Source organism: Varanus komodoensis, unplaced genomic scaffold, assembly GCF_004798865.1.
Source record: "Varanus komodoensis strain SLA01 unplaced genomic scaffold, ASM479886v1 scaffold44_3, whole genome shotgun sequence".
Taxonomy (NCBI): domain Eukaryota; kingdom Metazoa; phylum Chordata; class Lepidosauria; order Squamata; family Varanidae; genus Varanus; species Varanus komodoensis.
In genome coordinates, this window is record NW_025336010.1 from 6406519 (window position 1) to 6478607 (window position 72089).

At 44.4% G+C, this 72089-nt stretch overlaps 1 long non-coding RNA gene across 1 annotated transcript; it reads right to left on the bottom strand.

Annotated features, from left to right (window-relative positions):
* Window positions 1-26831: 26831 nt before the first annotated feature.
* LOC123030317 lies at window positions 26832-42626 on the bottom strand. The gene is made up of 3 exons (XR_006416081.1): window positions 42513-42626; window positions 30727-30732; window positions 26832-26844 (listed from the first exon to the last, which is right to left on the bottom strand). It is a non-coding gene; the product is annotated as an uncharacterized LOC123030317 (long non-coding RNA).
* Between the last annotated feature and the right edge of the window lie 29463 nt (window positions 42627-72089).

The window sequence follows — 72089 nt, forward strand, 5'->3', positions numbered from 1 at the left end:
CAATTTCAAGACTACATTCAGTTCTGAGAGGTGTGAACCAGGCAAATTCTGGGTGAAACTAGGAACTGATTTTTCATGCAATCCTACTGCAGGAATGCAGGGCTATAGTTCAGTTGCAGAGTATATGCTGTAGACATAAAAGTTACAAGGCTCAATTCCTGGAATTCACAAGTAGAGTTGGAAAGAGCAGTAAGAGTTTTAAGCTGACAGGCTGGTAGTTTGATCCAATCCTGAAACTGACTTCAGCCCTGAGGCTGAAAGAAGGGTGATGTTCATGGCTGTGATGATGAGGGCAGGTTCCCCAGCATTGTGGAAGTTTCTGGGAGGAATGACCAGTGTTTGAGGTTACAGAGTAGGTCTTCGCAGGGAGGAGGAGGCATAGTCCTGGATGTCCCAAACTCTCAAGATGCCAGAATTCCTCTCCTGTCATTGACCTCCCTGGTGGACTGTGGAATTGCTGTGGGCATAATATTTCTTGACTTCAGCAAAGCTTTTGACAACGTGCCCCATGATAACTTAGTGAACTAGCTAAAAGTGGGCTGGATGGAGCAACTATCAGGTGGATCCACAGTTGCTCATCAATGGCACGTTTTCAAACTGGGGAGAGGTAAGAAGTGGGGTGCCACAGGGTTCTGTCCTGGGCCCACTGCTCTTCAACATTTTTATTAATGATTTGGATGAGAAAGTTCAGGGAACGCTTGTCAGATATGCAGATAACACAAAAATGGGTGGAATAGCTACTACCCTGGAAGACAGAAACAAGGTTCAAAGTGATTTTGATAAGTTGGATTGCTGGACTGGGGAAAAAAAACTGAATGGAATTCAACAGGGACAAATGCCAAGTTCTGCACCTAGGAAAAAGAAACCAAATGCTTTGTTATCAGATGCCGAATACTTGATTCAACAATACAGCAAATGAGGAGAATTTTGGAATTGTTGTAGATCACAAGCTGAATATGAGAGAACAATGTGATGTGGCTACAAAAAGGGCAAATGCTTTTTTTAGGCTGCATTAATAAAAGTATCACTTCCAAATCACATTAAAAACCAGTTCCCCTTTACTCAGCACTGGTTAGGCCTCATCTGGAGTAGTGTGTCCAGTTCTGGGCACCACAGTTATGATGAAAGATGCAAATAAGCTGGAAAGGGTTCAGAGGGGGGCAACGAGGATGATTCGGGGACTGGAAACAAAGCCCTATGAGGAGAGATTGAGAAAACTGGGCATGTTTAGCCTCGAGAAGACTAAGGAGAGATATGAGAGCACTCTACAAGTATGTGAAAGACTGTCACAAACAGGATGGCCAGAATCTCTTCTCAATCATCCTGGAGTGCAGGACACAAAATAATAGGCTCAGGATACAGGAAGCCATATTCCAGTTAGACATCACAAAAAAAAATTCCTGACTGTTAGAGCAGTACGACAATGGAACCAATTACCAAGGAAGATTGTAGATTCTCTCATACTAGAGGCATTCAAGATGCAACTGGACAGCCATCTGGGAGGGATGGTTTGACTTGGAGTCTGCAATGAGCAGGGGGGTGGACCCAATGACCTTCTGGCCCCTTCCGTCTCTACTGTTCTATGATTCCATGATCTCTGGCTTTGAGACTGTCAGACCACATGGATGCCAATGTACCCCTTTCTGCCTCATCCCTTCTAACAAAAATCTCAGCCTGTTCGGGCATTCAGATGTATAGATCAGTCAAGGATGGATGGACATGCGGTGGCACTCATGCCTACAATAGTTCAGTGGTATTGTAGGAAAGAACATAATTTTCTCATTAAATAAGCACCAGAGTACAGTACAAAATAGGCAGGAGAAAAGAGCCAGCAGTCATCAGGATGTCAAGGAGATTGCCCATTGATCTTGATTACACAGGATCAGGCAAGAAGTCCCTGTCCATAGTGAGTAATTAACTAATCTATAATCATGCCCCGAAAAACAAATGCAAACAAAACATTCAAGGCCAGACAAGAGTTGCACTAAAGGCAAAACGCACTTTCTCTCCTTGCTCTCTGCCACTGTGTTTTGAAGTGTTCAATAGCCATCCATCAAGGTATTTGGATATGATTTTCTCAGGCAATAGGTAGCGATTTCCAGGTAAATATAGATGTCTACATGCCCACACCTCTCTATTCTCTCCTATATTTTCAATATGGAGTCCAGCCACAGTCCACCCAGCCCAGTACAATCCATCCCAGGAATAGGGAACCTCAGGCACAGAATCCAAATATGATCCTCATGGTTGCATTCCCTTCCCCTGGCCCCAGGCCTTTCCTGCAATCACCAATTGCCTGGTAGCTCTCCAGCTTCAGTACATCCCCCACCACCATGCAGAAAGATTGAAATGCCTCTCCTTAGGCCTAGTTACAGACAGCAAGAGCTTCAAGTGATAGGATGCTTACCTTCTGGGCCCACCCCTTTTCCCATTGGCCCCACCCCCTTTCATATCAGCCCCGCTCATCATTGGAATGCAGCTCCAAAGAGTTTCTCCAAAACTGAACTTGGGTTGAGCAAGGTTCCTGGCCCTGGTTTTGATGGTTCTTCTGCATTTCAAACAAGTGGATTTTCCACCCATGCCTGGAAAACCCAAGGACTGAACACGGGGCCTTCTGTGTGCAGCGTAGGTGCTGCTACAGATCTCCAAACCTTGAAAGATTCTCTGAAATCAGAGGGGCAGAAAAGTGGATGTACAATGTGTCGGATGACAGTAGGTGGCCTCTGAACACCAGCCACAGCAGTTTTCTGCAGTGTCCCTGCAGTATTCTTTGTGCAGGTCTCCCTGCCTGTTCCTTCCAGAATCTCTACCTTCCTAAACAGAAACTTCTCTCTGTAGGCCACATTGTTATGTTCAAATTATTTGCATATTTACTCAGACACTGTTGCACTGGTTTCAGGCAGATTTACAGTCAAGTCAGTAATTTAGGTTAGGGTCGGGGTCCGGGTCAGGGTCAGGGACGGGGCAAGACAGAAGAGCTGCATGGTGCCTGCTGACTGGTAGTAGTGGCAGCTCTCTGTCTGGAAGAATCAAGCACATAAAGATGAAATGAAGGTGCCAGGACAGTGACAATCTCTGGACGGTGAAAATGGAGCAATCCATGCATTCTGAAATAATCCTTGAACCTTGTTCTTCATAATGCGAAGGAGAAACAAACACGACCAGCACAAGGAACAAAACCCATGTAATCCTGAGCACAAAGGGTGCCTACTGGGCACTCCAGGATTAATTCTTCCTTTTTTGCCATTCGCACAGTCTTTTTTCATGGAAACCCTTGGCCAGCTGAATCCATACAGCCAGAGCAAGTCCTCTCACGAGGCTCCCAGCACTTCACAGGTATCCCAGTGGCAAGTCAAATGGAAGAAGTAAACACTTGCTTACAAGAGGGTGCTCATTGTGTTCTGGTTATTGTGCCTTTCCTTTCATCACTCAAGTTTTCTTCTTTAATAAGACCCATGTAGGGTCTTACGTTTTGTTCAATCTTTCCACCTTGGCAAGTTATTATTGGAAAGAAAAGGTTTTAATCAAGGAGCTGGAGAGTGAGTCTTGGACTGCAGCTCATTTGTAGAGGAAAAATATATAATTCCTCAATGTCTGCAGTAACATTCTGTCCATTATACATCAAAAGCACCTTCACTCTTGAAAGCTTAATCAAAGACCAGTCCCACAATGCAGGTGCACCATGGCCACCTGGTTCATCTCACGAGCCATTTCTCTGGAGAAAATTCAGGTTCTGAGTAGTGACTCTTTAATCTTACACGGGGGGTGGGGGGAGAATAAACCTTCAGATCCCTTTAAAGATATGTCATCCTTAAGTGGCAAAGTGTCCATTATTATTTTGAGAGAGCTGCTTTGATTTGTGCCATCACAGATCCATCAGACCTACCAATAAATGTGTCATTTTGGTTCCTCAGTTCTAAATTGTACCTTAGTTTCAAAATTGAGCTACATTTGCATTTGCCAACGGTTGCTTTAACCTGCAGAGCTATAACTGCAAATAATTCCCTCTTTCACTTCATACCTGATCAACAGGTGAGCCATTCACAGGCTGTTCGAACTTCATCTGAGATGACTTTTAATCTACGCTGCAAAATGACAGCTTGGGGAAAGAAGTTGGGCTTGTCCAATAGGCCACTGCATGGGACCACAGTAAAACCGGGAATTAAGATCTCGAAAATGCAGCCTATATTAGACTATATGCTGAGTCTAATACATTGTTCCTGCATCCCCATGCTGCACCAAATACGCTGAAGTTAGATTGATGAAGAGGGATAATGGAGATGGAAATTGCATCAGTAGCCCTTGCAGAGTTGTCACAATAGGGAGACTGGTGGACTGTTTTCAACAGCGGGCCTTCCCACTGGCTGGGAAACACCTGAAAGGGGGATCCATTTCTGCCCACCAGCAAGGGATAACATGATTTAAGAGCCTGCATGTGAAGAGAAAGGCAGTTTGAGCCAGCATCAAAGAGCAGAGTTTGAGATCTGTAAGCATCTTAGGGCACTGATGTGGCAGCAGTGTCTGTCTGTCAGAGCGCTTAAGGCGAAGGTATTGAAATTCAGTCCTGCAGGCTGTGGGCCCTGCCTGGGGGTCCCAGTCTGGCTCTCCAAGGGCTCCCAGATGGCCCAAGCCTGGTCCTGGTCCCTTTCCCATTCCCGCCGATCATTTTCTGCCCAGCTTTTGAGCAGTTGTTCCCCAGCGTTCCAAAAGGCTGAAATGTCTCTCACTTACTGGAAATAGGAGCTTTAAGCAAATGTTTTGACTCCACTCCTTTTGCCTTTGGCTCTGGGATGCAGCCCCCACGGATTGGCCTGGCTGAGATTCTGACCCATCGACCCATTGCTGGTGCCAGCTCACTCTGTGGCACGGAGTCCACACTTTTAAAGAAGGGCATGGTTTACACTTAAAAAAAAGCCGGGGAATTTGAATAAATCCCAGCTGCAGTTTGCTTAACTCCCACAATACATGGGGGGGGGGGGTGAGTGGGCAGGGATTGTCCAGGAGAGAAGAAACATCTGGTGCAGTGACTTCTCTTGTGTGGCTGCAATGGGAAGGCCCTCATCCAATGGACAGGTCTGCCGGTAAGAGCAGCCATGGTGGTAAACCATCACAATAGGTTGCCCGTAGGCACCAAGGATTGGGTTGGTGGTGGGTGCTCTGCTCCTCCCCCTGCTTTCCCCACAGTCCCCTGGCAATAACCCAGGAGGCCTCACAGGGAGCAGAGCAATGCCTCTCTCTGGCCACTGCTCACCATGGCTGTCAGAAAGTCCCCACTGTGCAAAGTGGGACAGAGTGGAGATGCTATTCCTACCTTGAGCAGCAGGTCCAGTATGCAGCCCGCGGCTGTCCCAAGCACAAGGCAGCAGTGCAGAGCAGGGCATCCATGGCACTGAAGGGAGCAGCTTCCCTCATTAGCCACTGCTCCCGAGCCACAAGGGGCTTCTGCAAGCAGCTGGCGTATTGCAGGGCTTGGTCCACAGTGGGTGTATGTCATCTAGCTTTGGTTTCATTTCACCCAGTCTGATTTCGAGAGCCAAATAAACCCAAGAGCAAACCATTCATGCATCTTGTGATGCACAACCATGATAAGAATAGATTGCTCCAACCCCCAGCCAAGATTACACCCAAACAGTGCCAACAGCCATGTCATGCAAACCCAGTCAGTATAGGAGAATGGCAAGGTCCTATACTAGTGTGTGCAAGCACATGGGCATGCTCACCTTTGCATCCTCACGATAGTCCTGTGAGATAGATTAGGAGGAGCGGAAGTATGTGAACTGTGGCCAAGCATAGTTCTAAAGTGGGTTCCTCCAGTATAGTCCAGCAAGGTTACCATTGCATCACCAGCACCCTGGGCCCATTTGCTGTCATTGTGGGTTAATCTTTCCTTCCTTCCTTCCTTCCTTCCTTCCTTCCTTCCTTCCTTCCTTCCTTCCCTCCCTCCCTCCCTCCCTCCCCTCCTTTCTTCCCTCCTTTCTTCCCTCTCTCCCTTTTGTGACACCACTTGGTAATGAAGGATACTGTCTTACATCATTGCAAATAAAGACCCAGTGGTAGTTATCTCGAGCCAACCTAAGTGTAAGACCAGTCTGTGCAGGAAACCACTTTAATGTTTCCTCAAATCAGCTACCATCTGGACTAGCCGGGGCCCATTTAGTGTACAAAGCATGCATCCATGGCCATAAATAGCAACGTCTTTGAAAGGGCTGCAGCTAAGCGATACAGCTCTTCTCATTACCTGCCCTGTTTTAAAAGTATCCCCTTTCCTCTTTTGTATGCAAAATGGTCCCTTCTTACAATCTCAGCCAGTTAATAATAGCAACTTGCATTTCTATTGCATCCCATCACAGTTTTTTTCATTTATCCTCCCCCCAAAAAGTGAGCGTTGTCATGAGTAAGTCACAACGTTGACACGAATAGTTTGTGCATTTGACCTTCCTCACTTCCAAAGATCATTTCCAATCTACAAAAGGTATTTGGGGAAGAAAATGGATTGAACTGTCTGGGTGCCAACTTGGAAAGAAGAGTGGTGAAAATAGCTGCGAGTATTCCCAACAAGGCAAGATTTAATAGGAAAACATCAAGCATACTTTTGATAGCCTTCTTAATATGGATCCATTTCAGTAAGTAGCTAATTAATTGAATGAGGAGGAGGATAAAAATGGATTTCAAATTAGAACACTGCCTCCAACAAAAGGAAAAAAGAGGATGGATGGATGGATGGAGATGTTCAAGGAAAGGCTAGACAAGCACATGGTAGGCATGTCATGAGTAGAGCTGGCTGGAGCCAGGGGGTCAGACTAGATGGCCCAAGAGACCCCTTCTGACTCGCTCTGTTCTATATTTCTATGGAGACAGACTTACCAGGCTTACATTCCATGGGAGTAGATTGTAATCTCTTTTCTCCTACCTATTAATTAAAAAACAGCATCCCTGAGAGAACTCACAGGCAGATCCAAAAGCCCTTGAATCACAAAATCAAGTCATATCCTTTCTGGGCCTGAAGATGTCCTGATCAGGGCCTGTGTTTAAAACCAACCATGCTGGCAGACACTTAAGACATGGCCTTTTTGATGATGGCTCTCCCTCCCAAATATTGTTGTATTTTAATTTAATATTTATATTTTTAATTTATATTATAATTATTTTAACTTGATGATGTGAGCCGCCCTGAGGCTTCGGCAAATGGGGCGGCATAAAAATGTTTTAATAATAAATAAATAAATAAATAAATAAATTTGGCTCCCATCAGTTCTAGCTTTTCAATGGGAAAAAACCAATTTATTTTGAGGCATTCTTTGCTGAGATGCAAACAGTTTATATGGTTACAGTTATTAAAATGATCTCTTTTAAATCATCAAAACTGGGTTTATATGACTGTGCAGATAGATTGTGAATTTTTTCAACTGTTCTTTTTAAAAACTGCTTGGACTGGATAATATAGCTTTAGATTTTACCTTCTCTATGAAAGCCTTGTTTGGAGGGAGTTTACTTTAAAAGACAGCATAGAAATCTAATTAATTAATCACTTAAGGTTGAATTCTACGTCAAGCTTGGACATTATATTCCACAGCTGAGCTTGTCATAGGTGACTAATGAGCCAGGCAGTGCTTTCTCTGCCCAGGCCAGTCCTGAATATCTGACAACTAAGACTACAGCCTAATTTGTCAAGCTTGGGAGGGAGCCTGAGCCACAGAATGGTCAAAGTGACCGAGCGGGGCCAAGGCGCTCCACCTTCAAGTCCTCACTTTCCCATGAAGCTCACTAAGCCACCCACCACAATTCTCAGCCCAAACCACCTCGTGCAATGGCCGGAAGGACAAAGAGGGCATCTTCATGGAGGAAACATTTTATTTAATCATAATAAATAAAATGCACAAGTTTAATCCATTTATTTGTGCTGAAATTTGTGGGAATGAACCCAGACTTATTCATGCCTGAATTAAGTCCCACTGATGGAAAGGGATCCAGCATGATCCAGTCTAAATCCAACCCATATTTCTAAGTGAAACACATCTTTTCTTTGTTTTTAGGAGAGGCTAATGTGTATAGCAGTCTGAAAAGACACAGTCCCCCTATATTTGGGAGAAGTACAAATGCTTCTTAAGATGGAGCTTGCCATTTCCATCTTCTACCCCTGGATTAAAAGTTCACTATTTAAACATCTGCTGCCCGATTAAAGAGGGACACCAGTTTTGTTGATTAAATGTTTGAAAATAAATTAATCTATACAACTGCTTCATGAAAAGCTGCAACCATACTCTCTGCTTTTACCAGTATTGGTATGTTTTCCTTGCCAAGAAGTCGGCAGGCTAATAGTCCAAAGCACACTCACCCTACTTCCGGTGTCATTCATTCCATGGAGTTTACTTCTGAGCAGGTGTGTAGAGACGATTCCACTGCCAGAGATGCAGAAGAAGGTCAGAGATGAGCAGGCCTTTCCTGCCTGCTCGATCATTGTGGCAGAGGGGTCCCCTTTTGGCCAGCCCTTCTCATTCTGGTACCCTCCAAAAGTATTGGACTACACCTCCCATCAAGCAACTCTTGCTGGCTGGGGACCATGCAGTTTGCAGCCTGAAGGGCACCAAGGTGGGGAAAACAGCAGTAGATGCCCATCTGCTCTGTCCCCAGTGAAGCTGGGAACAGAACAGAAGTGAGTCCAGGAACTCACGCCTTCAGGCATATGGGATATTGCATCTTCTTTATACTAATGGTAAAGCAGAATGCTTTCCAATCCTATTAGGATCATGTGAGATCTGGATTACAGGGACACACTGACACTGATTCTCAGTGAGCACTGTCCGCCTGGGCTGCCTACAGTCCTGGTTGCTCAAAGGAAAGTTGTGGTGGCCCAGCCCGCCAAGCAAAATATCTGCTGGATTCCCATACACGCTGGCAGAAAAACAATCATTAAGTTGCTTCCCATCAGACTTGACTCAGGGAGGAAGAGAGGCTGGCATGCCTGCACAGCTGTGCTTTCCTGTCTCAGCCTCACCAATTAGTGGGGAGGCAAATTTCGATTTTTGATTAATGCTTTAGTGGATTATTATACTCAATTAAGTATATGGTTTAAACCAACTGGAGCCTGCATGCCCAACAGACAGACAGTCATCAGAGTGCTGCCAAGTGAGTCTGTCGTGCTTAATAAGAACGCTTCCGAGTGCAGCGATGAGAGATCACTAGCCCTCTGCCTGTGGGTCCCCGCAGGTTTCCTCTGGTCCCATCTCCTAGCCAAGACTTGCAGGAGGTGCACTGAAGCTGGGAGAACCCAAGAAAACATTTAGAGTGCTTAGGCCATGATACAAACTGAATGCTGGACTAGATGGGCCCTTGGTCTGATCCAGCATGGACATTCCGATGTTCTTATGGCATAGCAGTAGCCCTCTGAGCGTCTTTCCATCTCATCCCAGATGGAACCTGAATGCAGTCACACGCATTTAAACTGAATCCTGACAAGATGGGAATAAAGTCACATGGCAGACCATGCGATCTACATGGAGTGGGTTGCCCTATATTGCCAGGAGTCCACTCCTCTACTTCATGGGCTTATGCTTTTGTGGGGGTCAGGAAGAGCTGTTGGATCCATCACTGTAGTTGGACTTTCAGGTGATGGCAGGGACATTGCTAGGCATTTGAAAGATCTGGGGCCCAGGCCCATGGGACACAAACTGGCACTGTGTCTTCAGATGCTAATTTATGTCTTCACATCCAAGTAAAAAATCATGAGTAGGATTTATTTAAATTTATTATTTAAATTTCAGAGGAGGTGAAGCCAGCCACTGGCTTGTACCTTACGCTACATCACTATAAACAGTGTAAAAAGCTTGTTTCAAGGCCTCATTGCTATGGAGGAAAAGATCTTGGGCTACCAGCATGTGGGAAGGAGAGAGTTGAGCGTTCGCTCTCCACCTGCAGTCCTGGGAGGGAATTAAGCTGAGGAAGAAGATACCTTCCATTGGTACTGATGGACACCCAGGGCTCTGTGGAGTAGATCTAGGGCGAAGACCCCATGGGCCACAGCCACAGCCCTGTGTACTCATGGTGGCAAGGAGTGGTTTTTGCCAGCAAGAATGCTACTGACTTTTACCATCTCTCATGGCTTCTTTACCAAGTAAGCAAATTTGACCTCCAAGGCACTCCACCTGGAGCTGCATTTGGAGGCTGGAAGTAATGCAGGTTGCTGTGATCTGCCTCCTGACTGTGATTCAGCACAACACCAGTGCTCTCGTCTCTTCAGTGGCTTCTTGTTTGTGCCTGGAAGTGCACAAGGTACCATGTTACCTGAGGACCAAACTGGACGTGATGAGAACATCAGCAATAGATGTCTTTCTCTGGACCCATGAGCAGACCCCATGGGATGATCTGTGAAGTTGGCAACATAGGGAGGGGAGGGCAAGCATGGTTCCCCTCTCCCACTAAAGTTGTTATCAGCCAAGGAGGCAGAAAAAGACAAGTATTCTTTGTCAGTGTGTTGTAGTGGTTAAGAGCATGAGACTGGGACTCAAGCGATCTGGGTTCTAGTTGCCGCTCGGCCATGGAGCCAACTGGGTGACTTTGGGCCACTCACAGACTCTCAGCCCAACCTACCTCGCAGGGTTGTTGTTGTGGGGATAAGATGGAGGAGGAGAATGATGTAAGCTGCCTTGAGCCCTTACACCCATAGGAAAAAGGCAGGATATAATTTGAAAAATAAATAAATATTGCATAGATCTTGTCACTCCCCACTGTGGTTAATCACGCCGTTGGACAGGATTTTCTATTGGAGAAATAGTGGGGGAAGAAAGGCTTAACCCTCGTACCCTGGCAAATCCTCAAACACACATAGAGTTGCCTTTGGACCTAACCAAACAAGGTAAGAACAGCCCTGCTGGATCAGATCAAAAGTCCCTCTGGTCCACCGTTCTGTCCACACAATGGCCAACCAGCTTCCCACAGGCACACACAAGTGGGACATGAGTGCAGCAGCTCTAGCTTCATGACAAGCAGGAGAACTTTGTAGGTGCATCGTCTTCTCTCTTCCATATATTGACTATTGAGGACAGCAGATAAACGTCACATCACACACGCAAGCCATAGGAATAGCCAACCAGGATATAGGCACATAATGTGGTAACACATGACATCATGGCACACCAGGCATTTCTGGAATACAGTTCCCAAGATGCACTTTGATACTGCAATGCACAATATGGGTTTGTATTTTTTAAAAAGATTTTTGTCTGAGCTAAGATGGGTGAACGTGTTACTTTTGCCATGAGTGTGCTGATGCCATGCAATTCTATTTCTCCTCTTCCTCCTGATCAGCTGATGGATGCTGTAAACTTGTATCTGGAGACTACAATGGACTGGATGAGGGTGAATAAAGTGATACTCAATCCAGACAAGACTGAAACACTGCTAGTGGCTAGAACTTTTCTTGTTTGGGGTTTCTCCTTGATCCATCTTTTCACTTGAGACTCAGAGATGCTCAGTGGCACAAAATACCTTCTACCAGCTTCCACTTGTGGTCCAGCTATTGCTGTTGTCAGTCGCGAAGTCATGTCCGACCCATCGCGACCCCATGGACAACATTCCTCCAGGCCTTCCTGTCCTCCACCATTCCCCAGAGTCCACCCAAGCTCACACCAACTGCTTCAGTAACTCCATCTAGCCACCACATCCTCTGCCGTCCCCTTCCTCTTTTGCCATCTAATGTTTAAGAAGGCATTCTTATCTCTTCTAGCTGTTCTCTGAAATTCTGCATTCAATTGTTTGTATCTTTCTCTTTCTCCCTTGCTTTTCACTTCCCTTCTTTCCTCAGCTATTTGTAAAGCTTCCTCAGACAGCCGTTTTGCTTTCTTGCATTTCTTTTTCTTTGGAATGGTTTTAGTTGCTACCTTTTGTACAATGTTGTGAACGTCCATCCATAGTTCTTCAGGCACTCTGTCTATCAGATCTAATTCCTTAAATCTATTTGTCACCTCTACTGTATATTCATCAGGGATATGATTTAGGTCATACCTATGTGGACTAGTGCTTTTCCCTACTTTCTTCAACTTAAGCCTAAATTTTGCAACAAGAAGCTCATGATCTGAGCCACCGTCAGCTCCTGGTCTAGTTTTTACTGACTGTATTGAGCTTCTCCATCTTTGGCTGCAGAGCACATAGTCAATCTGATTTCTATGTTGACCATCTGGTGATGTCAATGTGTAGAGTCATCTCTTGGGTTGTTGGAAAAGAGTGTTTGCTATGACCATTGTATTCTCTTGACAAAAGTCTACCAGCCTGTGCCCTGCTTCATTTTGTACTCCAAGGCCAAACTTGCCTGTTATTCCAGTTATCTTTTGGCTTCCTACTTTAGCATTTCAATCCCCCATGATGATAAGGACATCATTTTTTGGTGTTAATTCTAGAAGGTGTTGTAGGCCTTCATAGAACCGGTCAACTTCAGCCTCTTCTGCACCGATGGTTGGGGCATAGACTTGGACTATTGTGATGTTGAATGGTTTTCCTTGGATTTGAACTGAGATCATTCTGTCATTTTGGAGATTTTATCCCAGTACTGCTTTTCCTACTCTTTTATTGACTATGAAGGCCACTCCATTTCTTCTGAGGGATTCTTGTCTGCAGTAGTATACCTGATGGTCATCTGAATTAAATTCACCCATTCCTGTCCATTTCAGTTCACTGATTCCTAAGATGTCGATGTTCAGTCTTGTCATCTCTTGTGTGACCACATCCAGCTTGCCTTGATTCATGGATCTTACATTCCAGGTTCCTATGGAGTATAGATCTTTGCAGCATCGGACTCTCCTTTCACCACCAGATACATCTGCAACTGAGTGTCCTTTCGGCTTTGACCCAGTCACTTCATTCTTTCAGGTGCTACTAGTACTAGCCCTCTGCTCTTCCCCAGTAGCATATTTGACACCTTCCGACCTGAAGGGCTAATCTTCCAGTGCCATATCTTTTTGCCTTTTGGTACTGTCCATGGGGTTTTCATGGCAAAGATACTGGAGTGGGTTGCCATTTCCTTCTCCAGTGGATCACATTTTGTCATAGCTCTCTGCTATGACCTGTCCATCTTGGGTGACCCTGCATGGCATAGCTCATAGCTTTATTGAGCTACCCTGATCCTAACTTCAGTGATCTACACTCTGGTGATCTCTAACTTAGATTACTGCAATGCACTCTATGTGGGGAGGTCCTTGAATAATATTAAGAAGCAATAAAGTGCAAATAAAGTGGCCCAAATAATAATTGGGAGCAGATGATCCAATCATATAGGACCAATTCTGGTCTGTTTGCACTGGCTGCTTATATGCTTCTGAGACCAATTCAAGGTGCTGATTTTAACCTATAAAGCCTTCCATGCCTAGGAACCACAATACCTAATAGAATAATTTCAATCTGCCCAGATCCACATCAGAGGCCTCCCTCTGACTCCCACCTCCAAGAGAGGTATAGGAAAAGGTCACAAGGAGGAAGGCCTTCTCTGTGGTGGCCCCACATTTAGGGAATGATCTCCCCACTGAGGCTCACCTGCCATCCGTATTTGTCATCTTTTCAGCATCAGGTTAAAACTGCCCTCTACACCCACATACTCAATGGTTTATTGGCATACAGTGGAATATGTTAGCTATATTAACAAGTCTTGTTCTTCCTGAAATTGTTTTAGATGTTTATACTGCTTTAATTTTGTGCTTTGGAAGTTTACACAGTATAGCACTTGTATTTGAACTATATCTGTTTTTATTATTGTACTTTTGACTGGTTGTCATGAACTGCTCACAAAATTAATACTACCAGTTGTAGCAGTAGTAGTAATAATTTACCCAAGGTAATTTCGGCCGTAACTAGTCACTTTGAATGGCTTGTTATCAGACTAGTAGCAAGTGAAGCTCTTGCAACAGGGGAGCAGCTCTCAGCTGGCTTCTCACATACTTGAGCCCAACTTTTGGTGAGCAGACCAAACACTTGTGGGGCTCTTGCCAGGAACTGAGCTCTGCGCACTGCACAAGCGGTGCCGTTATTCTGTGCAAGGTGCGGCAACCTTTGTTTGTGTTGCTGCACCTGCTGCAGAAGATGCTTGCCAGGTGTGCTTTCTTTCAGTTCGGCTTGTCTTCCAAGACTGGAAGTCTGGGAAAGCTGGAGGGTATCAGGAGCAAGGGAGATGGTGGGCATGGGCAAGCATTCCCATGGGACTCCAGCAGCATCAGAGATGCTTACTCAGATTCAGAGGAGGAGGAGGAGGAATGTCTCAGTGAAAGTGAGGAGCTTGGCTGACCCAATGTCCTGGGAAGCAACAGGAGGAGAAGGAGATTGTCTTAAGGTCATCCCCTTCACCATGGCGGACCATTCCTGAGAGTGGCTTGAGTGGGCAGCAAGTTGGAGGGGCTGTGGGGCACAAGGAACTCCCAGGAGGGGATTAACCCTCCCCTCAGAGCTGGACCCCATGGCAAGGCACCAGCAGAGGTGAGAGGCCGAATTAGATGAGCAGCAAGTGCAGAGGAGGTATGCTTGCTTTCAGAGAGACCCTCCTGAAAGGGTGGGGAACAGGCATGCTCATGAGTGTTTTGGAAAGTAAGCACTAGATTGGTGCAATAAACTGCTTTGTATATGCTCAGAGAGTCATCTTGCATTTGGAAGCAATAAAGAACATTTTGTCAGAGAAAGAGCCTGAGGCTGGTGTTCATTCGGAGGTGGAAACATAGCCGGCAACAGAGGGATGGGCTCCACTAGATTTGTCCCAGCCCTACTCACCACCACTGCTTCATCCACCAGACCCGCCCCGCACAGCGTAATTGCTTGTGGAATGAAACCAGGAAGAAAATGATGGTTCAGGAGGAAAGCCATTACCTACTATATCCCCTGACATCATAGACTGGGAAGACCTGTGAACACCAGTCCAATCTTACATTTGACTCTCTGCCTGGATGCAAAGTGCATAATTTGGGGGGAAAGCTGTCTTTTATGTTTATTTTATTTTATTATTTTATTTTATTTCATTTTTTGATTTATATCCAGAGGGCTCAAGGCAGCTTACATCATTCTCCTCCTCCATCTTATCCCCACAACAACAACCCTGTGAGGTAGGTTGGGCTGAGAGTCTGTGACTGGCCCAAAGTCACCCAGTTGGCTCCATGGCCGAGCAGAGACTCGAACTTGGATCGCCTGAGTCCCAGTCCCATGTTCTTAACCACTACACCACACTGGCAATGTTATTGCCATTGTTAATAAAAGAGGAAAATAAGAAATCCTGGCCAATCTCCTACGGAACATCCCGGGAGCTATCACTGGATCACTGGATTGTGCTCTACCTTCTGCCTATCATCAATATCCTTCTACTTCTTTCTACTGTGAGCACTCAGGAAATAGTAGGAGGTAGAGCTTTTCATATATTTTAGATAAGCCCTGAAATACGTGCAAAATTATAGACAAGACATTACTGTAGAATCAATCCTTTGTCAGTGTGGTCCTCCACCTTTCGAATACCTTCCTCCATATACCGAGGAGCAAAGTATTTTCTTATTCACATCTGTCTCCTTAATGACAAATCCAATTTTGAAACCTTCCAGTTTTCAGACAAACGTGTTCAAAGAGGTGATTGGTGAACCGTTGGAGGAAGTGTGGCAAAGAGCTCCAAATCATGATCAGAAGTAGAAAAGGGCAAAACTAAAAACAAAACAAATATGCCATTGTTTTTAGCATAGTAACCTGGAGACTCAGCCCCTGCCCTGAAATCTCCATAACAGAGTAATAGTGTCACAGTGGAAGGATTTTAAATTTACAGATTTGAATGAATGGTATAATCTGCTATGGAAGACAGCAATAATGGAAAAATTGTCATACACATTACAGGTTATGAGAGACCAACAAATGTTTGATTCTTTTGAGACAGTTTGGTTACCATTTATTGAATATACTAATGTAATTGAGTATGGAAGGGTTGTATCAATATTATACTTGTTTCTGTATAACCAACTTGCATCCAGAAGAACTGTAGACTTTATTTTATGTAACTTAATCTAGCAGTGGGAGGGATAAGGAATATAGATAGTGTTAAATATATTTTTCCAAATGTTTTCAGTATTTTCAGTAAAGGAAGCATGAAAAAACAGTGATGTTCTACAGCAGTTTCTCCTTTAGACAGAAAGAAGGAGATGAAGATTATGCCCAATCATCTCCGTCTGCTCCCTTTTCCCGTCTTGCTGTCCTGGATAGAAGAAGGTGCATTCTTTGACTAACAAGCTGGCCAACTCAGCTTACCTCCTTTAGACTTTTTGAACTGGTCCAATACTAAATCTCCCTCTTGCTTACCTTCCTTGGAATCCTTCTCATTCACACATTTTCAGTAAGCTTGGAAGCTACTCTAATAGTAATTAAACACCTGCTCTAGAACACCAGCCATTGTCAGATCTGTCCTACCCAAAACTGTTGGGGACTTTTCATTCTGCCATCCTCTCATTGACAGATACAGACTTCGTGCAAATGTATTCATACACAGTTGCAGAAATTCATAGTTGTGCAAATCCACTCCTGAAAATGCACAAATCCCCCAAAATACACCAATCCCTCTGAAATGTTTGTCTTCATGCTGTAGCCTAGGAGGAAGTTTGGGGTCAGTGGTGTCTTATTTTTCATATTTTCTATGGCTAAATTTACAATATTCTGAAGAATTCAAAAATGTCCGGCAAGCCATGAAATCCACGCAACTTGGGAGAATCCAGTCCACTGCAGGAAAACCCCAGATAGCCTAATTCATTTTAGTCCATTGCCAATTTGCCCTGCATCCCAACCCTCCTGCTCTTTATTTTAAATTATCAAGTGATCATGGCCTGGCATGGGTTGGAAGGAAGAATCCTTCCTTTGATACCACAGACCCTTCCAGCAAACTTACACAGCTGTCAGAATTGAACACACCGTGCCTAACTCATCAGAGCAAAACTGTGCCTGCCAGCTCCTGCAAAGCCATACACATGGGGTCTGTCCACTTCATTCCCCTGAAGGGAAGCTTCCCCAGAACAGGTCAGAGGGGCAAGCTTATAAGCTCTGTCTCTGGGCTTGCTAGTGTCTCCTGGATTCAGACCACGTTGACTGCAAAGTTAGGGAAGCCGCCTCCCAGGAACCAAAAGCTTCAAACACATGGACACATCTGAATGAATGAAGGGATATTAACAAACACATCTTCAAGAAGCAAAATAATGCTGAGGTGTACACACATAGGGCCCTATTAGTATGCATGTCAAGTTTCACGTGTCTTGGTGTCACAACAACAAAGCCATGCCAGTGATGGACAGACAGGCACTCACCCTGCTACTACAACTACTGTTGCTGTAGATTACATCACATCAACTAATCCACCCTGCACTGAGAAATATTTGTGGTCTCTCCGGCCGAGAACTGACAGGCGACAGGCAACCAACCTCAAATTGATGTTGTGCTGCTGGAGAAGGGCAGCAGAACTAATACAAGAATCTCTCACCCCGACAATGAAATTTAGATGGGTGGGAAGGTTTTCCTATTCTTCCCTCTTTTGCTGGTTTTGCTGCTGGGCTAATACAGAGATAAGCACCCACTGGAAAGAACAGACTATTTTGTCATGGCCACTTTATACGAGGGGTCTTCAAAAAGTTTCCGCACTTTTATATTTTATAAATATATTCTATATATTTTTTTGCTGATGGCATTAAAAAGTTGGGGAAAATGCATTGCAAAGGGAGGTGACTATGTAGGAAAGGGATGTAATTTGTTTTTGAAATTCTTAACAAATAGAATTTTTAAAAAGTGTGAAAACTTTTTGAAGAACCCTTGTATATTAATCAGCTCCCTTAGTGTACATTGCATAATATTTACATCAAGTCTTATGAAATTATGAGATACATCTATTTGGCAAAGTCAGCCCACATGAGCAAAGCTTGTGAGGATTCACCTCTATGCGCTCCATAACAGTTGTTAGAGACTCGCACTGAAATCCCATCTGTGGCTTCCTCTCACGCCCAGTTGTGGCTGCCACCAGGCACATTCCTTTTCAGAGCTCTTCCAGACAACAATCCAATTCTTCCTGTCAGCCACTGGGTAAAAGTGAGCATCCCAACCGGAGATGAACACAGTTGCAGTCCTGAATCCAGGGACTAAGGAGAAAGGCCCACTGCAGAGCACAGGAGTTACCTGAGTGAACATGCACCAGACTGAGCTGAACACATGAAGGGACCTAAATCAGTGCAATTTTAATTAAGGATTCCAATCATAATGTAAACCACCAAGAAAACAGGCCAGCTTGATCATGGACTTGAGTTTTATTGTGTATTTCCTGAGCAGGAGTGCATATTAATAAGGATGACAGAGAAATTCCTTCAGTTCTCATTTTAACAAGAACTCACCTGATTTTTCTCTTTGGAACCAACATTCACACACCCCAGATTTTGCAGTGCAGCTCCCTGCTGCCCCATAACAGCCCTGCCATAGCTGCATCTGCATAGCAATACATCAAGCTAGCATGTCAAGTCACCTTTGCTAAGTCGGAAAGGTGTGAGCCTGCAGCCAGATGAGTGAGCACACATGGAAGCAGAGCAGGGGGCTGGAGTGAATGAATGCCCTCCAAAAAGCATGTCTATGCCAGCCCAGCCCAGCTCTTGTAAATTCCAGGTTGTGGCTTCCTTAATGGAGTCCATGCTTCTCATGGTCTTCCTCTTCTGCCTATAACTTTCCCTCATATGATTGCCCTCTCCAGGAAGTTTTGCCTTCTCATGATGTGTTTCTTTTAAATATAATAAAATACATCCAAACTAATTGTTAAAATATGTTCTTCTAATTGTATTGCAGGGGTGGGGGTAGTACCATCCTTTAGTGCAAGAATGGAGAAACTCAATTCCATGGGCTTAATCCAACCTGTGAAATTCCCCATCCAGCCCACGGAGCCTTCCTGGGTATCTCCAGGAGCAGGAGCTGGAGCTGGAGCTTGGCCTCCACTCTGTGCCTCCTGAAGGAATCCCCTCCATTATCTCTTCTCAGGACCAGCCAAGTTTGTTCATGCCCTGGACATCACCCCCATGCAACTGAAGCTCTACCACAAAGCCAGGAACTCACTCATTCTGCACTCCGCCCAGGTAAGGAGGATAAGCCACTGGCCAAGGCAGTTTCTTTACACACAAGCTTTTCCTGGGAAATGCTGCACCCAGCAAAGCTGATCCCCAGGCAAAGCTCCAGCCAGCATTTTGATCAGGAATCAGATGCCACAGGCAGCATGGCCATGACTTCTGACATCATTCACCCACACCCCACCCCAACATAGTTCCCCACCTCTGTTGCAGTGAATGCTGCTGAAAATGCTGCTTTGAATTCTACTCTTTGCTAATGCGGTAATGAGTTTCTAACCCTTCATTTAGGCCAATTGCTAGCACAATGAAAACATCCTGATTTCATAGTGCTTAGTGAGCAGTTCCCTGGATAGCCCCTATTTTACTGGGATTATGTGGCAACACAAATGCTCCCTTTTGGCAAAGACATTTTGGATGCATTTAGGTATCCTGTTCACCCTGAAACAAAGCAAAGAAAGATAAGATGCCTTCTTCACCAAAACCATCCTTGCTGTGCACAAAACAAACAGGCGAGCAAGATGTTCCAACTCCGTGCCCCCTCCGGCAAAACTATAATGCAGATTAAATATCCTTCAATGTACTGCTTTAACCACCATTTCAAATCACAGCATGGTTAAACAGCAGATTAATTTGGTTCTTTCAAAGTGCTCCTAATTGCACAGTGAGTACAGAATTGGGGTGGCGGGGGTGGGGGGAGGAAAAGTTCCCATGGATTAAGAATTGTGGAGGTGTGAACTTAACTATAATTCTAGTATGATAGCCCAGGATGAGAAAGAGGGCTGCGAGGGGGCAATGGCAACAGAGAAATACAAGGGAGACCTGCCATTGGTTGCCATATTCCTGGATTAAAAGATCAGCAGTGGAGCCATGAAGAGTGCACTCCTCACTTTGCTGAGTCCTCGTTGGGCTGATTTTGTCCAACAGAGATTGACCTTGAGATGCAGAAAGGCACCCCCTCCTTTCATGTGCCAGAAGCATTTCCAGTCCTCCAAAAGCTCTTGCAAAAGAATTCTGAGGGTTGGTAGCATGGCTTAGACCTCTGGAGGACACCTAAGAGTCCTGAAAGTCACAGAAATGTATCCCCAATATTTATGTGCAGCTGAAATTAGAAAAGGCCATAGCTAGGGTTGTGTAAAGAAGCAAAACACAAACTCCTTACATTCTGCAAATTCTTCTAAAAGCTCATTCTGGCTGAAGTCCACATCAGATTGGGAACTCTGTCTTTCCTATTTACATGAAAATCCATGCATATTTCTTGATTGTGGACAATTTTAAAATGTACTCCTTTTGAAATGTAAGCATTTAAAATAAATGATTTTTGAAATGTACTCATTTTTAAGTATATGCATCTTTGAAATATACCCACCATGCCAAAATGTATGCACAATGTCAAAAGGAGTGCTTCTGATCCACAAATCACATTGTGAGCTCACAACTGTACATTCTTTTACTGCAGATTGTGACAGAGTCCACGTTTGATCCAGTAGAGGCAGACTGGGTAAAATCCTGATCAAAACAAACTAAAATGAATTTTTCACATATCCTGAGGCATAACTCACTGGTAGTGCAGCTGTATGGCCTGCAAAAGAAGCCCCATATTCAGCAGCTCCAGGCATAGCTGGGAAAGGGCCTTGTATGAAATGCTGGAGAGTTACAACCAGTCAGTGTGTTGACCAACCTTCCCCAACCACCACAGGTATTGGACTACAATGCTCATTATTCCCAACTGGACAGCAACTCTGGTGGACTCTGGGTTGGAGAAAGCTGATATAAACAATACTGAGACAGACTAACAAATGGTCTGACCTGGAATACATCTGCTCTGTATCTATATCATGACTTGCTTGTTTGCCTTTTTCTTATAATTTTAGTGAATAAATACAGTGGGTTTGTGCTTCTGGGAGTTGGTTTCTGCTTTTCTGTGCTCTGACATAAAAAGCTATGAAAATGCTCCAGTCTGTCTGATACCTTGTCCTGTGGGAAAGGGGAGTTTCTTGCTGGTATTATCAGTAAGAAGAATGTTTTTGAAGGATGTTTTCAGCTTGAAGGATGTCCCCCTGCACCCTCAAGAACCTCTCCACAATGTTGCTGTTGCTGCAAAAGCTGTCTGTATTAATCACGTGGGAAATGACAACATCGAAGCCATACTGGACAGGGAACAAAATGTGTTTAATTTTCCTGGTAAGTAAGAGGAACATGCTTTAGCATTCTCACAAAGCCAGGCAAATACTGAATCAGAATAGACAAAGGCATCATTTTTTCATTTCATAAATTCATTAGTAAAAATGAATGGATGCCAACTGAAAGTACGGTGCTAGGAAAGCCCGGCACTTTGAAAGTTCTAATTAATGTTTTTTAGGTGATTGTCCTAGCAAGTTAGTGAGAGAATACACAGATGTGATTGAACTACTGTGTGTTTCAGGGTGAAATGGAGCTAATCAGTAGGGATTAGCTGATTAGTGAAACTGAAGGTACCCCAAAATCTTAGAGGAAAAGAGCTAAACTCTGTAGAAAAGTATGAGAGGTTGTCAGTACATCATTGCATTGCTCAAATTAGTGTGCCAACAATGCTCAGTTGACAGTTTGGAGGTTGTTTTGCTTAAATTTAAAGAAAACAAGGGAAGCACACCATTGACTTTCTTTTTTTACAAGTACGCCACAATTTTCTGGGTAACATTTAATTCACACTAAAGGCACCATCAAAGGGGGATGCCTGTAACCCTTCAGGAGGATTAGGGGCATCCAATGAAGGGTGAGGGAAGCGTGGAGGCAAAGGTCACTTCCCTGCACATGTGCAGGTGATTCCAGCCCTCAATATGCAGCACTTCGGAGCAGGAAAGGAAGAAGTTGAGGTGCCTCCAACCAGGTTTTGTACCCTGCAGGCACCCATCTGCCCCTCTCCCCTGTACTACCCAAGGTCATTCTTGTGACCCCAGGGAAGCAGCTGGTGCAGCTCTTTCCCTTTCCACTGCAGGCAAAAGAGTGGAATCCAAGTGGGGATTCCCAACTTCAAGACTGAAGGAGATTTTCCAACTTGATAGGTGGGACTATGAAAACTCCTACACACCTGAATGTGTCAAGCTGCAACAAGGCTTTAATTTTCTTCCATCAAATATTTTGGGACAAACACTTGTGGTATGTTGGAGCAAAAAATGAACATGAAGGACGTTAGCCTTGTCTACTAAATATAGTATGCTAAGTTAGATCCCTTGAAAGGTATGCAATTTGTGGTCCTCCTGGAGTTTTGATCTACAGAATAAAAACACGACTCAAGGTGCTGGGAATTATAATTTTATCTTCAAAAAAGCCTGATACATTTCAGCCTCAAACACAATAGAAACAATGCACAAAATCAATGCACAAACAACAGCATATATATTCAATACAAATATACCTTTGTACTTTAGAATTGCCCAAGTTCTGAAACTCTATCTCTTCAGCTCAACAACTAGCAGGTAAAATTATTATTAAATTATCAGATTAAATATCTCTTACATGGGTGAGGGCGGTCGCTTACTCAGGTGCTAGCAATTTCAAAGAGATACGTCCAGAATGTTCTGAGTTATCTAATGCACATTTTTCCTATGTAGTTATCTAATTGCACAGAAAACAAAGGAAGTGTCAGCAAAGAAAAAAGTTAAATTACAGTGGAGGAAAGGAAACCAATTCCTCATTAAATCCTTATGTGACAAAGGCTTTTATCCTTAGAATCCACACCATTTCCTTTCTATATAGGAAGATTTCATCTTCTGTGAGTTTTTCTGCTCCCCAGAATCTCACATCCAAAGCAACATGATTTTCCAGATGTTTTCACTGATGGTTCCCATCAGCTTCAGCCAGCATAGCCAATGAGTTGTAGGCCAAAACCTCCACTCCTTGCCCATCCCTGCTTTAGGATCTCAGAATGTTTCCAATGCCAACTGAAATGTTCCCTATGAATGACCTTAATTTGTACTGGAAAACGTTTCTGAAACAGACAATTTTTCCTATGCAAATAGCCCTATGCAAATTAGCCTAACCTAATTTACATTATTCCTGGATATTATTCCAGGAAAAATGCAATTCAAAATTTTATGGAAAACCCACCTCACTGGTGCAGTCCAACTCATCTGGAGGCATCAAGTTGGGAAAAGCTGATCCAGTGCAAAGATAGGTGAGCTGATATGGCACCCCCCACATATTTCAGAGCACAGCTGCCATCATTCTGACCACAGTTATGCTGGCTGGGGCTGATGGGAGCCGTAATTCCAAACATTCAGAGGTTTGCCTACCCTAACCAAGTGATTCCATAAAGGAGGCACAATTCAAAGCAGGGGCTTCCTGATTCACTGCTCAGCCCTTAAGCTATGGCAGCTCTGGAACACAGATGAATGGATGCAGAGCAATTTGCTGTGAGTCTGCAGTTTGGGAAGACACTGCCATCTATATTTTATGTGCATTAATCGCTCAGGCACTATACTATGGAGAATGGCAGGTAATGAATATCAAGTACCAAATATCGAATATTGCCTGTCAAATAGCAGTGATCAAATATAAGCCATGAAATAGTGAAAGATAATACTGAGTGTCAATATTAAACATCAAATATGAATGAATACATTTGCAGTCTTTGACAAATACCTGGCTCCAGGACTTTACCATGGTCCATCCATGGTCCATTGTTTCAGTTCCTATACAAACACAAACAATACAGTACAGTTTGGGGAAATCCTATCAACAATGTGGTGGTGGCGGGGGGGGGGGGGGGATCCACTCTTTTGAACTGAGCCTACACTCGTGGGCTAGCCCAGAAAGACAACCAATACCCAGCTGCCTCCCCCCACCCCCTGGGTAATCATTAGCAATCAGACCACAAAACCCCCCTCTTGCCTGCAGAGTTGCTGTCTTCACTAATCCCAGTGGGAGGATATTTTTCTATTTGATTGATTCACACAGCCAGGGCCACAAGACATTCAGGAGTTGGTGAGGAAATGGAGGGGAGAAGCTGCTGAATAATTGCTAGATCAAGGGCAGAATTTCAGAAATGCACCATTGGATTCATTTAATGAAAAGAATATTTGATAGAGATGAATAAATTAACCCAGCCAAGGACAGCCACAGTTTTCAAGCAGTAATATGATGTTGTTATGTAGGTCATGTGGCTCAAGAGGCAACAGCTTCACACATAACTAACATTTCTTGCCCACCCCACCCTTCAGCTCTCTTGGATGATCAGTCAAAGAGTCTTTGACTCACCATTTTGACGTTTCAAGGGCCAAACTTAAAGCTCTTGAGGGTTGCATTCGAGAGGTGGGCAGGGCATATGGCATAGGGCAACAGGGATGGGACAAAGAGTACAACTGCTGCCACCCACAATATATGGATGAAGCTAAACAGGTCCTGGGCTGGCCTGAGCTTGGAGGGGAGGCCCCCTGGGAATCACGTGTAGTCGCTTTGAGTTCCACAAGGGCAGAAAGGTGGGATACAAATGAATGAATGAATGAGATGCCACATTGACCATCAAGGTTCCTGTATCTTTATTTCAGCAAATGCCATGGATAGCAGGGTGGTGGGGCAGATGGTCTCCACAGATCTGGGGCTCCACATGAATGATTCAGGGCTCTGGTCTTAGCAGGACATTCCCTAACATGGTCTCTTGCCAGAATTGCTGTTTGCTGCTCCAGCCCGGCAGTGCTTCGCCAGGAGCTGTCCGTGGTGCTGACTCCCGACACCTTATCCCAGACTGTTGCTGTGCTTCACTGCCAGAGCACTTTGGCTATTGGGCAGTATATAAATGGATGGATGGATGGATGGAACCACAGCTAGGCAACTCCAGGACAGTGGGGTATTACACAGGCCTTACTTTCCTAAAAACCATTTTGCATTCATTTGTGTTGCTCTTACTGCTGTGTATTATTGTAATTTTGTCGCTCTGTGCTGTTTTAATTTTGTTACCAACTTGGGCATACACATTTATTCAGTGATTACATTTCGTTGCTGTCCAATAGCCAGAGCTGTTTGGGCAGTTTATAAAGATTTAAAACCTCAATAATACAGCATTATGCATAATATAAAAACCAGTTTAGCTACAAACACATACACAGCAGATACGTATGCACATCTACACATTATTATAATTATATTATATTTATACCTTGCCTTTCTTCCTCTTGCAAGCAACCCAAAGTGGTTTAAGAATCTGAACAACATCCCATGACCTGATTGAAAACCTCTCATAGGCTCTCGCATAAACACCAAGAGAAATACATTTTGTGCATAAATAAGGAAACCTATGTCCAGCGGTAGCAACTCTGTTGTCATCACTTGCGGGGGGGGGGTGTGCATCTAATGAGTTTGGTACATTTAACATAGCAACGTACTCCTTTCCCCTATTGGGATCCATCCCATGGCATGTGGTGGTGGCAGCAGAATCCACCCTAAAGGGGCTAGCAGTTTTGAGGTGTCTTTTATTTGGAGCATGGCCTGGTTGCACACACTCCCCTGGTTGCAATTTTTATTTGGAAATCAGACACATTAAATGCAACCATTCAGAATTTGGAATGCTGGTACTAAGATGAAACTGGCTCATAACTGTGTGAGTGAAAAACAGTGATTTGGGAATACCATTGCTTGCAGATGGGTACTATTAGTTACATTTCAGAATCATAAATTTCTAAAACAATACTCATACTTAATCTCTTTTTTCATTAATGAGAAGTTGGTATTTCTAGATTTTTGGAAAGACTATTGTATAATCTTTATTGCAAATATTCCCATACATAAGGCCAACTAATCATGATGATTCACCATGATGGGGTGATGGAGCTCCCCAAGCACCCATGAGGAACAACAGATGATTGAGCTCACTGTTGGTGCTTTGCTTCCCCTGCTCCTTCCCCTTCGTTCCTCCAGCAGAATCCCAGGGACCCCACAAAGAGCAATGAACTTCCTCTCCCGATGGCTACAATCACACTGCCCCATTGTGCAGACAGGACTTAAATCGAAGTGATGGAGAAGTCTTCCCTAAACTCTGCCCTGTGCTAGGGCAGCAGTACAGAGAGGAAATGTCATCCCAGCCAGCTGTTCAAGAGCAAATCTCTTGAGCAACAGGTGAAGAAGCATGATCCACTCCATTCCACCACCCTGAGCACTGGAAAGTGGTGTGAAGAAAAAATGTCATCACCACCTTCTTTCAGGCAAAAAGACCCTAGTTCCATGCAACAGAGTGGCACAAGGCAGAGCTGGTCTATTCTTCTAGCTGGAAAGGTCTCCTCTCAAGCTGGTGGCACAGATGACAGCTTCATCCTGTGCTACCAACCTGGGCTTAAGATGGCAGCATGGAGTTGCCAGCTCAAAAGGAGACCTCTCTAGCTAGTGACACTGGGAAGTCCAATCCACTCCATACAGAGAGCACCATGCCACCGGTTGCAGAGGTCTCCTCTTGAGCCAGTGGCACAGATTGCTCCTTGACACTGGCTGGGTTCACACATAAGGCAAGCCATGCTGGAGATTGCCCATTGTCACATGTGAATGTAACAAGCATGGTGAAGTGCTGCCGGTTTCATTACCGTGAATCCCTATGGAGAGCCAGCAATCTGTTCTCAAGTTTCTGTGCTCATTATGTGTGACTTGGTTTCCACATTTCTGACAGTGAATTTGGCGTCAAGAACAGTCACGATAGCACAGTCACTCAAGCTGCCATTTTCCACTGGCCTGTTCTGCCTAGCAACTGTTGAGTTTCCAGAAGCAGGAAACTGATTGGCTACCTCCATGCTCCCTTTCCTCCCTGCCAGGATGCATCAACCAAATGCCTAGCACCCAGTTGCCATGATGCCTCACCTCACAACCTCACCACAATGCCTCCTTCTCACCTCACTGTGGTGCCCCATCTTGCCTCACTATTTTGCCATGTTGCCCCATCTTGTCTCACTGCCTTGCCAGGATTCCCCGTCTCATTGCATCACCTCATTGTGATGACCTGTCTCACCTCACTGCCATGCCGTCTTGCCTCCTGAGATGGGGCATTGCAGAGACGTGGTGATAATGCAAGGCAAGACAGAGCATGGTGGTGAGATGAGATGGGGCATTGTAGAGAAGCAAAACAGGGTATCACAGCGATGCAAGATGGGGCATCATGGCAGTGTCTCAGTGAAACATCATCATGGCAAAGCAGCTGGGCACCAAGCCCTATTAACACAGTAAGAATGAATTGTTGCAACCATGAAAGGGTTTGCATTGCCCTACAACCAACCAAAGAACAATAGTTAATTCTTGTTTGCCATGTTAGGCAAACCCAGCCACTGTCTCATCTAATTTGGTGTATACATGCCAAATTTTGCTTTCCAAAGCACTGATCCCCTGAGCATGACAAAAGGGTGGTGATAGGTTGGGCCAGGAGAGTGAGTCTGGTGCTGAGGCACAAAACAAGGCAGAATCAGATGAGTCATTGTTGGAGCCAGGGTAGACTCTAGCAGCACATGAGGAGCTTAAACAAGTGCCAGGAGATGGAGGCAACAGCAAATAAAGAAATAAATGACACTGATGGTAGGTTCTGAAAAACCAGTAAAACTTTTTCAGAACAAAAACTTACAGTTCAGTCCAGTAAAGTCAGATCTGATTGGTAATCTGGGATTGGTGCACAAAGCACTATCTGTTCTCACCGAATCCCCATGCTAAACTGGAGCAGTGGCCACAACTGAGGAGCAGGTACTCCAGATCCAAAAGGATCTGGACAGACTATGGAAGTGGGCAAGAGACAACAGGATGGCGTTCAATGTGGATAAGTGCAAGGTCTTGCACTTGGGGCACAGGAATAGGTGTCATAAGTACAGATTAGGGGACAAGTGGCTAGAGAGCAGCACTTATGAAAGGGACCTCAGGGTACTGGTTGACTGCAGGCTAAACATGAGTCAGCAGTGTGATGAGTCAAGAGGGCAAACGCCACCCTTGGTTGCATAGCCAGAAGTCTGGCTTCTAGGTCAAGAGAGGTATTACTACCACTCTACACGACTCTGGTGTGCCCGCAACTGGAGTATTGTGCTCAGTTTTGGGCTCCTCATTACAGAAGAATATAGCCAGGTTAGAGTCAGTGCAGCGTAGGGCCACAATGGGGTATGAGGCAAGACTGAGGGAACTGGGTCTCTTCAGCCTGGAGAAGAGGAGACTCAGAGGGGATATGTTGGCGACATACAGGTATGTGAGGGAATGTCACACGGAGATGGGTAGAGACCTGTTCTCCCCTGCAGAGGAAGGCAGGACGTGCTCCAACGGAGCAAAGCTCAGGGAGCCAAGGTTCCATTTGGATGCCAGGAAGCACTTCGTGACAGTCAGGACCCCGAGGGTGTGGAATGGGCTTCCACGGGAGGTCATTGAGGCCCCATCGGTGAGGGTGTTCAAGGATAGGCTGGACGTGCACATGGTGGGCATGTCGTGAGCGGAGCCGGCTGGTGCCGGAGGTCAGACTAGATGGCCCGGGTGGCCCCTTCTGACTCGCTCTGTTTCTATGTTTCTATGGTACTAACCCCATCTCATGTGCTCAGTGAACTACATGGGAAACTAGAGACAGTGGCCTGGAAAATAATCTAAGGGATGGTTCTGTCCCAGTGCTAACAGTACTGTGTATAGGACAGGTGGGGAAGCCGTGGATGTTGTTGGACACCAACTCTCATAATCCCTGACCATGGGCAACGCAGCCTGGAGCTGATAGGAGATGGCGTTGGTCAACATCTGCAGGGCCACACATTCCCCGCCATATTTACACCGTGCAGCTGCCAATGCCAGGTTTGGTGACTCCCAGGGTTAACAATGGCAGGCTCATCTGAGGAGCGGTGCAAAGAAATACACAGAGAACAAAGATTTGTACTGAGAAGGACACAGAACTCAGCCAGCAGTGGGGATGCTGAGATGGGAGGGAGGCGGATAGTTGTGGGCATGCCCTTGCACCCTGCCCCCAGCAGCATTCAGAGGATTTCATTCAGAGAAGGATTTTTCAAGAAGCCAAAGCATGCCCAGTGAGTGCTGTTCTATCTCAGGGCCCTGCAACATCCCCGGTGTTCATCCTGCACCCATTACATGGCAAGGCCTTTCCCGTCCCTTTGAATGCTCTTCCGCTGCTATGCAAAGAGGATGACAGGCAGCCTCGGGCTTCTGCGGCTTGGAGGACATGCTCTTCAGCCCTAATGAGATTGTGTGGTGCCAGCGCCCTCCGCCTGGAGGTTTGCTCTGCAGCTAGAAGCCTCCAGCCCATAACTGTCAGCTCAGTAATCCAAGAAGTCACCAGCCACTTCCATTCCTTCTGCCCACGGCTTCTGGTGTTCATTTTAACTGGAAAATCTGCTTGTAGCTCCATGTTCCCATGTGAGCGCCTGTGTGTGGATCAGACAGATGCAGCAACCCTGGCTGTGCTTTTTCCACTTCTCAGAACATATATGCAAAGTTGGGCAACCGTTTTCCCATAAGCAGCTGCATTCCCTCATGAGTAACCTGTTGTGGGCACAGTTCAACAGCTTGAGGGGCCACAGCCAGCAGTAGGTCATTCTTCTCTTTCTGCTCCCTCCTTTTCTCTTTGTTTCTCTTCCATCCCTCTTTATCTCTCTCCCTCTTCTTCATCATAAAACACTACACAGATGCACACAAATCATGCAGTCAATGGCAGTCAAATAGCTATAAAAACAGCAATATTACCACCAGTATGTGTTTAACACCCTTCAGTCTCATGTAATATCCTTCAATAAATAAAAATATTCAGCACTAGATCAAACAGCAGCAGTGTCATTTTCTTTCAAGAAAAAGTAATGAAACAAATTGACCTTTCTCCACTGCTGACCCCATGTGTGAAATTCTGTTCCTGAAAATGGGTATTACACTATATCTCTTTTTCCTGTCAAATCTCTCCTGAAAACCCGTTTCCTGTACTGCCCTTGGCTTACCCCTAGAGTAGGGGAAGCTGTGATTCTCCAGATGTTGTTGGAATATACCTCCCATTATTCTTGACCACTGGCTATGCTGTCTGGGTCTGATGGAAGTTGGAGTCCAGCAACAGCAGGAGAACCTCAGATTCTCCATTCCTCCTCAACCCCTTAATCCCACCCCTCTTCCTCCTTGCCTTTTCCTCTTTCCGCCAGATGATTTCCCCCATAGACCTGATCTGCGTGGTCACTGCAGCATCCACTGGCACCAGGTTGCTGATCATGCTCTCACCAGGACTTCTCATGTCCTCCAAACCCAACAGAGAAGGATTAGCAGGGAGGGTTTGGAGACCGCCTCACAACCCTGCACTAGGCCATGAACTCTAGATGGTTTATCAGGATGGGACAAGGACCCACACATGGTGAGGATAATTGGGGAAATGGGCTGGCATGCAGAGGGATGGTAAACAACCCACTGTGGCTTATTAACCACCACTGTGTCATGCAAACCAGGCCACTGCCTGTTCGAGAGTGTAAGCTCCAGGAGAAGGAAAACCTTCCTTTGTCATGTCTCAGAGTGGCAGGAGTGATTCCAGAGCATCCTCAAGACTACATTCATGGTGCCCGTAGAGGTGCACTTCCACTCCCACTTCTTGTTTTAATAGCACTTCTTCTGACTGGCAGCTGGGATCACTTCAAAGCAAAATGAGAGCCCCTGGCTGCTTCTGTTTTCTTTTCCCATGAATGCCTGCACACCACACATGGAGCTCTTAAGAAACAAAGATGGAAGGTGGGTGCAGGCCAATGTTATCCTCTGTGGTATAACCCATTTTGTGGTGGTGCCAAAGATTGTTTCTCAAATTGGCAACTGTGCCCATGGGTCCAAAGGGGTCACTTGTCCCGTGTTCAACTTGCAGGATCTACTGTATTTTTCATGAGAACCCCAAAGTCCTCTTGCACAGGAGCTTGATGCAAAATAGTGGCTTAAGAAGAAGGGCACAGAAGTGTGGAATAAGCTGCCTCTCATTCCATGTTCAGATTAGGATGATTTTTTTCAGTACCAGAACTGGAGCTTGCACATGGATCTGTTTATATACAAATCTACCCCTATTTCCCTCCAAGTGTTCTTAGTTAAGATGAAAACAAGGCCTTATGTTGTCACTATTGTTAAATCATCGGTGTCGGGAATGATTTGCTAATCCATCACAAATCACCCAGAGATCCACAACTAGAACCAGATCTACCTTCTGCCCACCCCTGTTGTAAAATGGGATGTTCTGATGGTGCTGCATTACTATCAACATCATCGTTATTAGGCTATCTCACAATTCTTACACAAGAGTGTACTTTCCCCATGATGTAAAAATTACCTATCTGCTTACATCTCCTACACACAAACACATGCATGTTTCAGGTCATTAGAGTAATTTGGGATTGATGAGACGAGAAATGATGAGATTATATAGCCTATCTAATTGCAGTAATGTGCTCTTTAAATATTGAAGAGTTTCATTCAGTACTCTTGGGGCACTGTAAATGGTAGGCACTTTTAACCAGTGCACACATGCTGGTCTAGGCTGATCCAGAGGGCTAGACTGGTTGCAACAGAAATCATGAACACAAAGAATTTTATGTCTTGAAAGCTCCTTATAATTCATCTAGCCTAACCCCAGCTCAGTGCAGGAATCTTGCAAATGTAGCTGTCCAGCCACTGTTTAAATACCTCCAGAGAAGGAGAGCCCACCACTTCCCAAGGCAGTCTGTTCCATTGTCTCTGGCCATTAGGAAGTCTTTCCCTGCTTGAATCAGCTCCATCTGAATTTCTTCCCATTGGTTCTAGCCCTGCCCTCTGAAGCAAAAGAAAACTCTGTTCCATCTTTTTCATGACTCCCCTTCAGAAATTTGAAGACCTGCTATCATGGCTCTCCTTAAGGTTCTCTAGACTCAGTACAGCCAGCTCTTCCTCATACAAAGAGGAGCCCTCTAGAAATGAGGGCCTGCTAGAAGAGGAGGAGGAGCTTGGGAAGGGGTGGCAATGGGTTGGGGAAACTGAGTGCACTTATGGAATGCGCTCCCCAGAGAGGTCTGCCTGGTGCCGTCATTATTTGTTTTTTGGCGCCAGGGCAATACCTTTTTATTTAAACATTATTTTAATTAATTGCCAACTTATTTATTGGTTTTAAATTATTGCCTGGATGTTTCCAGTTTTTTATGTATTGTATTGTTATTTATTTGTTGGAAGCCGCCCCAAGGCTTATGAGAATGGGGCGGCATACAAGAATCCCAAATAAATAAATAAATAAAATAAACTGCATGCTGGATTGCGCCTGTAAAGTGGAGGTGGCCCTACCCTGCACAAGACAGAAAATCAGCCGTAGTCCACTTAATACAAGAAGTTGCAGGGTTTAGGCTTACACAGTCAGCTCTGTTGATCAACAGTATTCTGTGGCCAGCTGTAAAATATTGGTTCAAAAAGGCAGGCACATATTTGGACAACTAAGTGCCACTGAATACACTCTCACTCCAGGATTTGCCTCAGAACCAAAACATGAGCTCATACACAAATTCTTTCAGATACAAATCTGCTCCTGTTTCCACCCGAGCTTTCTTAATTTCAGCAGTAATTTTGTTCTAATATTACACGAAGTCAGAAACCTCTGCTGGTCCACAGCAAATTACCCAGAGACCTGCTAAAAGATCCTGACCTACCTTCTGCCCATCCTTGATTTAGTGTGTTTCAAAAAAAAATGCTGCCTATTATGGTTAATTTTTTCATCATCATCATCAAAAACATTCATGCAAAATGGTTAAAGCACTGGTCTGCCTGGCGCTGATTAGATAAAAGGTTGAGCTGAGTTTGGTTGCTGCATTTTTAGCATGCCAGAAAACTCAAGAGCAGGAGTAATAAGTTGAAGCTTTGGAACATATGGCATTTGTTAGGAATGGATGAGTGAACAGGACATCTATGGGGTGGGGGAATGAAGCAATTACAAGAAAAACAGTGATATTGCAAGAATCTAAAAGAATGTCATGAAAAAAGGAACAAATGTTTACATAGGCCCTTGGCGGGAGGGACATGTAGCAATGGATTCAAGCTACGGTAAAGCATATTAAGGAAACCGCTTCTGACAAATCGGCATATGAGTATAGGCAGCTGCCTCATCTAACTCCATCATTTTCACTCCAGCAGCAGTTCTCCAAGGCCTCAGGCCAAGCCCTTTCCCGGACTTTCTACCTGAGAGACCTTTTTATTGGAGAAACCAGGAATTAAACTGGAATATCTGCATACAAAGCAGGTGCTCTGCCAGTGAGCCACAGCTGAGGAAATACAGATGTTGTAAAATCCACCCCATCTACATTTCACAGATTGTCAGGCACCTTTCATTCTCCTGTCTACTCATTGACAGAATCAGATTTTGTGCAAATGCATTCAGATGAACTGTGCACATTCACACTCCCACCACCTCACACTCCCCAAAATGTGCAAATCCCATATGGGGGAAATGCACACTCTTGGCCAGTATCTTTTTAAATATTTCTATGACTAAATTTGTGCACAATGATAAAAAACAGAAATAAAAAAAGGTCCGCAACTCTGCAGAATAAAAGAATCCAGCCTGCTGTATAATCTGCGGGCTGAATTCTTAAAAATGCCAACTTTTTTGAGTCCATTGCAGATTTCAGTCACATCCCTCATTACTAGCCGCTTCCCCCAAGGAAACATGTGGAATCACCAGGGCTGGAGGTGAGTTTAGGATGATGACAGATGGGCTTTTGTCATGAGTCGTTTAAGTCTGGGCAGGGCTCCCGAGCTTTCGGCAGATGTGCAGTTTGCTAGACAATTCTCCTGACACAAAGATACAGTGACGGGGAAAGCAGCACCCACTGAGCTTTTAGCTCTCTAACTATTTCTCTAATGCCCCACAGCCAAAGTTCTCTGTGCCCTCTTGGAGAACAGGAGTCCTGACATAAACAAACAGGTAGCAGTCCTTGCTAAAACCATCCTGTTACTGAAGCATGGAGCTCAGATACATGAGCCAGACAAAGGCATTTCCATCCATGACCTATTCTTACCTGCCAACACTCAGATGTTCAATACCATAGACACCACATAAGCACCTTAAAATCGTGAGATGTTTTTCTTCCTGCCATTTGACTACTTTAAAAAAAAAAATGAGTTTCAAGGTGAGAGCCACTGTGATATAGTGGTCAGAGAGCTGCACCGAGACTCAGAAGATAAAGGTTACAGTCTCCCCTTGGCCATGAAACTCACTGGATGTCTTCGGGCCAGTCACGAACTCCCAGCCTCACCCACCTCACAGCGCTGTTGTGAGAATAAAATGGCAGTGGAAGAGGATTATGTGAGTCACCTTGGATTTCTTGCAAGAGAAAAATAAGGGAGGGGGGTTTCCATACAATAAAAATAAAAATAAAGCACGGACATCTTTAAATGGTCATTTCCATTCCAGACCAGCAAATTCTATGATTTTCCTTCAGCAAAGATCTCTTCTCCTTAAGTAAGGCAATTCTAAGTTAAATCTCATCTGTGAACCATGAATTTAAAGGTCCACTCCTTTAGACACAAGAACACCTACAACTCCCAGAATGCTCCAGACAGCTGTCAGCATTTGTTTTGACGGTCATTCTACATTCCACATGCTCTTAAATGCAACTTGAAGATTTGGGTCCACAACTCCTTTCAGGGAAAAATGGGTATGTTTTTCCTCCCAGAAATCTTTGTTAAAACTAAGCATGTCAACACTCGATCAAGAGATAGCTTTGTTTAACTCTACAAATGTTAACATTGTTAAGTCAGGAGCTATGGCAACAGTTTAAAAAATTGTAAGCTTCCCTGAAAGCAGATCTAGAACAAGTCTTCTCCACTTAAAACGGTAGCAGATTTTGTTGTGGTGTACACTTTTGTGGCCACAATAAATCTGTGCGGGTCTTTAAAGTGCTGCAAGACTCAGGGGACAAGACTGTCCCTCCAGAATGTGTTCTTCACTTGCTAAACAGAAGGAAGGGAAAGTGGCACATTTGGAAGACCATCTGATGTTATTTGACTGAGACATAGGCCATTGTCAAAGAAGTGCCAAAAAGTAGTATTAGAGGCAGAAAGTCATCTTGGTGTGCATTCTCAAGGCCTGCTGGCTGGACTTTGGGGAGGGGGGGCTTGGAATGTGGGCCAGTTCCAGATGTTGACATGAGAGAAGTGGAGGCACTTATCTCCAGGTCAGATTCCCAGGTGCTCCAGCAGCCTCTGGGAATGACCAGTATGTACAGCTATTGGGAGGCGACTTGGAACAGGGGACTTTCTCAGAGACAGATGAGGCAGACGTGGCTCTTCACCCCATGATGTGACAGAGGAGAGCAGCCCAATCAAAGGATCAGCATGCAGAGAAGAGGCATGCTTGTTTTAAGAAGGCCGTTCCCAAAATGCCGGGGCCCAGGAGGTTCCTAAGGAAAGTTCCTGATGGTGAATACTAGATTGGGTTCAACAAACAGATTCATTCTGGATGTTTGTTCTTCTGGAACATGCTTTGGTCAATAAAACATGTGTTGCAAGAAAGGTCTGTGGCTTTTAATGTGTGAAGGGAGGACACTGCCTCATAATGAAACAGAGATTTGGTCCATCTGCATTATCATCACGGTGCCAGCAGTGGGGAACCTTTTTCAGTTCAAGGGCTTAATTCCAACCTGGGAATGGTTTTGGAGCTGCATTCCATCAACCAGGGGGCGAAAGGGGCATTTTAATCTGACGCGTTTTACGCTCAGTCAGAAATAAGCTGCCAAACCACAGCAGGACTGAGACATTCAGCAACTTCTTCCCCAGACCCCAGACCTTCTCCCCAGCAAGGGAAAGCTTTTATCTCTGATCATCTGCTGATGGAAAATAATAAGAAAGGGAGTCTTTATCAGTGCTCATAAGGAAAAAAAAGAGCTTGGCCTTATCAAGAGAGGAAGCAGGCCTGGAGAAGGAGCTGGCAGGCCAGATGGGGAACTTGGAGGCTCCCGAAAACTGGTCTATGTTCACTCACAGCAGCTTACTAGGCATCGAGGCAGGAACTCTTTCCCAACTGTATTTGCATATGCCAGGGGCTAAACCAGGGACTTAAAATCTGTGTTCCCCTGCTGAGTTCCAGCCCTTCCCCCGAAGAATCAAAGATAGCAGGCCAAGCCCAGAATTTGCTACTGAGAGACACACAGAAACGCCAGATTCAGGAAGACCGTTGTTTCGCAGGAAATGAGCCAACACAAACAGGAAGCTTTTTATAGCCCTTCCTGCCTGAGAGTGCCAAACAACTAGCCCATGCCTCTGAGCCAATCCACAGCCTGGGAACAGTTCATTGCTGGGGATGCTGCTGCTCTGATAACTCACTGCACAGAGCAAGGCCATGCAGTAAAGAAGGCCCCTAGCCTCAGAAGCTCCTTGTCAAGATGTTGCCCAAGAAGTTATGGAATCTTCTTTTCAGGTCCTTTATAGAAAAAGCCTGGAATTCTCAGGGAGGGATAGTTTTCATCCAAGAGCTTCAGCCACTGGACTAGATTATGACCAAACAGTCTGCCAGAGAAGACTTTATGCTGTACTAACCTTATAGGGAAAGCATGCTCGGTAGTTTGTAGGAATGCACATCTTTGCAAATGTCACTCCTGAAATATTCATACACCACCTTGCTCTGGCTTGAGTGTACTGCAACTCCCTCATGTAACCAGACTGTTATCCAGTGCATCCAGGCCAGCCGCTGAAGGCAGAAGCAATGATGGAATGTATCTCACCCAGCATCCAGCAGGTGTAAGGCTGCTGCAAGCTGTCAGGCACCTATTTTGCTTTCCAAATATTATTTAACTGGGAGACGGAGCTTTCTGATTCAGTGTTAAAAACAAACCTTTTAATAGCACAGCAGGCACTTAAAGGATTAGTCTTTAAAGCAGCAAATACAATTAAACAAGGAGGAGGAATGCAAAAATAAGTAAACAAACAGGAATTTGTTTTTCACTTGGAGCAATCATGAGGAAAATCCTTCAGGAACCCTTTTTTCAGAGCTGCTTTTGTTATTTTTCCTGTTAGTTGCAAGGAGAAGGTGCAGAGCTCCTCTACCATGGCAAGCAAAAAGGATAACAAGTAGAAACAATAAATATCACAGAGCAAAGTACAGGCAGTCCTGGGGTTACAAATGAGTTGCATTCCTAAGAAAATAGAAATTCATCTTTAAGTCAAATTTGTATGTAAGTCAGATCACGTATAGCCAGCCCTCCACATTCGCAGGACCCCATGAAAGTAGAAAAACCACAACTCTCTCTAAGCCCCCTCTCCTCCCCACCCAAACTCACCAGTGCCTCCTCCTTGCATCAAGGCAAAGAAATGCTGAAAAGATTTCCCTCTCCAGATGGGCAGGGGAGGAAGGTCTGCTTTGGAGGCCTCCCTCTCTCCCCTTTTGCTTCCTCTCTCCCTATGGTGATGTTTCAGAGGTGCTCCCTTGCTTCCCTCTTGCTTCTCCTCTCTCTGTGGTGATAATGATTTCCAGCAGAAATTTTTAAAAAATTAATAGGTTTTATGGCAGTTCATTTGTAGGTATGGATGTTTGCAACTCAGATGTTCATAATCTGGGGACTGCAAATGTCAAAATTATGAAAAACTCATGAATGAACTGCCATAAAGCCTATTATTTAAAAATTCACATTACAGACAAATGGTTCATAGTACTGTTGACCAAATGATCCATGTTCTGGTGTGCATATGCCCAAAATACACAGCAGGGGAATGTTTTCTTTTAAAGGATTTATTCCTGAAAATAGCTGGCTACCAACAAATCATTCCAGATGGTGCACCTGAGCAGTCCTCAGTTGGGCCTTTTATACATTGCTCATTAGAGGGCTACACATAACACAGATTTTTCCCACTTGCATACCAAAGAAGATCCTCTGAAGAGGGGGACGATGAGGTGCTATTACATAGAAGAGGAGGAAGATTGGCTGGGGTGGGGTGAATTGCCCTTTGCCTGAGCTGCTATTATCTGTCAAGTGCCAACTAGCTTTCTCTGAAATGGTACCTGGCCAGTGTCAGCTACATTTCAAGGAGGCGCACATGCTGATTTCTGGAAAAGAGGGTTTTTCTCAGGCCTGTCAATGATTGCATGATTTAACCAATGAAAGTTCTTCCTACAGTAATACCTCAGTTCGTGAACAGAAAGTTCGGCAAAATTTTGCTTCTGTTTGCGAACATCGCATCTGGTGATGAACATGATCGTGGCCATTTCCCTGCTTGAACACACTCTGATATTGGTTGTGGTGCGGGGAAGATGGCCGCAATTGTGTTCATGCGGGGAAGATGGCCACGATCGTGTTCGCATGAACACGAACATGGCCATCTTTCCCACTCTGACACATGGTCGCAGATTCCTTTAGTCGAGATCACGGTCGCAGACTCTCCCTCCAAACAATAACCTCCTCCCCACCCACCTTCCTGTCCTCCATGCCAGAAGTTGCCTCAAGCAAGGTTAGTGTTCTCTCTCTTCATACTGTACTGTACTGTGTTTCATATTTTTGTGGTTAGAAAAAATTACATATGGTGCAGAACAGAGTAACCTTATATACATTGAACCTTATGGGCAAATTGGACTCGGTTCATAACCAATTCGGTTCGTGACCAGATTTGTGGAACGAATGAAGTTTGTGAACCGAGGTACCACTGTACTGATTTGTACATCAGTACCAACACAGGAACTATTTTTAATACTTATGAAAATGTTCCATAGCATCGGTTGTTTGTCAGCTTGAATGTATCCAAGCCAGTGTGTTTTGAGTCACATGCAGTTAGCACTGCCTTCCATAACTTCCAGTGCAGTACTGTATTGTGCTTAAGATGTTTTATTGTATATGGAAGTGTTTCTTAAGTGTTTTATATGCATAGAAGGTAAAATATATTTGTATATTAAGACAAACATTTGGCTTACTCATGCTAAATACAACATGATCCGACTTGCATCCAAATTTGACTTAAAGACATTCTCTGGAACAAAACTCATTTATAACTCAGGGACTGCCCTGTACCTCCAGTAGCAGCAGGCTGGTAATGCTCAGGTTAGCTATCATGCTGCCTCAAGACAAGGTACTGCATTTATTGGTACTAACAGGTGGGTTCAAAGTCACCATCAGGTCTAGATCAAGACCATGGCACAGAAAGAAAGGAGGGTTAAGGTCCCCCTTGCACCATTTCCCTCCTGGGAAGCTATTTGGCCTGAATACGTGCAAAAATAATGATGTTTATGTGCATTTCTCTTGCCAGAGAAAATAGCAGCTTTGGGGAAGGGCATTTTCAATAGTGAAAATGGCATGGGGGAAGGATGAACACCCCTTCCTCAATTCTGTAATCATAATCTGAATTGTACTCCTCCCCTCCTGGTTGTTTGTTGGGAAAATAAAAGGATATGGTGGTGCAGTCACACATCACCATCAGTGTATCAAGGGCTGAAAACGTGCAGGGGAAGCAAATTTAATAGTGTGGTAAATGTGTGACTGCTAAAACAGCCAGCCCGTGTCTAGTTCTCCTTCCTTCTGTAACCTTGCAGAATTCTTCTCATGTTATGATATCGCAGTGTTCCCAGCCAGGTCCTACAAATGTACTGCGAACCTGTTCCAGGAGATAATAGCAGACTGGATTTGGGCAATTGAGTCTTAATCTTAATGCAGACAAGACAGAAGTGTTCTTGGTTAGCAGAGGTAAGTGAAGAATATAAATTTAACCAGAACTGGTTGGGGCAGCACCCCTTCAAAATGCAAGTTCATACCTTAGAAGGTCTGAGATTCTCAGGCACTGGTTGTGTCCAGAAGTGTCTTTGCCCAGATTTGACTGGTATACCAACTATTCCTGTTCCTGGGAATCACAAGCTTGACCAGACATGTGGATTATTGCACTGTACTCTGCACAGGGTTGTCTTTGAGTAGTGCTCCAAAACTACAGTTGACCCAGAGAGCTGCAGCCTGGAGCCACATCTATGGAAGACATGCAGCTGCTTTCCAGTTATGTTCTGGTCCAAGGCAGGAGCCCTTGGGGTTCAGAGCAGGAAGAGAGGCCAGATGTGGCAGCACCTAAGAGCAGACTGCAACTTTCATGCTTCAGTCCAGAAACCCCTTCTCAGATGATGCCCCTTCCTGCAAAGTGGAAAACCTTAAAAGAATATGCTTCCAGCCTCTGGTCTGCTGATCCTCCATCTCTCCAAGAGTCCACGCTGGGCATGCTGCCTGCATTGATACACTGGCATCATGGAGCATGGCGTTCTTGGAGATGGGCTCTGGAACTCCCACTCAGAGGAGGCCCATTTTACCCCTCTGTTTTATGGCCTGCTGTGGAATGTCCCAAACTCTCCCTTTTCAGAAGACTTTTGGGCCATAAATTGTTGCTCCTTTTAAAAAATGGTTTAATTTCCTGCAGTTAAATTATTTCTATGGCCGTCTGCATTTCCTTTTCTCACTATTCTCTGCTGTTTTAGAGCTTTATGACTACTTCATTGCATTTCTTGCTGTTGTTGAACTGTTTTTAAAATGGCTACATTAATGGGTTAAATCCAACATTAATATTTCTTAGAGCAGAGGCACTGAAATTAATGAACTTAAGTTCACCATAGTAACTAAAGTTCTGTTCATTTCAGTGGGACTTCTTGAAATTGGATTCATGCTGCTGATTTAACCTGTTGATTTAAATTATGTTTCTAGCCTCCCTGGTCTTGTTGAGGAAAGGTACGAGATAAGTGTTTTAAATAAAATGCATAAACACGAGCATAATTTGACTCCACTTTTATGAAGTGGGTGAGAGAAAACTAGATGCGCACTGGCTGTTTGCAAGTAAGTGTTCATTACAAGGTTTCTGTTCCTCTGCTTTATGCACTTGTGTGGAATGTTGCTTTCTGGAGAATCATGAAGATGTTGGAATGAATAGGGCTGGTTTTCAAGGCTAAGCTTTGGGAGGGAGGATGGCATGGGCACCACAATTTCAAGCAGCCCCATCTACTCCAAACAATAGACCCTAACACTGCTGGTAGCCAGCTGTATGGGAGTAACTAGTTGATCCATGGGGACCAGGAAGGAATTGTCTAGCTCTTGTTCACTGATTGATTGAGCAAACTGAGTTATTTTCACCAATTTACCATATGTGGCTATCAACCATATATTTTGTGACTCTTGACCTAATTTCATGTGAGTTGTTGGGGTGAAACAGAGAGATGGGGTGGTATGGAAGGAGATTGAGATTGAGAGAGAACACTATGAAGTCCTGGAAGTTCCACCCACTTTTGGCTCTGGCTCCACCCTCATCCACTAAAGCCACCTTTTCTGTGGGTCCGTGGTTTTACAACCTGGTATAACTGTTCCAATGTCACCTGTACGATCCAGGTAGCAGGAGATGGCATGCAGTCTCCTGTGCAGGTGGGCAGGATACCCACACTAAAACATGGAAGGAAGGCTGGGAATGAAATAGTTAAGCAAGTTGCAGATCAGTTTTGTAATTGTGACCTTGCGTCCTCACATGTCCTCTTGCATTTTCCATGTGAGAGCAACTAATTCATTCCTTCCATCCAGCTCAGCAAGAGTTTGCTTCATCCATTTATGTTTGGCAGGTCTCAGCTAGGCAGATCAGAGACTACTGCAATGAGCCATAATGGTAAATCTGCTTCCAACCCCATGGAGAATACCATCATCAGGAGTTGAAAATACAGTGGTTGCCCTGTCCTTCCTTCTGCCTGTGTTCATCCTGAGGAGCTTGTGGTCAGACTAACGATGTGGACCACCCATATTATTCCCGTCCATAATGTTTTGAAAGGCACTGTGTGGGCTCAGTCAATATTCATGCATCTAATTACTTTCCTTCTAGCATCTGCATGACTAGAAACAGATGCATAAATCTGAATTTTCATCCTAAGCTACTAAAACAGCTTGTGCTTACATGTCTCAACTGAGCTCTGGAAACCTGCCAGTTTTATTGAATTCTTTGGTTTGTCAAGACAGGAGTACTAATGAGAAGAAGCAAAAGTTTCTTCCATGCATACACCTGTTTCTATATGTTTCTTCTTGCTATGATTACTTGCAATGTATGGCTGTGAAATTTAGACCATAAGGAAGGCTGAGCGCCAAAGAATTGAGGCCTTTGAATTGTGGTGCTGGCGGAGATTCCTGCGAGTCCCTTGGACAGCAAGGTGATCAAACCGTTCAGTCCTACAGGAGATCAACCCTGACTGCTCTTTAGAAGGCCAGATACTGAAGATGAAACTCAAATACTTTGGCCACCTAACGAGAAGGAAGGACTCCCTGGAGAAGAGCCTAATGCTGGGAACAATAGATGGCAAAAGAAGGGGATGGCAGAGGATGAGGTGGCTAGAAGGAGTCACTGAAGCGGTTGGTGTGAGCTTGGGTGGACTCCGGGGGATGATGGAGGACAGGAAAGCCTGGAGGAATGTGGTCCATGGGGTCGTGATGGGTCGGGCACGACTTCACGACTAACAACAACTATGATTACATTGCATTTTATGCTGTCTTTCCTCCTTTTGCAAGGAACCCAAAGTGCCTCCTCTCCATTTTATCCTCACAACAACCCTGTGAGGGAGGATAGGGTGAGTGTCCATGACTGACCCAAGCTCACTCAGTGAGCTTCATGGCCAAGTGAGGACTAGAATCCATGTTTCCCAGTTCCAGTCCAGTGCTCTAACCACCATGCCAGGGGCTGCTAGTGTCTTAACCAGACTGAAAGACAGAAAACTCATTCATTCATTCCTTTCTATATTTATAAATCCTACTTTAGAGTCATGTGCCTCTTACAACAGATATTATATAAAAAGTTCTTTAGAACCTCTACAATAACATCACTCTTTTAAAGGCAGCAGAATACAACTTCCAAACCCAGCAAAAGCTTGATGAAACAAGACAGGCTTTGAATTACTTTTTAAAAGAAATATGCACTCAAGGGTTTTTTAAATGTATTTTATGGAAATGTTTAGCCACCTTTCAAGACTGTGGTCTCCTCAAGGCAGCTTGCAGTACAAAAACAGTGAACTTTTTCTGAAGAGCCACAAGTTGTCCACCCTTATGAAAACATAATGAGGAGATGCAGGACCACTGGTTTTCACAGTAGTAGCAGCAAAACCTCCTGTACCCAATTCCCAGTGTAGACATCCCCAGGATGTCTAGATAGTGGTCCATTAATAGACTGAAATGTTCCTTGCCTACACATTTAAATACCCCCACATGAAAACTTTTGTTTTTGCCAGAGGCCCCCTTTTTTGTAGAGATTTCTCTGTTTACTTTCTCTTTGATACTTTGCCTTCATGTCTGTGAAGACACTTGCTAATGAGAGGTTGTGCTTAAATAAGCGATGAAAGAAGCTGAAGCAAAGCCAAGATATTTCTTTTTGCAAGCAAGTGCTAACAAACATCCTTGCTGCCAGTTTGTTTCCAAAGTTCACATATTTTAGGATTAGTAGACCTTAAGAGCAACAAGGTTTATTCGTCTCATTAGTGAAGCCCCTACAAACAGAGCATGATATTATTTACTTGGGTCTCATTTATGTTTTGAAGTGGGATTAATCTTTCTTCTCTTTTTGCCTCTTAAAAAAATCAACTTGCTTATTTTAAGACTTCGGAGGAGCCTGTCGCCCTCCAAAGCTAGCGTGTCAACCAGCTTAAGGAGGCACAGAAACTAGGCAGGCTTTGATACCATTCCTAACGCTCCAGACAGCTTTTGCAATGGCATGCAAGCTGCACACACAATTCACACCATCTGTGAAGTCGAAACAATAGGATTTGCCACCTCTGATTGGGACTGGCAGTTTTTTCCTGGCAATAGTTGAAACTAAAAGCTTAAAAGGAAGACACAAATAATCCATGAGTACATCTCCACCGATATGAGAGGAATGTGCAAATGGAGCATTCTCCCCACAGGCCCTGTGTCAGCCTTCAGCCTCAGCAAACATTGCTGCCCCTGAGCACGCCTCAGCAGCCACCATCCTCCTCCATGACCTCCTGGTCAGTCCCACAAGTAAAAGGCATTGCCATACCAAGCCTGCAGGCCTCATGGCAACAAATCTTTACTTACATCCCAAGGAGCGGAAATCTGAACCAATCAGATGCTGCCTCTGGAGGGGACCTGTCCAATGAGGGCACAGGGCACTCTTTACATCATCCCTCTGTTGCCGTGGTTTGCAGTCTCCCTGGAGACAGCATCTCTTTGGCTCAGATGGCTGCTACCCAGAATGTAAGGGCTAGCTGGTGCCAAGGAGCCTTGCAGTGGGGCTGACTGGGCCGCAAGAGAAGTCACTAGAAGAGCAGCAGCAGCCCCCGCTATGAGGTAGGAGGAAACACCAGAAAATGAATGTATTAGATTTATATCCCGCCATTTTCCTTTCAAGGAACTCAAGGTGGCACACATTCTCCTCCTGCTGCTCTCAATCTTACAACAACCCTGTGAGGTAGGTTGGGCTGAGAGTCTGTAACTGGCCCAAAGTCACCCAATGGGTTCCATGGGTGAGTGGGGACCAGAACCCATACCGCCTGAGTCCTCGTCCTGCGTTCTTAACCACTACACCACACAGGCTTGCTAAAGGGAGATGGGTGAATGAGCAAGTGGGTAGGTGGTAGGCAGGTCGATTGCTTTGGTGGATGGGCAGGAGGCATGGAAAGGCAGGCAGCTTCGTCCTCAGGCAAGTAGGTGAGGCATGCAGGCTAGTTGGCCAAAGGCCCATTAGATTCTGATGCTGGTCCTTCAGCCCCACAGAATGGTTCCTGCATGGTCTCTCCTGCCTTCCACATTCAAGAAGCCTGCTAATCCTCTAACTTGCTAAAAAAAAACCTGATAAAAGCATAGCTCAGCCGTGATTTCAATCCCGGCAGTACAGAGAATGACTTGCTGCAGTAAATGCTGCCATCTTATCTATTCAGCTGTCCTTTCTGTGTTGCTGTGTATTTAAGAGGAAAGAGTGGTCATGAAATAGTAAATCTAGGTCCTGCTAAAAATTAATCTGGAGCAGAATATATTCCAAGGAACTAATTTGAAATCTTGTGTGCACTTAGAGTATGCATACCTCCCCACAAGAAAAAGCATAGATCCAGGCAGTCCTCCAAAGCCGATCAAGCTAACTGTCTAAAAAATAAATCACTGATTTAGAAAATCACATTTGAAACCAGTCTAATGGACCTAATCACCTTCAGGTCTGGTTGTTCTTATCATAAGGGTTTCCAAGTATAGATCCTGAAAATGCTTGTATAATGTTTAGGGAAATATCTACAGCAGGTACAGGCAGCATCTGGTTTCCTCCAGATATTTTGGACTACAACTCCCAATAGCTCTCACCAGTATGGCCAATGTTCAGGTATTAATAGATTTGTATTTTGAAGCATGTGGAGGGGATCAATCTACAGTTAATGATCTCTACCAAAAAGGTATTTTTATATAAAGGTAGTGGGTCTTTATTGCCCATTCATGGATAGCCATCACAAAATACTTTAATAACAGGGACAGTTTACAACTATATACTGTTGATATGAAAATTCTCAGACCGTGAGGATTAGAAGTAAGCTACTATGAGGATTAGAAATAACCTGAGAGGGAGCAGCGAATTCTGAAGGGGCTGGCAGAGGATGTCAGCATCCCTGTTAATCAAACAGTGTTGATGCTACACCTCTTGCAAGCCCTGGCCTGACTGTTCTACTATTGACAGGTGCAGTATCTTCCATCACTATGGTCCTGTGATGGGAGATGGATGAGGATACGTTTCCATATCACCAAACAGCCAAAGCTCTCTTTTGCACACAGCAACTGCAGCTTGACTTGGTAATCCTGTATAAAGGACGCTTTAGAAAGTTTAATTTAAGTACTGAGGCAGCTCTGTGTATATCTAGTCAGACTATATTTCTAGTTCCCCACATACAATGAACATATATCTACAGCCCACAATTAACTATTCTGATACCCTACACTCATTTCTTCACCCACACTTCTGCTGAGTCTTAAAGCCCTGATTATCCCAATTGCATAAACAACACATACCATTCAGTATGTACAGATAAAAATGCAGATAGGCCAGAAATTCATTCAGTTCATGTTTTAATGCAAACTTAATTTTCACTTTTAGATGACCATGTGAATTGAAACTCAGTTATCTGCTGGAATTTGCATTTTTCCAAATTTTGTAATGGAGATATCTAATAAAAAATGCATACAAAACTGTAGAGAATGTAATGCTAAAATTTGCATTGTATTAGAAAACTGCTTTCAAAAGCATTAATTAGGCAAACATGGATAAAATGAATGCATTTACAGAAATGTGCACAAAATACTCATGAATTTTCATGCAATGTTTCTCTTTTTTATTCTCAGGGCTCAGCATGAACAGAACTTAAAGGGAGAGAAAACCTGAATGTTCAAGGTGGACCAGAGTTTAGACTGAAAAAATTAGGAACTGATAGGAACTGAGATTAGTTTGCATGTGTGTGCTTGCAAAATTTCTGTTTTCACTTGTGGATCTGGCCATATGATATAAAAACAAATGGGATGATTGTTCCTTGGGTTAAAGATATAGTAGAAAGAAATATAGTGGCCCTAGGATGCATCATCATTTCTAAGAGTTCAAATGAGCTTTACCATGAAATGCATTATGTACTGTATATTCTTAGTGCATGTATGCACACCAGAGAAAAGATGTATCTACCATATGGCAGACACCCTCAGAGATTTGAATGTACAGCAGAGGTAAGGAACCTGGGGCAGCCCTCAGCTGTGTCATTCTGCCAACACAAATGACATAGCACCACTGAAAAGTAGCTTCTCAACTATGCATGAAAAAGAATCCAACTAAAGTTAAGTTTGCACAAGTGCTGCTGTGGAAACAGTTGTACTTTATTTATTTGTCTGTTTGTTTATTAGATTTCTGTCCCACCCTGTTAGCCAAAATGGCTATGTTCATATAACCCATCGTACAATCTTTTGTGCAACCAGTTGTGCATTCTGCTTGCATACTCCTCTGTGCAATCAGTTACACAACCAGTTGCACAAGTATAACAGGCAACCACTTGCACAACAGAAAGATTTATCAGAGCTGTCCTGGTGCTATTAGAGTTTTCAGGATGACCCTTTTGGATGGCTTCTAGATGCCCTTCAGGTGCCCTCCAGAGGCCTCTGATGCCCTCCAGATATGGACCCCATCATCCCAGATTAATGGCCATGCTGTACATTCCTGAAATGTAGAGACTTTGGAGGAGCAGAAACCTCAAGCAAATAATGGTTAATGCAAGACGGTATCTCTGGCAAAAGAACAACAAGTGTCCATCAATCTTTACCTTTTTTTTTTAAGTTCCTGCTTTTCATAACAAAGCCTCCTCCAGATGGTTTACAAGGTAAACATTTCCAATAACCAAATATAAAATATACAAGACAAAATGAAAATTATATATATCATTGAAGTTGCAATCCAATGCACATTTAGACAGAAAAGAGTCCTGTAATTCCCAGCATGTATAGAACTGTAGGACTTTTTCTGTCTAAACATGCATAATGTTCCAAACAGATCAAAACAGCAACAGAAAACACTTAAAATGACAGAAATAGTAAACTCCAGTTTATAAAATACATTGGAGCATCCATGCATTTCAAAGTAGATTTCATGTGGACAGTTGAAACTTATGCTGAGATAGGTCTTAGCCTTCCTTTATTCTGCTTATTGTTTCCTCTCCTCATTCTCCACCCACTTTCTTTCCAAGCATGGATGAATTCAATCTCCATGTCATGGAAAATAGCTGCAGCTGACCTTCTCTTTGCTGTTTATTCACAAGTACATGCCAATCTGGATCAGAACCACCACAGAGAGAGATTTAAACCTCTGTACCCTAAAAGCAGGGTTGAGGAAAACCTGCACTGATACCAGCAGACATTTCTCCTATCCATGGGATAAGTAACTTTTGGTCCCCCATATGTTTTGGCCTACAAACCCCATCAGCTGGCTAGGATTTTGGGGGGCTGTAAGCCAAAGCATCTTGTAGGACCACACATAGCCCACCCCTGCCCTATGTGCATATGATGGTCCTAATCCAAATCAGGCCCCATGTGCTTACTTGTGAGTAGAAAAGAAAAGGTCTGTTGCATGCAACATATTTAAGTACCTTGCAGTTTGACCCTTAAAAAACAGAGGGAAATAGGGATTCTTTCAGTAGTGAAAAATGCCCCATCACTTGGAATGTTGGCATGGAAGTCCTGAGTCTTCCAGTCAACCTTTCCGAGATATCACTTGGCACAATTCCAAATGCCAGTGGAGACTTTGTGGCTTACAAGAACACAGTTTCTGGTCAGTGCTGGGAACAGCAGGCGAGACTCTTTTATCACGCCATGGAGAAAGGCAAAATGCCTGCTGATATGGCCATGCCCACTGATAATACCCAACCTTTGGGAGAGCAATTCAGCCCCTCAGTTCAGCACTCCTTCCCATAGATTTCCACTTCTCAGAGAGGGGGTGGCCTCTGGAACAGGCAGGGTGGCTGACATGAAGATATAAAGGCTGTGTTTACAGCAGAAGCTGGTCACACATGTTTGTTGGCTTCCTCATCCATTGCAGCTTTTCTTTTCAGCTACATAAGAGGCACCTGTTTGATGGATGGAGTTCAGCACCATGGATAGCTCCTACAAACCTTCTACACCACTGAAAAGAAACCTTGTAATGGATGAAGAGCCCCATTCACACAGGAGTCACCGGCCTTCTCTGACTGTAGGAGAAACACATTGGTGCACATTGGTTGACAGCTACTTGAGTGTGCTTCTGCAAACCTCTCCACTACCACTGCTTCTGTTCTTACTTCTGTACCTGTCCTCTCATCAAACATCTAATCAAGTACACCAGGGGTAGGGAAGATTTCTTCCAGAAGAATTACACCTCCCCATAATACCTGAGCACTAGCTATGATGGTTGGGGATGACTGCGGTTGTAGTCCAGCACATCCAGAGGGCACCTGATTGTCTACCCCAAAGCAGACCATTGCATCTTTCCTCTGCCTCCAAGTTACTTGTTGGAACAACTTTGCTCCTTCTGTCTTGCCTTTTCTGTCCACCACCCCAAGACACATACTCCAGTTTCCAAGCTGCCAAAATTGAGCCCTTTGGGCCAAACAGGTGGCTTGCTTGCAAGCTCCAACAAGAGAGGCAAAGCACACAAAGAAGCATTGAGAGCAAGGTTCACAGCTCATCACTCAGATGGGCCTATCACTTCCAGCAGATACAACACATCTGATCACAAATTCTCTGATGTGATAGACTGGCAATCTCCTCGAAGTAGGAAGCATCCGAGAATTTGCAGAATTTAAGCACAGTGACGTACACAATTTCTCCAAGTCAATAGCCATTTCTGGGGGATCATTTATTCTCTGCATAAAAGGTTCTATATGCTAATAGATCCTTTGTGCAGGCAAAAAAAGGGTGCTTGCCAGAATGTGTAATGTAAGATATGATGGGTGCCTTCCCGTGTAGTAGCTGCCAGGAAACATACTTGTTCCATCCTACATGCTTCAGCATAGATACAAAATCTTAATACATGTTACCTTGGTTTATGAAAAATCTGATGTTTTAGGATCCTTTGGTTAATGACCACTCCCAGGGACAATAATAGCAAGTTAAGATTTACGCACATATTTTGCAGTTGCCTCAAATGGCGAAAATCAAGGAGTTCAGCCAAAGTCTCCCCAGCTCTGCTTTAAAACCTCCATGACATAGGGAGAAGATGTAGGGAACAACCAGACCTCTCTTGGAACAACAGGCAGGAGAAAAAGGAAAGCAACAAGACACTTGGATGTAAGAAATGCAGCAGCTGCGTCATCCTCATCTCTGGTGCCTCAGAGCATGTAAGTAGGAACCGGTGATACTCCGGCTGTTGGACTCCTACGTAGTCACATCTGCTCTAGCCAGCATGACCAAAAGACAAGGATGTTGGTAGCTGTAGTCCAACTGTCTACAGATGACCCAGGTTAGGGTAGCCTGTTTTTAAAAGACAGGCATTTTCTCTGAGTGAAGAACTGGCAGTGCTACATCCATAAAAGACCAAGTTTTTGGCTCTTGTTAGCAACTCTAGTCCTGAGGCATTTAGGTTAGGCTGATTTCCCTTTTCTTCATTAACTTTCTTATTGAGTTGTCTCCCAAATCCAAAGCAGTCAGTTCTGCTAAAGGCATATTAAAAATTCTCCGTGCAAACGCGATAAGCAAGATCCTCATTGTAATTCCACAGAGTGATTATCTTTACTTGATGATGTCTCAAATTTGTCCGATTTCGATTGAAACCTTCCCCTTTTCAATTTGGGGCTAATTCATTTCCTAACTCCTTATTATGGTGCAAAATCTCAGAAATCCTCTCAGCCTCGACTTGCTCTCATTGATATAGTTAAGAATCATTTACTGGCAATTCAAATTAACCTTAAGGGCTTTTGCAAACAAGCTGGATTAGCTACCAGTGAAACATTTGCTTTTTTGTAAACAGCAATTTTAGGATATTAAGCCAACCAACAGCAGAACTGAACAATTTGCCTGGAACAAAGAGTCATTAAAAGTCCCTAGAAACACACATGGGGGCCTCCAGACAGCCATTTTCCTAGGAAATTGCACATTACTAGAGAGCCTGACTTGTGAGTTGAGTGTTGCACACAGGCAGAATCCTTGGAGGACCAGGAATCATCCTTTACATGAGGTGCACTGGCCTACATGCTTCCACCGTGAGCAACTAGATAGACCAAGCTTACAATATTTTGGCCCCAATCACTGTGGCTGCCCAGGCATTGCCAAAAAGGAGGAAAAGCATCCACAAAAAGAGGATGCATATTTGCATAACATTTGCATGTGCTGTTTTATAGATAGAAGCACCAATTTAGAAGTCATTAGCCTAATTTAAATAAAAATCAGCACATCTAAACACAGCAAGGGAGTCTGTGACCAAGCATCATGCATGCCTTGCTCAGTCCACTCTCCAGGCACTGTTGATGGGCAGCTTCAAGGCATCTGTTCTCCTTTCTCAGGGCTCTCACTCTTCAAAGCACTTGGGTTGAGGCACACTTCAAATAGAGGATGCCTTCAAATAGAGAACTGTCCTCAACATAGAAGGATCTGTGGTGACCAGAACTTTAACAGACGTTTTTAACTAATCGCAGCTGGTCGCCCCTATAGAACATACACACCTCCACTTGCATCATCCAGCTAGTCTAAGAGTGGGCAGAGTGCAGGCCAAAACTGCTGGAGGGCCGTAACTCTCATGATCGCTCACTGTTGGCCGTGCTGCACAGAGCTGATGGCAGCCACAGGGCAAAACTTCTAGAGGGCCACAAGTCTTCCCTCTCGTGCACACACTCCAGACTAGTACACTAAGGGCATGGGTAAGCATTATGATGTAGACAAAGATATGCATCTCAATGTGGGATTACATTTATACAACTACATGTGCATAATGCTATGTATGTGTGATGGGGACCTTTTCCTTGGCCTCATCCATGCATGTATCCAGCATCCCCAGTGCTGGCTCCAGGCTCTGAGGACCCTTGACCAAGATTCTTTCAACAGAGCCCCTGCCTCAGCATCTTCTTCCTTAGCAGTGTTGTCACCAGCTGATCCTGCTTTTCATCCTGCTTCTCGTAAGGGCTAGCACTAGTTTGCTCAAGAGCCAACATGGAAGCAAGCAGTAGCATCTGCTTTCCTCCTCCTCACCAGCCCTGTGGCCTGAGCGAAAGTGACAGGCAGCGGAGCAAATGCTGAAGAGGAGGAGCACTTCTCTTTGGGTGCCCAGCCATGTGCACCTCTAATGCTGGCCCTGACCTTCCCCTTCCTATCTACAGATGCACAGCCAACCAACATGAGGCAGAAAAATATGCTTGGGTTCCCCTGACAGGAAACAATGTGCATGTCTGTGTGTATTTTCATGTGCATTTTTCAAAAGAGAGCATTTGTTCCCCGCAATGACTGAAGCATGAAAATGTGTATTTTTAAAAAATAAAAGTTCTTCATAAAGTGCGTGCTTTTTCAAAATAGGCATTCATTCATTCATTCATTCATTCATTCATTCATTCATTCCAGTTTAGCTAAATCTCCCTGGGCAGTTCACAGCAATTTTTGAAACACTATCACAAGTTCAGGAATTTATTAACTGTTTTTGAAAAAAAATATGGTCAAGTGCAGAATTGCATGTGGAGTGAGTTCAAATGATGTGCATACTAAAATGAAATTCCCATAGATCCCTGAGATACATTATTTCTGTCTCCCCCTGATTAAAAACAAAATGCAACATGTATTCTGCCTAAAAAATGTCAAGGGCTTATTTAGCGGCCAGGATTACTTGTCTGAAAAGATTACAGAGTTGTAGGACTCTGCCCTTCACACTCACATGAGGCAAGAGGGAGGAAGTTTGCAGTGGCTCCCAAGAACTGACATTGGGTGCAAATAACCCCCCTTGTCTCTTGAATGAATGTGCAAGGTGGTGGCAGGCATATGCCCACTGGCCATGCTCCACAGCACCAGAGCATTTGGCACTAGTGAGAAAAGGACACATTCACACAGTTGTATGGTCATGGGGTTCCTCCACCCTCTGAGAACCTTGCTTGGCAAAGGACTGAGTGGAGGAGCCCAGGCCTGCATGCACACAGATGTATATGTGTCAGGCCATGTTCTCTTTCCTGCCAAACACATTAGCGGGGCTACCCAGTGAGTGGTCAGCAGCCAAATTGGTGCACAAGTTGCATGGGCAGCAGGGGTGTTTAGACTGCCCCCTCTGATGCAAATATCAAGCATCTCTTATTTCATTGAATGGACTGTAATTCCCATCAGTCCTAGCCTGCAGGATCAATGGTGAGGGATGATGGGAACTGAAGTCCAACCACACCTTTGAGGGTCACACATCTGTCCCCAACTTAGATCATCACAGAATGCAAAAGGCATGTGAGAGGAGACACCCCCACACTGTCTCTACATGGAGCCAAATCCTTGTGACTGTAGCCTTAAAAAATTTGCCAGTGTGTGTGGCACTTAGCAGCCCTATTGAATCCTTATCTCCGTATGAATGATAAGAACTGTGAAATCTACAAAGCTTTTCAGGGTTTACCAGCCTTGGTTTTCCCCTGCCATAGCATTGCCTAATCTAAGGAAATAAATTATGTAATCAGTCAAAACAAAATCCAGCTTGAGTTCATTGCAGGCATTTATGCTTTCAGCGGGTGAACTCCACAAACTAAAGTTGAAATGGATTTGTGAGGGCTCGCTCTCTTTCACACTAGTGAGACGAGGCATCTTGAAATAATAATTCAGATCTAAGAAGCAAGGTCTATTAATTTTTAGAAAAGCATTTAATAATTTACTGTATAGCTCCTTTCATCCGTAAAGATAGGGAAAAAAATGGGTTGGGGCAGATGGAACTTTTACCTCTGGCTATGCAGCTAATTCTAATCCCTTCTGTAGTAGCTCTTTTACAAGTCCAGATAGCCTGCCATTTTATACATAGGTACCTGCAAATAAGCACTATTGATGACAAGCCAGCTTTGGGAATTTTCATCAGCTTTTGTAAGACTGAGGAACCTGGCTGCCCACTCAAGATCAAGCTACCCCATAATATTTTGCATTACAACAGGGAATACTAAGTTATTGGTCTCACACTTGATTATTAATACCTTGGTCATTCATTTCTTCCCAGCTCCTGTGAGGATCGTTATTAAGCTCAGCAGGAAGGGAGAATACTGAGGGGTGGGGCGGGTGGCAGATGACATCAGAGCCCCTGCTAATTAACGAGTGCCTGCCTGTAACCCCACCTGGCTCCATTGCCTCCGCCCCAGGCAGGACTCCACTATAGAATGACTTGTTGATACCTATTTGTGCATGTGAGTCAAATGACAGGGACCCAGGCAGTGCTGATACTAGCTGTTCTCCGGGGGAGGGGGTTGTATAGGATGACATCAGCAGGGCCCCTCCTGAATGTGTCCATCTTCTTGCCATGGTGTCTTTGCTTGCCTTTTCTGTCTGGGATAATTCACACCAGTACCGGGAGGAGAGAGCAAGGCAGGTGAGGGTTGCTACCATTCTTCTTTTAAAAAATCTCCTCATGACTTTGTCTTAGTAGGGGGGCCAAGATCTGGAGGCAGAGGTTGAGTTGGATGGAGCCGCATCTAAGAGTGTTTTCTCTCATTGTATTGTAATGCTTTCTTCTTCCTCCCTCCTTCATCCAAAGCTCAAAAATATATATTTTAGGCTTCCCATTCAAGTACTGACAAGCGCAGACTGTCATTACTATGTTATACCTAGCCAAAAGCACAGCCCAAGATGATAAGATTGCCAAAAGATTGAATGGGTCAAGAAGCTCTTTCTCTTCCCTGAAGTTTAAGCTGCAGGGAATTATTTTTGTTAGTGTTTTCTTCTGCATGAATTCCCCCCAAAGATACTGGGATTTCATACCATTTGAGAGCCCTTTTGGTGGTTAGAGGTTTAAAAGTAGGAACACGAAGAGTCATAAATCAGAGCTCTCTTGTATGCTATGAAATCCGTAACATTTGAAGTAGCTACCTGTCTCATTTAAATAAGTATAGTTTTAGAGCAGAGATGCAAAATCTCCACCCTCCAGGCCTAGTTTTTGCAACAGTCTTCATATTGGTTATGCACTTTTTTCATCACCATGTACCCTTGACTTTGTGAAAGGGTGAGGACATTTCCAATAGATTTGTTTGATTTTCCTCCGGGTTCTCCTTTTCTTGCTCCAACATCCCCACTTTGGCTTGGTTATCTGCCCTTCACATTCAGGATGGGGCCTTTCCAAAGCTTTCCTCTTGGCATCATTCTGGGACACCAGCTCAAATGTTCTAGTTAATGAACTTCAGGTGATAGTGATGGCTAAAGAAAACTCGGATGACCAGTTTAGCAACATACCCTGTGTCTTAACTTGGAGATGGCACAGAAGAAAGGTGGAGGGGAGAGGACTGCCTAGATGGAAGATTCTGATAATTGTAGTCCAAAGCATCTGAAGAACACCAGGTTGAGAAAGACTGAGGTAAAGGCACTCAAAGAAAGAATAGCTGTTACAAATGCACAAGTGTCATCGTTTCCATTGGCAAAATGTTAGAGGCTTTCCTGTGAGTGCAGACACACATTATATTTTTAGCTTGGACAGCATATGGAATCAGATATTTGAACTCATGACTCTCCTGGAATACTCATTTCAGGTCAATTTTATACAGCCTAAAACACCTTTCTCAAAAGCAGCTGGGTTATGATTATATTTACTGACGATCCCACCAAATTTAAAAACAATAACTGATTTATTTTTCAAGCTTTTAAGGGCAAAATGCAGAAAGGCTAACCTAAACCCAACATTGTGGATTTATGTGTGGGAGCTCTCCCATAAGCCCCTCCACTACCACCATGATGAAACCATAACCTAGGAAGAATGTATAGGTATGTCTTTAGTGGAAGCATCCCAAGAATTGTCATGTAGCAAAACCCCTGGCCATCTTACACATACAGACTATTACTATGTTATTGTTCTCATCCTTTCCCTTTGACAACTTGCCTTACTTGCTTCATTTTCTCAGCTCCATGACGGTGTTTTTTAGGCCATGCCCTACCATGAGGCAGAGTGAAGAAGCTGCCTCAGACGGCAGATGCTTGGGGGATGGAGTCTGGCAGGGAGTGTTTTGATAAGAGCTTCATGTGCTACACATCCTGCATTGCACCCTTAAGCTAACCTGCTGCTGCCCTCAGGACAATGAAGGATGCTCTTCCATTGCTGCTCTTCAAGTAAAATTCAGCTGCAAGTCTGGTCCATTTCTGTGCAATGGTGGTGGGCAACCTCTGGACCAAAACCTCTGGAGGCCACAACTCCCCTCAACCCTAGCCAGCATAGACAGTGTGGGGAGCTATAGACCAAAACATTTGGAGAGCCACAAGTTGTCCATTCCTGCTGTACAAGGAGTGGGTAGGACCAAGAGAGCATCATTTTGTCCTTCACCTAAGGCAGCAAAATGTCTTGGGACATTCCTGGTGTTTTTTTGGGCCTCATACTCCTGCCTACGTTCAATATAAGCTGCTCTGGCTCAGATTTGCATGTGATCTTGCCTCTTTTTTATGACTTCTGCTTTTGTTTGCCCGCCACCCCTCTCTATTTTTAATTTTGGATTCTAATCTTTTTTCCCTAACTTTGCCCCTTTGCATCAGCCATTTTGCTTGAAATTCCCTACCTACTGCGATGCAACTTGGCACTCTGGTTTCCTTTAAAAGATTCTTTTTTATTTGCTGAATCTCTTTCATGAATGTTATTTATTTCTGGCTTATTAATTTCCATTCCTTATGGGACCTCTTCCCTTCTGCATTTGTCTTAGAGGGTGTAAAGCTTCAGGGAGGGCCCCCATGTTTTGAAAAATGTGCAGGGTGCTAGAATATTATAGGCATTTTTTTTTTAAAAAAGGATATTATTAGTATGGCTGCAACACTGTGTTTGAAAGAGGGTTATACTGATTTCTGAGGACTGTGCAAAGGCAACAGTAGGAACATTTATAAGGGGCAAATCAACATCAGAGTGGCAAGCCAGCTATCAAATTCAACAGAATTCTTCTTAAAGGGGAAGCAGATTGGGTTTTCCATGTAAAGCTGTTATATAATATTGCAGCCTGGCTTGTCCTCAGGTGTTAATCCCCATCGTACTTGGCATCCACATGTTGCAAATCCCACAAACATTATGGTGGGGCCAGGAGGGGACTATTCAAAATGGCCACAATCTAGACCGGAAAATGGACATTCTTCCCCTCATTTATGATTGCTCAACAGTCGTTCATGACTCAGATGAATTGTTAACTTTATGCACTATAACTTTGGGTCCTTACCTCCTTTTTGTTTTTTGGTTTTTTTGCATTTAGCCTCTTAACAGCTGCTCTTATCCATTCAAAACTAGACCAGAGATGTAGAGCAGAAAATTACAGTTAATTTGAGCCATGAATAGTTGCTGTACAATCATAACTGCAGGAAATATTGCATTGTTTCTGGACCAGGTTGTGACCAAGTTGAATGCCCTTTCTTGTCCCCACCATGGCACTTGTAGGAAGGGCATCATGTGGATTCTGAAGTCAGGTACTTAAAAAAAAAGAAAGAAACAGGTGCTACCTTGTATCACAGAGTTCTCACAAACCCCACAAAACTGATCAGTTGGTCCTCAGATCTACATGCTGGATGCTAAGCAAATTCTGCGGATGTATGCTGCAATCTTGTACATGCTTACCTGAGAGTAAGCCCTACTGAACTTGCAAGGTCTGCGGTCAGTGGAACTGATTAAACTTCAGCAAGATTGTGGCATAAATGACGCCAGCATCTAAAAGTGATATCAGGTTGCACAAAAGGAAAAGGCAATGCCTGCACTCCTGGGGAGACACCCCTCTGTTTAGAAAGAGGGTAACTTTACCTTCACCCACCCCACCCTGGCACAAAGAAGAACCCCAAAAGTTTTAAGATGAAGAACTAGGGGAAGGATTTTAGTTGCAGAAATGGCTTATGGGAAAGGTTTAAAACAAAGGCAACAATCAAATGGGCTGCACCATCTCCCCGTGACTGCTGTTAACTTCTTTTGAAAATATTGATCCTGAAAGTGGTTCTCCATGTCACATCTAGTTGGGTCCTAGTTATCCCTACAGGACATTGTTTGCTGCCTTGGTGTGTTCCTTTCCTTTTCACTTGTTGTGGGATTCAGTGCGACTTCGGGCTTCCGCATTGAGAAAGTTAATAACGTTCCACATTCCTTTCACAATTCCTACTATTTGTGCTAAGTATTATCCATTCTTCTGAAAACCTCAGTGCTTTGGGCATAATAACAACTGATAGCCCTCTTGGGGTGCTGTATGGACTGTACTCTCTGCTCCTGTTGGCAGGTCACCAAAGCTTTCAGCTGAGATCTGAGTTTGCAATGTGGCAGAAGGAGCTTGTTTTCCAAACATGAACCACTCCTAAGACAAATTGATAAGCAAACATTAACCGCTGCCATAATGTTGGCTCTTGCATGCAGGGAAAGTCACCTTCCTGTCCGGACCTGACTTTCTAGTAAGGATCTTTGATTCTTAAAGCATCTGTGTTCTCCTCAGATCACTGTGCTCTGTTTGAAGTTGTGCTTCACCTGAAGGGTTATCCAATCCAAGTACAAATTAAAGGTAAAGAACCATTAAAAGGTAGAGCAAGGAAGGGCCTTGAAGTTGCCAGTCAACAATGAGCACCTGGACAGCAGACTGAGCAAGAGCAAGGAGGTCACCCCACCATGGACTTCCTCGCCATGTGGCACGTGTTCCTTATTTAAAGTACAGCCATTTCTAAAGGTGCACTCTATACATATAAATGGCCTCATGCAAATTTTATGTAAATCTACATCCTGTCTTACAAGTAATGCATAAGTGGCCACCCTCCTGACCCTGCATACTTGTTGTATTCACTTCCTCCCCATGAAAATGGCACAACTTGCACCTTGCTTAAATTTGCTGGCCACAGAATGCCAGGGAATGCTTTGGGTTTCCTGACTTACGGCAGCATCAAAGGCGGGGGGGGGGGGGGGGGGGAGTCCCTGTGCGCTACAGTTACCCAGGATACATTTGGCTTGACACTGAAGCAGCACTGCATTTGCCTCTGCCTGTCTGCCTCCCCTTTCCATGGGTGAATGTCAAAAACAGATCCTCCTCCAGCAGGGGTCTGCAAAGACATTTTCATGCATGAGAGAACTGACAAGGATGACTGCAGACAACTTTGCTAGCAGCACAGGCAGGCACTCTGCTCATGGGCTGTCATGGAAGGAATGGCACGGAAATGCTTGGGCAGTCTCGGTGCGGCCCAGGGGGACTCTCCAAGGGTACCTGACAGGACTAACTGGAGCTCTGATGGCAGATGTTTCAGACAGGGAGAGTGTGCTCACACACAGGAGGTAAGCACACAGAGTCTTTAGGTCTTATCCAGCTCGTTCTCACTGGTGTATTGGGGGACAAAGACATGGAAGCCAATAACAGAACCCAGGAATTGCTGGTGCCAACAGCACCAGGACACAATTGCGGTTCTGCCCAGCACCCACCAAGTGACAGGTGTTCATATTGCATTTACCTAATGGAGAAACAGCTCTATTCCTGCCCCCCAAATGTGAGCCACTGGTGAGGCCAAAGAGCTGTCCAATGGGTAGAGTGGGTTTTGGGGTGTGTGGTGTGACACCACAGAGCCACTGAAAACCCATGGCTGCTAGAAGCTGGCCAGGCAGCAGCAACATGCAGAGAGCAAGTAAGAGGTCTTATGCCTGGCCCTGCTGCCTCTCCCCTTCCTGAAGCTGCTCTGAGGTCCTGATTTGGAGGCTACCTGGGATCACGATTCTTTCTATCAAGTAGGGCACAGAGACGTGAAGGCTCATGCTGCCAGCCCTGCACTGCACCTTTCAATCTGAGCTTTGGCTCAAACTCATCATCACCTCTGCTTCCAGGAAGGGCATCTCCAAGGGGTGGTATACCAGCATCTTCTCTAGATCCTGGCCTCTAAGAACACCAGGGTGTGTGGACAGGTCCTCTTCCACAACCAAGAGTGCAGAATTAGTGCTGAGATGCAAGGGCCCTGTGACTCAGCCTTCTTGTCCATAGAAGTCCCTCAGAGACAAAAGCCCAGTTCTAAAAATCTTTTGGTGGAATTTACTTTAAGGCAAACAGTCAAAGCAAATACCAGAGTTTTGAGAAGACCAAAACCACATATGGTTGCCAGGTTGCAAGCAAGAGAACATGTATGTACCTTTATGCTTCCCAGTGAAGCAAAACATCAGGAGCAGTAGACTAATCCACTTCTTTCCTCTAGCTGACTTCTTATTTTGGCTTGGGTGGTAAAAAGCCCTCCATATGGGCTCTACTGCATGTAGCACTCCAGATGGGAAGGTCTGACAGCCAAACTGTACCTGCATTTCAGAAAATCCCAACAGCCTGTTGCTTTGCTGAAAGACAGCATCAGAAGTTATTGATTTTTAACAAGGAAGGGACAGATTCTTTACCTATTTATCACATGTAGCTTTTCCACTCCAAATCACCTTCTAAAGCTTTTCCCCCTGCAAGTTTCCAAAGCTATACATGAATCCCCCCAAGACTGAGAGGGAAAGGACATCTTTATCAACATCTTTATTAATTATTTAGATGCAGATGTACAAGGAAAGATAATCAGATTTGCAGATGATACAAAACTGGGTGGAATAGCAAACACCCTAGAAGACAGAATGAAGATCTAGAGCAATCTTGATAAACTTGAACACTGGGCTGAAAGCAACAGAATGAGATTCAATAAGGACAAGTGCCAAGTCCTCCACCTACGAAAAGGAATCAAAATGCATCAATACAAGATGGGGAATATATGGTTCAACAGAACTGAAAAAGAAAAAGACCTCAGAGTAATTGTGCAAAAAGGGCAAATGCTATTTTTGGATGCATTAATAGAAGTATTACTTCCAAATCACAAGAAGTAGCAATTCCCCTATACTCCTCACTAGTCAGACTTCATCTGGAATACTGTGTCCAGTTTTGGGCACCAAGATTTAAGAAGATGCAGAAAAATTAGAAAGGCTCCAGAGGAGGGCAACAAAAATGATCCAGGGTTTGGAAACACTGCCCTATGAGGAGAAACTGAAAGAACTGGGCATGTTCAGCCCTGAGCAGAGAAGATTGAGGGGGGAGATGGTATCCCTCTATAAATACCTCAAAGGCTGTCAAATAGGAAGCTCAAGATCTCTTCTCTGATACCAGAGTGCAGGACACAGAACAATCAGTTCAAGTTGTGACAACCCAGACTCAGGCTAGATATCAGGAAAAGCTTCCTCAGTGGAACCAGTTGCCTAGACAGGAGGCAGGCTATCCCACAGTAGAGACATTCAAAAAGAAACTGGACAGCCATCTGAGTGGGATAGTGTAACCTGTTGTCCTGCAACAACAGGGGGTTGAACCCAATGGCCTTCAAGGCCCCTTCCAACTCTACCGTTCTATGATTCTATGAAGCACTGCTCTTAAGAAGCTGGGCATTAGAATGGCAACCCCTGGACAATCTCCAGGCCCAAATTATGATGTGAGCAGACTGGAGAATGGAAAGGGGAAGAAATTGTGTAAACCATCCAGACAGACATGTGGCTATTGTGACTGTATACAAAGGTGATGGATGGATGGATGGATGGATGGATGGATGGATGGATGGATGGATGGGGAAGAGGAGGAGAGAAAAGCAGAGGAAGAGATGACTCCAAGGAAATGCCCAGTAGCTCCAGAGTTTGGTGGTTCGCATATAACAATATATATATTGCTATGTCTCTATAAGAGGCAGGTAGAATAAGACGGAGTTAGTGTATGACATACCTTCCTTAGGAAGAAGACAGACTTATGCTCACATGATAGCGCGCACACTGCTTAAAAAAACCTCAGCAGTCACTGTTGCCATTGGCACTTCTTCTGATGTAGCAAGCTAGCAGCAATGGTGGCAACTGCTTTCTGTGTGGTTTGTTTTCTTCCCACAGAGACAGTAAGTCTAAGGCTAGGAACATAAAAAGAGCCCGCTGGATCAGACCAAGGGCCTCTCTAATCCAGCATCCTGCATCCCACAGCAGCCAACCAGATATCTCTGGCAGTGGTGTAGCTAGGCCATTTTAGACCCTGGACTTTGTGGTCCTATGGGGCGGGAAGGGCTTCTCCTCAAGTGGCCATTCGGCATTGCTTCCATTGTTAAGTGCACAATAAACTTTTCTCTTCTCCGCAGATTCTGCCACCATTCCAGGTTAGTGCACTGCTTCTACCTTTCTGCTTTACAGAAAAACAGCAGAACTTCCTTCCAGCCTTGATGGGGAAAAGAACAAATACTGAGCATCTGAAGTTTTGCATTTTAAACCCACTTAAATCACACCAGCAAGTTGACTAGAGCAGGGGTCTCAAACTCATAGCCCGCGGGCCAATTGCTGGGATGAGCAGGGCACAGGGGAGGGGCCCTGCGGCCTTCAAAGCACCGGCGGCGCCCAGGCCGGCCTCCGGGAGCAACGCGGGATGAGCGGCCGACCACCACCGCAGTGGTAGAATACTTGATGCAGCCCAGCCTCACCCAGACTGCCCCCAGGTAAGTTGAGTTTGAGACCCCTGGACTAGAGGATCAAACTTGTTTTACTTCAGCTGCCCTGACACCTGCTGCCCTGAGGCTGGTCCTTTGAGGGGAGTAGGGCAAAGTTCAGGCCTCTCTGCACCACTGGTGTAGGTCACAGTAACAACAGCTCAGCCTGCTGGGACCTGATGGGAGCGGTGGCCTTCCAAGGATATTTCCAAGTGCAGTCCTGGATCTGTTTAGTCAAATGTGAATTCACTTGTGTTCAATCTGACTTAATCGCAGCAAAGGACTTGCCCCTCCTCCCCCAGGTAGAACTGGAGCCTATAAGTGCAGTTACAATCTTTAAAAGTGCTGAGAAATATAATTAGCAGCCTGGATGAAAGATTGCACTAACAGTGGCTTGGCAGCATTTGTGTCAGCTGGAAAGAAAGCACAGGTCTGTTTCATGTCAAATTCCTTTGGCTGTATATAGATCTGTCCCTATTTAGCACTTGCCTCCAGCAGTGTATGGCTAGGCTCATTAGTACTCCCTAAAGGGCATTTTATTACACTGGTGACACTTCAGAACAGCTCCTTTATTTTGTGTTTACTTGCCCTCCTCTCCTCACCTCTTTGAATAAATCTTCCAGAACTAGTCCCTTACATACAGGCTGCATCTAGGCACATCATAACAGCTAGAAAGGCTCCAAGCCAGAAGCTTGCCCCAGGAACCGGGGTCTTCGCGTTAGATCATGGCTGTCAGGAGTAACAGGTCCCACCTTGTTTCTCTCCAGGCAAGCAAAGGAGTCTGGCAAGTGGGAACTTTGGCTCAGGGGCCACCTTCTCTTGCCCATATTCATTGGTAGTGTGAGGACCATTTGCATGTGCAACCCTTGCCTGTTTTCAGGGGTATGGGGTAGTGCATGGAGAGGAGGGAAGAGGGATTTTTGAGTATTTCTCAGGGTCCCTTAACACAAAAAAACTCTTCAAGATGGGGCTCTAGCAGAGGCATAACCGAGGCTCTGTGCTACTAGTTCACTGATTCTCCCTGCAAGCCAGGGCCGAAAGCTCTGTGGGCTGGCTGGCTGGCTGCCTTATCAACCAGCCCAACCTAAATAGTATCCAGTGACCCCAGCCCAGCCCTGAGCTTAGCGCTAGTCCCTCAGTCTATGTGATTTGCTCCTGGGAGGAGCTGCCCAACACCAACAGCCCCCTTCCCTGGAAATTGCCAGCAACCCATCAGGCTGAACCCAGGATGTTGAATTTTGGATGTTAGAGTACAGGACAGCCTAATGCTTTATGTATTAGTTTTTATCCCAAACCACGTGAAGCTGAGTAATGCCTAGGACAAAGTCGCCTTTGTCTGTAATTAGGGCTAATGGGAACTGCTCTTGTGCTAGAATTACTGATGTGTGCATGTCTAATCATCCAGCACATGTGCTTTAGTATTTGGGTAGAGAACGGATCTCTCTTTGATCACAGAGGATTCTGAGCCTTTTTATTTTTATGCAGGGGAGGTGAGAGGTTCTTTCTCTGTCATCCTGAATGTGCCTGCTTGTGGCATTTGTGTAACAACGCTGCTCAGACATTGTCTGCGAAATACCATGCTGGTGGACTTTGCACTACATTCATAGTGGGAATGCTGGGGAGCATGTTTTTGCCAGAAGCAGCCCGTTCCCTTCCACAGGGGCATTTTTTAAAGCACAAAGGAAAATACACACAGTTATATATAAAGATCTATTAAAATTTAACACGTCAGCCCCAGTAAACTCAACCATGTTATAAACTGTTAAAAAGCTGTGCTCTGGTTGTTTACAACATTATAATTATTTATATTCTTAATCGAAAAGATCATATAAGTAGGGTTTATTTATTAAAAACTACACATATGCCACTTGATATACTAGGTTCTCTAAGCAGTTTACAGAAAAATAGATAAAATGCAATACAAGACCGATGTTAAAACAATATAAAATAACAAATACTTTTAAAATGTTAACCTGAGCAACAGAAGAGAGCAGGAGATCACAAGTTAAGGAATGCTTAAGTAAATAGATATGACTTCAAGAGACATCAAAAGCTCTTCAGTTTCCAATAGTTACCTAGTTAACATCAATGTTATTTATACATGGTATAGATTGGTTGCTCAAGCCAGAACATTCCCTGGAAGCAAAAATGACAAAATTGAAGTTGTCATATATCAGGCACATCATGAGCAGACAAGACTCACTGGAGAAGACAACCATTCTGGGGAACAGCAAAGCAGAAGGAAAAAAGAAAGACCAAATACGGGATGAATCTCTTCCATCAAGAAAGCCACAGCCTTGAGTGTGCAGGGGCTGAGCAGGGCTGTGATGGACACACCATTTTGGAGGGCATTCAGTCATAGGGTCCTAGGTGCTTTACAGACTCATTCCTTGTTATTATTTATTTTAGCTGCTTTAAACTTCCTAATGTTTTGTCTGCTTTTGTGATATTTTATTGCATTTTATTGTCTGTTTTATGTATTGTTGTGGGGCAGTATAGAAACGAAATTAATCAACCAATCAACCAATAGGGTCGCCATAAGTTGGAGATGACTTGAAAGCATGTAGCAACAACACATCAGATTTCTTGTCTGCCATTTTTAAAATGTGTCAAGTGTTCTGTTTTGTTTTGCATCTCTGCATGTACATGTGAGCCTTGATGTTTCTAGAATGTCCTCAAGGAAGGAATCTTTGTTTTCTGAAATGTATTGGGCATTAATAAACGTAGGTACTTCTGAGGCCTGGTTCTCCCCTAGACTTTTGGTATTTGTAAAACAGCCATCTTTAGCACCTCTGACAGTGGAAGGCAGAATTGTACGTGGTGATTGAAATGGAAGTGTAGAACAAATGCTTTGATATTAATTACCACGTCTTCCTCTACTTGTTCCTTTGCCCTTGCAAAGGCACTGTGTTGCACCCTGAATGCAACAGGAACTCATGCTTCCTAAAGGAACAGGAAAGGACTCCTGTGAGCTCCACTAACCTGTGCTATTCTGGAAATGAGTGGAAATGCCTGTTTTTTATTGCTCAGGAACTACAAGCTTTCTGTTGCACTAGTGTCGGGCCCAGGCAGAGTGGGAAGAGCACACTGGATGCTGCCCAGGCTGCATGGAGCCGTTGTAGGAGAGATCGTTAGAGGGCCAGACTCTGCCCCTGATATTCTGGAGTGAGCAGTTCTCGTTTCTTTCCTTTCCTTTTTTTAAGAGCAGCCTCTTAGCCTAGCACTTCTCCTTGACAGAGACATTAGAAAAAAATGGTTAGTTTTCCTATTTCTCCAGAGTAAGAACCCAATGGGATATGCAACTGCTTGGACAAGTATGTTACAAACAAAATGATGTGTACTTATTGGATTAACATTTATCTGAAGTAGTTTAAAAAAAAAAACAAAGAAAGAAAGCCAAGCACATCTCAGGAAGCTTTTCCTGCTTATCTACAATAGGATCAACTACAGCAGACAATGTTCTCTCTGAGTGGATTTGAAGTAACAAAGCATACATGGACAGCCTATTCACTTCCTACCCAAAGAATAAAGCTGAACAAAATACCCACAGATACACCTGACAAGCAGTGGTGTACAGTGGGGCCATTTCTCTTCCAAAGTGTGGGTGGGTGTGGGTAGACTTTCTCCACTTCTACTGTTGTAATGACCATGGAAGCTGCTGGCTCCAGTAGCAGCAGGGCTATGTATCCACAATGGAATTCAGTGTGAACTTTAAAGGAGATCTCCATGGTGCTTAACCCTAACCCCCCCATTTAGGTTCCACACCATGAATAGCTCCTTGAAAGTCCAGACTGCAGCCTAGAGTAGAGACACTGCCCACTGACACAGAAGCTAGTTGTCTCCACTACATATCAAATAGTAAGCTTCACAGAGTATTTTTACCAATAGTATACTCAATAAAATTGAAGCAAATTCAGTGACAGATGGAAGAACAGACTTTTAATGTCCTACATTTATTTCTGATAAAACCTCTGTCTGCCAAACAGTATCCCAACACAGGAAAATATCTTATATCATGTCAAAGTCATTTTCAACCTAGCTTAGCACTAGTCTCCACTTGGCCATGAAGCTGACTGGGTGACTTTTGGCCAGTCACTGACTTTTAGCCTAACCTACCTCACAGGGTTGTTGTGAGAATAAAATGGAGGGGGGAGGATTATGTAAGCACCTTTGGGTTTCTTGAAGAAGAAGAAAAAAGTGGGATATAAATGTAAATAAATATACACCTCTCCATTGCAGGGAAGGGCAGGTTCAGGTGACCTGTGTACCTGGTCAACCTTTTGTCCAAATGCTCATGGTTGAATGGCAACTTCAAGGCCCTGGTAGCTCCCATAGCTAATGGTTATCTTTTAAACAGATTTAGAATGGGTGACCCTTCAAGCAGAGAACTGTCCACTCTTAGTCTTTGAACTGCTGAGTAGGACACAAGGCCACTCTAGATGAGAAATATTCCTCTCCAGCCCTCTCTTTGCCATGTTAGTTTTGCATTTGCAGGGAAAACAGCCTACTTGCTTTTTGCTACCTAATTCTGTTGCTTTCAGGGCACTGTCCACCTTCTTTCTCCTCTGAAATAACAAAAATGAGGAGTGTGAGGAAAATGACAAGATCTGTGACTTTTCCATTTGAAAGGTGGTCAGGGATAGCTGCAGATTATTAACTTATTTAAACTGCACATTGAGAATCATGCTTCTCTATCTTTATTTCAAATAATAAGTGTCAAGCAAGCTTTGTGGAAAGCATAGACCTTGCAGATCAGATATACTTCAGATCAAAACCCAAAACCATGCTGATCTGAAGAACAATGTCTTTAGCTTGGAGACTGCCTTATCCATGTTTTGGCATTTTAAACTCAGATACAGCCCCCTTGTGAAACTATATCTTCAGCCATGCCAGCACGAAGCAGAAAATATATATCTCCCCCACACCCTGCCCCAACCCCACCTGCAGCACACACGCTCTCCTTCTTTCCTAGAAACAGTAGGTGTTCCTTGTAAAAATAATAATAATAATAGGTGCAGCGTTTTTTGAAATACATAGAAGGTTTGTGCATGTCTTATATTTCATTTGCTCCTATAAAAATGGTTTCAATGCAGAAAACAATTAATGCAGCAGGAGGTTGACAAGAAATATATTTCTAATTCTGAGACTGAATAGATCTCCCAATATATTCCAATGGCTTAGATTGTGCAAGGAGCAAACGCTCTAAAGCAAACAACTGGCAAGCTACCTGAACTGGATAACGCCTTGGAGCTGCATTTGCCTGCTCAGTTATCAGAACAACTGGTCTTGCTATTTTATAGGCAGCAATAACTGCCCCCTTGAACAGATGTCTATACTGATATTCATGCCTTTGGTGCCCGAGGCTTTACATTCTGTCCAACATTCCTGCTGCAGCTGTTGGCATTTAGCTGCCTCTCTGTAGACAGGCTTGATAAGAAATGGCTGCATAATCCTAGCTTTCTAGCCACAGTGAGGCATTTGCAGGAACACCAGTTAAAGTAACTCATTTTCTTTCTGTAAAAGATATTTGAGAGTGCAATCCTGCATATTTAGACAGAAAAAGGGCCTACAGCTGGGAGCTGGCTGGGCCATGCTGGGAGCTGCAGGGGGGGATGCGTTCTGCCTAAACACATGCAGGCTTGTGCCTTAAGTTGCCCTTCAGCAAAGCTATCAAGGTGGGATACAATCAGGTGGCCATTTATATAACACCCATAATGAAAACCAAAGAGGATATAGTTTTGCATAAAAGAGGACGTGGTTTTCCATAAAATGTGCATGAGATAATTTCTACATTATTGTGGTGTCGTGGTTAAGAGCATGGGACTGGGACCCAGGTGATCTGGGTTCAAGTCCCCACTCAGCTATGAAACCAACTTGGTAACTTTGGGCAGTCACAGACTCTCAGCCCAGCCTACCTCACAGAGTTGTGGGGATAAGAGTGAGAGCAGGTGGAGGAGAATGATGTCAGCTGCTTTGAGCTCATTGTAAGGAAAAAGCAGGATAGAAATCTAACAAATAAATAGAGGTATGAATGCAGAAATTATAATTGAAAGAGAAATGGGCTATAGCTCAGTAGGTGATCTTTATAGTATAACGTTTGTTCTGAAACATAAACAGAGCACAAAATGCAAGATTAAAAGGTAGCCTTGACTGAGAAAGTGTCCATACAAATCTGTCCTGCCCTGGTTACAATACCAGGTGGATCCTTTTATCCTAATCAGTGCAATGCTAAAAGAAGTCCTCCTGTGCAACACATAGCAATATAAGCATGTAGCATCACACTTGGCAGGTGCCCAAGGACACACTGCAGATGGACTACTGCATGGCCCCTGCTTGCCCTCCTTAGCACATTCTCAGAAGACATCCCATGCGTGAGAAAGCATGACTGCCATGAGAGTTGCCACCCACCTCACTTCGGATGGTGCAGTGCTGTAGGACAGCCTCAGGTGGCAAAGGGTCAGGCAGGCTCCTGTGGTAAAAAAGCAGCCAAGGGCCTTTCTCATAGAGGACTTGTTGGTGTCCCTGCTAGTCAGGTGACTTACAGACCCCTAAACCAAATGCCAGTAAGGTTCAGCAAGGCAGAGATTCATTTTGTTTCCTTTATTCAGCTGAGCAAAGGCACCGGGTGACTGCTCCCACACGCAGGCAGGCAGCAACACAAACACAACCCTGCTTTTTTCTCTCTTTTTCACTTAATCTCGCCCCCATTGTTCCCTTATCCAATCCCCTCTCAGGGTCTGCCTGACCCTTTAACCAATCCTCTTGTGGGGCCTGCATGGGGTCTGCAAGTCCACTGAAGGCCCCTTATCTGCATCCAGGGGGAGCGTGATGACTACGTGCCAGTCCTTGTGTGGGGGGCCTTCTCTCACTCACTGTCGCTTATCAACATTCCTTTGCCTTCTCCCTTTTCCTCTCCAAAGCAAGCAGTTATACAGAAAGCAAATGGAGTTTGTTAGGCTAAAAGCAAATAACTTTAGTTAAACTAATCAGGCTCCTTCAGACTGTCGTCTGCAAAGTAGGTCACAACACCACCCTATTTGATGGCCTTCCTCTCCAGAAGCCCCTTTCCTGCCTTGCAGCCCGGGACTCTGTTCTGTCTTTCCGGGCCTCTCCCACACACGCTTCCTCAGTGCTCTCTGCGGGGCCTCTTTCTCAGGGCCAAACTAGACACGTGTGAGGTAGTTGCAGGTCTTCTAAGCCTGTTTGCCACTTCCATGCATGAAGTGAGACTGATGCTTCTTGTCCCACAAAAAGGACGTGGGGGAGAGGAGCAAGACATGCACCATCCCCTGGTACATTTGACTGAGCGCTGTAGCTTCCAAACCATTTTCTCCCAGCTGGGATCTTGTAACAAAAATGAGCCAAGTGGGAAGGAAATTGTCTGAATCTATGAAGCACAGGGAGATAAGGAGGAGGGGAGCTCAGTTCCCTCCCCTTCCCAAACGCTTTGTGTTGTGTAATGAGTGGGGCAGAGTTGGTTCTTAATATTGTTTATTGTGATTTTCTTATTTTTATGTTACTTGTAGGCTGCCTTGGTGGGATTTGTATCCTGGAAAGTGACACATACATCATTGCAATGGTAGATCAATCAGTTGATGGATAGGTAGGCAGACTGACTAATTGATGGAAGTATCCTCCACCATTTGCTTTATGTGAACAAGGCGAACATATTTTATATACAATTGCCTCACTATCTAATATGGGCATCAGCTTGCTCTGCTTCTCTCTCTCTGCCTGAGACTGATGTTGAACCAGGGTTGCTGTTGAAATGTGGATAATCGTATTGTCTGGACCCCGCTGCACTAAAAAGCTATGATTTGTGAATCATGAATAACCCATGAAGAGCAACCATGATTAGTTGTTGGGCTGTGAACTACAGGTTGTCCACCATGGTTTGTTATCTTGGCTACATGGTAACCCATTTCTGAACAACCCATGGTTCAATCTAGGGGGGGATCTACATCAGAATCCTTTCCATTTATTAGGTATCATTAGTATGGTATTTATGCTAAATGGATTTTCTACTGTTGAGAGACATGACAGCATAAGAAGATCCATGCTGGATCAGCTTCCTGGGATGATCCCTGGTTCCAATATTGCAGGAAAGAAAGAAAATGCCTCCCCACCCACTTTCCCTGCATGTTAGTAAATACAGTGCCATTTCCACTGTGTTGAGCATGTGGCTTTATGTTACACACAAATATAATAGTGGGGGAAGTAGGAGTTGGAAAGGGATGTGTGCAGGGCAATGGCCCTTTTAAAAATGGTTCTTGCTCATCCATTAAGCAATGCAAAAGTGCAAAGGAATGGACAGGGAGAGATGTTTTTAAAGCGCTGGGGGCAGGGGCGGGATATTGACAGTTCCTCCTGCTCCCTCACAAAAAATCTTGGAAAAAGGGAGATGGGGAGAGAACAGGGAGAAGGTGTAGTGCTGCTTTCTGCCATTCTTTCTTCTCCCAAGCTGGTGGAATCAAGCACCCTCATTCCCTTCCACCCAAAAAGCAATTCCCAGTGCAACTCCTCTCCATATGCTGACTTTCCTAAGCACCATTGGAAACAATATTATTTACTTCTGCATATGCATCTCTGACAATAACGTGGTTTGCTTGTGATTATACATGGATACGGGTGAGTTGTAGTTAGTGTGCAGCATTGCATTACATTTACTCTCCAGTTCGATGGGCATGTCAGAGAAGTGGAGAGAGAAAGTTGTGCGGTGCGGGGCAGGCACTGAAGGTTGATCAGGTTTATTTCCTCCTCGGAGTGGCTGCTGTTTTGAGCCTGACAGGACACTTCCTCTTGCAGGGCCACTCCACCCCCAGCCCACCAAGCCCTCTGAAGCCCCCCCCCCTCCTCCCAGGGGAACTGTACTGCAGGCTTAGCACAACCTAGAACACATACCTCAGAACAAACTCAGCATATTAAAAAGCTATTATATAATTGGTCCAAAGGTATGATGGAAGAAATAGTGTCAGGAGGACAGCTTGGAGTGGTCATCATGTGACACATCAGTGACTCATGCATTACAATACCTGCTCAAATGCCTATTATAGATTCCCAGGCTTCACACTCAAGTGTGCGTTATTGTGCTGCCCAAACCTTACCTCTGCCCTTCTGGGCTTCTTTTGCGTACTCTGTCAGCATTCCCATCGTACAGATTCTCTTTGGGCCAAGCTGAATATGATGCTGATTGTCTGCATGCAATTAACCTGCATGATGTTTGTAGCTTAACAGTGGCCATGGAAGCAGTCTTGGGACTGGTACCAACAAAAATGCCCTCACTGAAAATGGCTATTTTTATTTCAAGAGACGCTCCAGTTGGAGCCAGAAATAGGATGCCAGCCTGTTTAAAACTGCTTTTCTTTTTTCCACACGTGCAGTACACCAAGGGCAGGAGAGTGGCTTAAAAGAAGTGAGTTGTGCATGCAATGTTGGCTTTAAAGAGATGTGGCTGCTGCTTTGAGTGGTAGCTGTGCATTTTAGTGTGGCTTCTAATTTTGGCTTAAGTTACTCACCCAGATGGGAGTGGTGCATGTGGATAAGGCCTCTCCATCCAGTTGCCTGCCATATTACTCATGGGACAAGGAACACTCAGCATGGAGGGAGCAAACTAGGTAGCAGGAATCTCCCAAAGATTGCTCTTTCTCCCTCCTCTACACCCATATGTTAGGGCATCCCAAGGAGACAGAGGTGAGGTGAATGTTCTTGTGGCAGTTGTAGAGTACAATTACTAAAAATCTTTGCATTTGCTGGAAGAGATGATAAAATATGGGAAAGGGCAGTTTGAACTGGGCTTCTTCTAAGTTATCAACAGGACCAAAGCTTTCACAGTTGTAAAAACATCTTTGAAGAGTTTTGTTTTTCATTAAGCTTCATGGCATGCCATTCATTCTAAAAGGGGATTTTAGTACCATCCACAAGGATGTCCATCTTTGTAAAGTGAGGGCAATGCTTGATTCAAGGACTCATCCGAAGCCTAACTTCCCATGGGCATGCTGACTGGAGAAGATTGGGATTATGGTCCAACACACCT